Source organism: Arachis ipaensis, chromosome B7 (genome assembly GCF_059453495.1).
Source record: "Arachis ipaensis isolate K30076 ecotype BB chromosome B7, ASM5945349v1, whole genome shotgun sequence".
In the NCBI taxonomy this organism is placed as follows: domain Eukaryota; kingdom Viridiplantae; phylum Streptophyta; class Magnoliopsida; order Fabales; family Fabaceae; genus Arachis; species Arachis ipaensis.
The window spans coordinates 87,704,303-87,776,391 of NC_142442.1; the positions used below are offsets into that span (position 1 = coordinate 87,704,303).

The 72,089-nt window shown below is 39.7% G+C and overlaps 1 pseudogene; it reads left to right on the plus strand.

Moving 5' to 3' along the window:
• The first annotated feature begins 2,175 nt into the window (after nucleotides 1-2,175).
• LOC148553272 (uncharacterized) lies at nucleotides 2,176-58,631 on the plus strand (annotated as a pseudogene).
• Nucleotides 58,632-72,089: the final 13,458 nt, after the last annotated feature.

Consider the following 72,089-nt stretch of genomic DNA (forward strand, 5'->3'; position numbering starts at 1 on the left):
AGGCTTTATAGGGCAGGAATGGCTTAGAGGACAGAAAAGAAACATGCAAAAATGGAAGGAACGCACAAAATGGAGTTTTTGAAGAAATGGCAGCGACATGCACGCATGGACGACGCGGACGCGTGCCTCGCGCAGAACACAGGTGACGCGCACGCATGGACGACGCAAACGCGTGCCAAGCAAAAAGCACGAGCGACGCATACGCGTGACTGATGCGTACGCATGACAAGGAAAAACTCCAAATGACGCGCACGCGTGACGGAGGCCACGTGCAAAAAATTACAGAAGTTGCCCCCAGCGATTTCTGGGCCCTTTTTCGGTCCAAATCCAAGCCCAGAAACACAGAATAGAAGGTAGAGAATGGGGGAATCAATGGGCACAATTGATACAACATTCATAATTTACAATTTTAGGTTTTAGATGTAGTTCTTAGAGAGAGAGGTTCTCTCCTCTCTCTTAGGTTTTAGGATTTAGGATTTCTTTTAGGATTAGGATTTCTTCTTCACAATTTCAGGTTCAATGTTCTTTTAATTTATGTTCTCTTCTACTTTTATTTATTTTAGCATTCTAGTTTATCTACTTTTCCTATCGATCACTTTATGTTACTATTAGATTTATGGATTCTTATGTTTAATTTGATTAATACAATTTGAGGTATTTCAGATCTATGATTTGTTTCTTTCTATTTATTATATAAATAATTTAGATTTTTCCCCTTTTGGCTTTGGTAGAGTAATTGGTGACATTTAAGTTATCAAACTCAGCAGTTGATTGGAAATTGGGATTGCTGATTGATTTGGATCCTTCTAAAGCTAGTCTTTCCATAGAAGTTAACTAGGACTTGAGGAATCAAGTTAATTAGTCCACTTGACTTTCCTTTATTTAGTAAGGGTTAACTAGGTGGGAGCAATAACAATTCTCATCACACCTGATAAGGATAACTGGGATGGGATTTCTCGTTCTCATATCTTGCCAAGAGATTTTCTAATTATTAATTTATTTTTCTTGTCATTCAAAATTACTTATTCCCTATTTCAAAAACCCAAAAATATATAATTTTCCATAACCAATAATAAATCATACTTCCCTACAATTCCTTGAGAGACGACCCGAGGTTTAAATACTTCGGTTATTATTTTTATTGGATTTGCTTAAGTGACAACCAAAACTTTTGTACGAAAGGATTCTCTGTTAGTTTAGAAACTATACTTACAACGCAATTAATTTTATAAATTTCTTTACTGTCAAGAATCCGATCGTCATCCCCCCATAATGCACGCCAATATGAACCAATTCCTCAACATTGTTCCCCATCATACACACAAGCCCCCTCTTACCAAACACCTTCCTATAACCCACTTACATCATATTACCAACCTTGTATACCTCACCCTTGTGACTGAAAGAAAACCTATAGAACCACCCACATTCCAACATCAATACTCCCAAGAACCACCATTTTTACATACACCACCTCAATACTCCCACCAAGATGAACCACCTTCCTATTATGAACCTTTTCTCCCAAACAATGAGCCTTCCTCTCCACCTCAAACATTAATGAATGACATTCTCATTTTATATCTCCAAGAGAAAAGGGAGATTTATACTATTCTCCAAGAGGTAGTAATCCATTTAGTCTTCCAAAGCTTAGACACTCAAAGTACTCCCATGGCCACATGTGGAGAATCAATTGAAGAGCATTGTATGAAAGAGAAATTAGAAAATCCGGTGAAGAATTAGGAATGGGACTTTGTATTGGAACAATTGGAGGAAGCCAAGATTATTGAAGAAGAGGAAGAAGTTGTTGAAGATTTAGGAGATGTTAAATGCCCTTGGGAATCTAAATTTGTAGAGCCTTCTTCCGAGAAGTTTGAAATTGATGTTGAGGAGGGTAGTGCACAACCTCCAATACATGTTATGCATGAAGAATCAGAAGAATTGGAGCAAGAAATAAATCAGCCTATTGATGATGATCCCACATCAACATATGATCCTCTTGAGCTTGATAAATATTCTCCCTTTGAATTTGAGGTTGATGTTGAGATAGATTTCACATTGCCTCCGATTTATGATTTGAGCGATGGGAAAGAGTTTGAAGAATTTGGTGAGGAAGAGGTCGAATTTAAAAAGGCGTATTAAGTGGTTAAAGTCCCTCAAAAAAGAAGGACGGGAATGGAAATTTCTTTGTCAAGACGGTTGAAACCATTTCCTTCTAGGCCACCATCGATTCTGTCATTCAAGTGGGTAAAACCTTTATCTTTAAGCTTTCTTTTTCCTTCTAGGTTTGGTGGTGTTTGGATGACTGTTGGGATGTTTTGAATGCTTGGTTTGGTGCAAGAAATTGGAATATTTTGAAAAATAGAGCACGTTGTCATGCGTGCACATGCCCCACGTATACACGTAACCCCAAGATTTTGAGTGTGCTATGATTGTGCGTGCACTGTGCCATTGCACAGTCCTGACAGAGAGTTGTGCGCGTAGTGTGCGGGAACTGCGTGTCCAGCACAAATTCTTCCAATGCGTTTGTGTTACCTTCTATTTTCCCCTTATCATGCCTACGCCTGCCAGACGCGTACGCGTAGCACCCATTCTCCTATGTCACGCCTACACGTGAGCCACGCTTATGCGTGGGCACCCCTATCTCACAAACTCTTCTCTTCTTCTCTTCTCCCCATTTCTTTTCTTCTTTTCTCTTCTCCTCTCTTCTTCCCTTCCTTCAACCATCATCCACCACCACCAATAACCATTTACCACCATCTTCATTAGTTAGTTGGTTTGAATTTTTGTTCTAGCAGATTAGATTGTTAGTTTAGGTTATATCTTCATGCTAAGTGTTGGATTATTGATTTGTTTTGCTGATTGTGCTGAGATATTGCTGCTGATTACTGTTAGAATGCTATTTTAGCATCATTGTTGTTAATTTTCATGGTTGGATAGTAATTGAGGTTGTAATTTATTGTCTGGTATTGAGTTTTGCTCGTGATACTAGTGTATACCAAGTACTTATGACATTACCTTCAAGAATGTTTTTGGACTTCTAAATTGCATGTCGTAGCTAGCCACCATGTAATTTGAATTCATTATCCATTATTGGGTAATTATATGTAGTTGATGCATTTTTTGTTAGGTGATGCTTGTTTATTATTGATTTTTATTTCAATCACCTAGTTGATGTATTGAAATTGAGGAATTGTGAAATTGGATAATAAGCTTACCTAGTGATATTTTTTAAGCTTTTTAAGCTTTGTGGACTATGTTTGCTATGTGATTGATCTCATCTTATATCTCTCTTTTACTAAGTTGCATAGCAACCATGTTTCCCACTTCATGTCAATTAGGTGATGCAAACGAACTTCAAGGTGTATCATTGATTGATGTGTGAATTTCATATTTCATTTGGTTCATTAAATTTTCTTGCACATCAATCAATGTTCACTCATTATCCAATTCACAATTTCTTGATTCTTGCTTGAGTACTTTTATGCTTCTTTATTGCTTGTTTCTTTGTCTTAACCAACAAGTTTTTTTTAAAGTAATTCAAGCATATTAAAATAGGTGAAGTGCATGCTTCTTTTCTGTAGTTGTGACACACTATTTTCCTTAATGTCACACACTGATTCACTCACTTCATTTTAGTGATCATCACCTCATTCCAACAATCTATGCTTCCTTGCTTGTGCATTTGCTTGTCTTATTGTATCCTGTTTCCTATCATTCAAGATGATTCATCATAAGAAAAAACGGAAGCAGAAGAAAGAACATGCAGCAGTCAGTTGATCCATTAGCTGAAGGTGGCAATCCGTGTAGTCGCCGTACTTCACTTGTTCATCTTTGAATGCACCGAGGACGGTGCAAACTTTTAAGTGTGGGGAGGTCGTCCGACCGAATCGGCCATTTTTGGGTGACAAATTTCTAATCCAACACTTTCACATTTCAATTTTTCTGTTATTACTAGGTCTTTTAGAATGTTTTGTTGCATTTTCTTGGTTTGCATATATATATAATAAGCTTAGTCAAAATAATGAAATTTTTGAAGAATTTTATCTATAGGGCAGTGACTTCCAAAATTGATTTGAGTGGATACATTTTTTTATTGAAACTTGCTTGAACTATATTGTGGATCATGTTTTTGAGCTGAGAACACATAAGCTTGTGAGTCTTTGAGCCTAATTGTGTGGTTGCATCATATAACCACTATTTTTATTCTTGTGTGTTATTCTCTTTCTATAATTGTAATCTTTGATTTGTTTGATTCTTTATGTCCATCGTTTGATGTATGAATACATTTATATGATTGAGGCCATCATTTCATTTAGTCACTTACCCAAATAGCCTACCTTTTATCCACCATTGTTAGCCAATTTTGAGCCTATTTTAAATCCCCTTTTGTTCTTAATTTTAGAACATTACTAGCCTTTAAAGTGAAAAACCAAGAATGTCCTTAATTTGCATATTTGATTAGCTTAGGCTAGTGAGAGTGTGTATCATTTAAGTGTGGGAAAGTTTGGGAATATTGGTTGAGGTAAAAGTATATTTTTTGTATTTTTGTTGATGATTTTGGGAATTGGGTACATACTCATGCATTAAATGTTTAAACCATATGTATTGATACTTTTGTATATATTTTATTTTGAAAAGAAAAGAAAAAAAGAGAAAAAGAAAAATAAAAAGAAAAAGAAAAAAAAAAGAGAAAAAGAAAGCAATAAAAAGGGGACAAAAATGCCCCAAAGAAAAGTAATAAGAATAATGCATATGGGATGTGAATAAAAAAGAGAATGCATGAGTGTGTGAAAAAGTGAATAATGGGTAGTTAGGTTTGCATTTGAATTGTATAGATTGTTATGTGTGTTAGGTGAGAGCTTAAGTTAGTCAAGGATTCAAATTTCAAGCTCACTTGACCATATGCATCCTTCCCTTAACCCTAACCCCATTACAACCTTTGAAAAATTCTCATGATACTTGTATGGATACATTGAATAATTGTTGATCATTAGATGAAAAAAAATATTAGAAAGCATGATTAGAAAGCATGATTAGAGGAGAATTGAGTGAATCATCCCTATACACTAGAGCGACTAGAGCGGATACACATCCGGTGAGGGTTTGATTGCTCCATTCTATGTTTCCACCGGTTATTATTTGTTATCTTGCAAGTTATAAACTCTTTTCAATAACTCAATTCAATTATAGATTTGATTTGATTATGATTGCCATAGCCCTTGTGTTCATATATATATTCTTGAAAGTTAATTTGTTTTGACCAAGTAGTAGCATGCATATAGATAGATTGCATGTAGATAGGATGCATTTAGATAGTATGCATTGAATAAATGCAACACCCTTTCTTGTCTTTCTTGAGTTTAGCATGAGGACATGCTATTGTTTAAGTGTGGGGAGGTTGATAAACCCCAATTTTGTGGTTTATCTTGTGTTCAAATTTAGTGGATTTTACCAACTTTTTCCATATTTATTCAATGAAATAGCATGATTTTGTGAATTTTTCCTAAATTATGCTTAAGAGAAAAAGCATTCTTTTTAGGTCCTTAATTTGATCATTTTATTTCTCTTTAATTTCATTCGATTCCTTGATGTGTTTGTTTAGTGATTTCAGGCTTAGAAGGCAAAGATTGGATTGAAAAAGTGAAGAAAAATCATGCACAATGGAGAATTCATGAAGAAATGAGGATTTGGTGGAAATCATCTCCACGAGTACGCGTGAGTAAGAGCATCGTCAAGTGACGAGGATGCGTGACCCACGCGAACGCGTGACCAGAGTTCGTCAAGCGACGCGTGCGTGTGACCCACGCGTACGCGTGACAAGCGTCACGTGACTTCATTAAAGAAAATGTGGCTGGGGATTTCTGAGCTGCATCAGGCCCAAATCCAACTCATTTCTGAAGCTGTTAGAGGCAAAATTCAAGATGGAACAAGGGAGAGCAATTAGGATAGTTTTAGAAACATGCTTTAGGTTATATTTTAGAGAGAGAAGCTCTCTCTTCTCTCTAGAATTAGGGTAGAATTAGGTTAATTGCATTTTAGATTTAGGTTTAATTTCTTATCTTGATCTAGTTTCCTTTACTTTTCCTTGTTCTATTGCTTTAATTTTCTTAGTTTTTCTTGTGAATTCCTTATTTTGGTCACTTTTCTGTTCATGAACTCTTATTGGATCTTGATTTTCTTTAATGCAATTTTTGTTGTTTCTTTGTTTATTGATGTTTATTTGAGTTGTTATTATTGTTATTTTGCATTTAGTAGTTTTAGATTTTATATTTCTTTTTATTTTACCATGCCTTTCTTTTATCCTTACCAAGTGTTTGATAAAATAAAAGATTGGATTTTAGAGTAGATTTTTATACTCTTGGCTTGTGAATGAGGACTTTGGTCCCTTGAGATCATTGATGTCCAGTTTTATTGGTGATTTAGGGTTGCTAGTTGGTTCTAGGATCAACTAGGTCCACTTGACTTAACCCTCCGATGTTAGAGGACAACTAAGTGGAATTAACTCTTTGTAATTTCCATGTTGTGGTCAATGATCCAAGATAGGAAACCTTGACCCTTAGTCCTTGCCATGAGTGTCTTTTAGCCTTTATACTTTCTTGATTGTTAGTTTTATTTTCTTGTCTATCAAACCCAAAACTCCAAAAATATACACCCATAACCAATAATATGCACACTTCCCTGCAATTTCTTGAGAGATGAAACGAGGTTTAAATACTCTTTATTTTTATTGGTTTGCTTAAGTGACAAACAAATTAAACTTTTATTGAGGGTTGTTTGTTGTTTTGGATCTATACTTGCAACGTGATTAATTTTGTGAAAATTCCCAATCGACAATTTCCCTCTGTCAGTCACGTGTACGCATGACATGAGCAACAAAGATGTTACAATTTTTGCATCTATTCAAGCAAAATGGCACAAAGACACATAGAATTTCAAGGCAACAACCAAAATTACCAAATTAAACAAACTAACATAATTGAAAACTTCATGAAACAACCATCATTCAACCATATCTAATCAAACTGAAGAAACTCATATCATATCTAACAAATCTAATTAAAGAGATGAAAACAAAGTGAAAGAATTATAAACAAGGAAGATCATACCTTGTCGGGGTGTCTCCCACCTAGCACTTTTCTTTAACGTCCTTAAGTTGGACGGTCAATGGCTCAATTCTCTTCTTGGGGAGGATCCTTCAAGAGGAAGATTGATAATAAGAATTATTGCCGGTTTAGAATTTCACTCTAGAAAAGAGAACTACTTCATTGATAGCATACTCCAAACCAACAATGAACTCTCACAATCAAATTTTAATCTAAAGGTGTCACAATTCAAACCAAATTATCTGAGAGTATTTAGACTCCCAGGTCATCTTTCATAGGAGTTGCAAATAAAATACTCAATTATTGGCTATGAGGGGGATTTGGGGGTTTTGATTATAAGAAGCAAGAAATTAAAATGGTGAGTAATTAAATGGAAAGCAAGTAAAAGCAATGAAAATGGAAATTGAATGGTAAAAAGAGCTCTTGGCAAGAATTTGGGAATTAAGGATTTCTATCCTAGTTATGGACCACAAACATGGTAATTGTGTAGAATTAATCCTAATTAGATAATCCTAACATCGAGAATTAGTCAAAAGGGCATAATTGATCTCAATCCACAAGTCTTAGCCAACTCTATTAATGGAAGGCTTAGAGTTAGTGGAAACCAAATCAACTAACAATCCTAACACAATGTAGAATGGACATCCACAACTCAAGTTCACCTAATTACCCAAATTCCCAACCAAGAGTGTGAAAAACTAGGCGAAAATCCAACCAAGCATTTTATCAAACACTTGGAAGGCATAAAAGAAAAGCATGGTAAAATAACAAGAAATAATAAAATTTACAACTACCAATTGCCAGAAAATAATAATAACAACTAAATTGAACAATAAGAAACATAAAACATAAATTGCATTAATTGAAATTAAAAGTAACAAAGTGTCATAAATATAAAGGAACAAAAGAAAGGAAATAACAAGTAGAAGGAGAGAACAAGAGTGCAAGAACAATAAATGGCAAGGAAAACTAAATGAAAACAAAAATTAAACCTAAATCTAAGAGAGATCTAACCTAATCTACCCTAATTCTAGAGAGAAGGGAGAGCTTCTCTCTCAAGAATATGACCTAGAGCATGTTTCTGATCTACCCTAATTGCTCCCCAATTGACATGGAGCGATGTCTCTTTGATATAGCACTCAATCAGCTTCAAAAAGTCCAAAACTGGGCTCTGGAGGCCCAAAAATCACCCCCAGCGATTTGCATTAATGAGGTCACGTGCTAGGACTTGTGCGTACACACAGACGTGTGCGTACGCACACTTGCCGATCTTTCACTTGTGCGTGCGCACAGATTGTCGTGCGTGCGCACACATGGTGTTGTGCTTCTTGTGTGTATGCATAGTAGGTTGTACGTACTTACACTCCAGTGTGTACTTCTCCTTTGTTTTCTTCATGTTTTCTCCCAATAGCATGCTTTTCTTCCACTCTTATCAAGCCATTCCTATCTATTATACCTGAAATCACTCATCAAAACCATCAAGGCATCGAATGGGATGAAAGTGAGATGAAATTGATTAAATTAAGTACAAAATAGTATGTTTTCACAATTATGGTCAATTTAGGGAGAGAACACAAAAGTATGCTATTTGGATGAATAAATGTGGGTTTATATGATGAAATCCACTCAAATCAATCCAAAATTTATCATCAAATATGGATTCATCAATTCCCCCACACTTAAACAATAGCATGTCCTCATGCTAATCACAATCAAAGGAGAAGGATAAAAGGGCAAGCAATTTATTCAATGCAACTACCTACATGCATGCAAATATGCTAAATGCTATCTATCTATATCTATACTATAGTCTCTATTGAGTTTGGAAAAAAACAGACAATAGAATCTCAATCAATCAAAAGGTAGATCATTAGGGCTAAGGCAAGAAATTAAGACAATATAACCAATGTCCAAAGATTTGATTTGAAATTTTCAAAAACTAACAAGCAACTTGCAAGAAGATACACTATAAGCGATCGAACCCCTCACCGGATGTGTATTCACTCTATTCGCTCAGTGTTTAGGACTTAATCACTCAATTCTCCTTAAATCATGTTTTTCAAAGATTTGCAAGTCATATAACAATCAACTAATATTTGATGAATGAATGCAAATATCATGAGGTCTTTGGAGGGTTGTAATGGGGCTAGGGTAAAGGTAGGATTAATATGGTTAAGTGGACTTGTAGATTGGATCTTAGATTAGCTCAAGTATCCCACCTAATCCTATATTAACCTATTTACACAAGAAAACAACCCAACCTCCCATTCATCTCCTTTTTCACATTCACTCGTGCGTTTTCTTTCCAATTCACACACATATGCATCCTTTATTTACATTCTTATTATCATTTATTCCTTTTTCTCTTTTTTTCTTCTTTTTCTCTTTTCTTCTCTTTTTTTTTATACAAACAAAGTATGTACATCAAAATTTTTCTTTTATCATAAAAAGAGATGCATATGTCTTAATTAATGAATGCATGAGTGTTTACCCATTTTTCCAAATTTTCTCAATGAATACTGATAAACCCCAATTTTGTGGTTTATTTTGTGTTGAATTTAGGGGATTTTATCAACTTTTCTTATATTTATTCAATAAAATAGTAGGGTTTTGTGAATCACTCCTAATTTGTGCTTAAGAGTAAAAATATACTTTTTAGGCCTTTAAATCGCTAATTTTAATTCACTTTAATTATATTCGATGCCTTGATATGTTTGTTAAGTGATTTCAGGATTAGAAGGCAAAGATTGGGTTAAAGGAATGGAGAAAAAGCATGAAAAAATGGAGAATTCATGAAGAAATGAGGATTTGCTGCATTCAAGGCTACGCGCACGTATCACCCACACGTACGCGTGAGAAGGAGATTCGCCAGCGACGCGCACACATCACCCACGCGCACGCTTGAGGAGGAGTTTTGTCAGTGACGCGTACGCGTGACCCATGCATACGCGTGACAAGCTGCCCGTGGCTTCACTAAAGGCAAAACACTGGGGGTGATTTCTGAGCTCAAGGAGGCCCAAATCCAACTCATTTCTAATGCTTTTGAACCCAAGGATTGCAAGGGAAGGGGGGAGAAGTTATAGTGTAGTTTTCATCATGTTGTAGGTTAGAATTCTAGAGAGAGAAGCTCTCTATTCTCTCTAGAATTTTGTGTAGTTTAGGTTAAATTTCCTTAGATCCACTTTTTATTCTTGTTTTTAGTTCAATTCTCTTTACATTTTATTTTTCTATTGTCTTAATCTTCTTAGCTTCTCTTGTTAATTTCCTTATTTTGCTCTCTTTTATGTTTATAAACCCTTGTTGGATTTCTATTTTCTTTCAATGCAATTTTATGTTTCCATGTCTCTTTTATTTTTATCTTCATTGTTATTATTCATTTTTTTGCTTATGTTAGTTATGGGTTCCATTAATTCTTGCATTTTGTAATGTTTACTTTTATTGCACTCTAGGTGTTTGATAAAATCTTTTCACTAGTTTTAGAGTAGTTTTCTTCACTCCTAGCCTAGGCATAAGGAATTGAGTGACCTTGAGTCATTGGGTCTCATTAAATTGGTGATTTGAGGCCCCTTAGTGGTCAATTTGATAACCATTAACACTAGCCTACTACTAAGTCAATTAGTAGCTAGGTTGGGACTTATGGATTGATGTTGATCAAGCCTATTTGATGTACTTCAAGCGTTGAAGTAGACTTTACACATACTTTAAGCATAGAAGTAGAATAAATGGGTTGGTCCCTCATAATTTTCAATATATAGTTTGTAGACAAGGATGGTGATCTCAATTTCCAAGTCTTAGCCTAGAGTTCTTTCCTTTTCTTTATTAGTCAATTGTTTATTTACCTGTTTACTTTTATATTTTCTTATCAATTGCAAATCAAACCCCCTTGTTTCTTCAAAGGCAATAATTAAGCACTTCATTGCAACTCCTTATGTGACGACCCGAGGTTTAAATACTTCAGTTTATTTTCATTGGGGTTTGTACTTGTGACAACCAATTATTAAAATTTGATTGAGTATTGTTTGTTGGTTGAAAACTATACTCTCAATGGAATTTAATTGTGTGAAATTCCTAACCGACGGTAATATTGATTTCCAGTTTTTGGCGCCGTTGCCGGGGAATTGCAATAGTGTTATGTTATTGGCTATTGTTCATATGTGAATATTGTGAATAGTTTGATTTTTGCTTGCTAGTTGTAGAATTTTGTTCCTCTTGTTTCTTATTAGTTTTTGCTTTATTTTCTTTTGACATTATGAATTTTCATCACTTTGGCTATGAGTTTGGTTACAACTATGTTGTAGGGATTGAAAGTGATGAGTGAATAATTTATACGCTTTTTGGCATTGTTTTTAGGTAGTTTTTAGCATGTTTTAGTTACTTTTTAAAATATTTTTATTAGTTTTTATGCAAAAATTACATTTCTGGACTTTACTATGAGTTTGTGTGTTTTTCTGTAATTTCAGGTATTTTCTGGCTGAAATTGAGGGACCTGAGTAGAAATCTGATTCAGAGGCTGAGAAAGGACTGCAGATGTTGTTGGATTTTGACCTCCCTGCACTCAAACGCATTTTTCTGGAGCTACAGAAATCCAATTGGCGGGTTTTCAATTGGGCTGAAAAGCTAACATCTTGGGCTTTCCAGTAATGTATAATAATCCAAACTTTTCTCGAGATTTAATGGCCCAAACTGGCGTTAAACGTCAGCCAGAGACCCTTTTCTGGCGTAAAACGCCGGAACTGGCACCCAAGCTGGCGTTTAACTCCAAGAATGGCCTATGCACGTGAAAGCTTCAAAGCTCAGCCCAAACACTCACCAAGTGGGCCCCAGAAGTAGATTTCTGCACTATCTGCACTAAGTTACTCATTTTCTGTAAACCTAAGTTACTAGTTTAGTATAAAAACTACTTTTAGAGATTTATTTTGAACTTATGACATTTTACATCTCACATTGAATCTTCTACGGCATGAGCCTCTAAACCCCATAGGTGGGGGTGAGGAGCTCTGCTGTGTCTCAATGGATTAATGCAATTACTATTGTTTTCTTTTCGATCACGCTTGATTCTGTTCTAAGATACACACTCGTACTTCAATATAAAGAATATGATGATCCGTGACACTCATCATCATTCTCAAATTTATGAACGCGTGCTTGACACCCACTCCCGTTCTATCTGAGCTCAACGTAGTCATTGGGCGACAGCTTGAGTGTGTATCTCTTGGGTCTCTGATCCACGGATTTGACTTGCCTCTCCTGACAACAGAGCATTCAAATCTGAGAGATTAGAACCTTCGTGGTAGAGGCTAGAACCAATTGGCAGCATTCCTGAGATCCGGAAAGTCTAAACTTTATCTGTGGTATTCCAAGTAGGATCTGGGACGGGATGACTGTGACGAGCTTCAAACTCACGAATGTTGGGCGCAGTGACAGTGTGCAAAAGGATAGAGAGATCCTATTCCGACACAAGTGAGAACTGACAGATGATTAGCCGTATGGTAGCTGTGCCTGGTATTTTTCATCCGAGACGAGAGATCCGACAGTTGATTAGCCATACAAAAACCGTACCTGGACCATTTTCGCTGAGAGAACGGATGGTAGCCATTGACAATGGTGATCCACCAACATACAGCTTGCCATAGAAGGAAGCCATGCGTGTTTGGAGAAGAAGACAGTAGGAAAGCAGACATTCATATGACAGAGAATCTCCGGAACCTCAACCTGTTCCTCATTACTGAATCACAAGTATCGTTCATTTCATGTTATTTACTGTTCATAAAAAAATCATTTTTATCACTAATCTCTTGACTAGGAGTTACAGGATAACCATAGCTTGCTTCAAGCCGGCAATCTCCGTGAGATCGACCCTTACTCACGTAAGGTATTACTTGGACGACCCAGTGCACTTGCTGGTTAGTTGTATCGGAGTTGTGAAAGGTGTGATCACAATGCCGTGCACCAGGAAGCTTCAATGAGGGTGTGCATAAAGGATTTGGGAATCAAAGGTGGGAGGAGCCTCATGCTTATGGACAACCTTCTTGGCAACAACCTCCTACGGTTTCTTATGGGTACAATCCAACTCCTAATGCATATAAATTTAATGGATGTGGTGATCTCTATTGTGGTTGTCAACCACAACCACTACATACATATGAACCCTCCCCTCAACATAGTTTTGAACCACTATACTCACAAGCCCCTTATCACCAAACACCTCCATATGACCCTAATCCTTATCCATCATACCAACCACATCATGAGCCATATGAACCACCTTCCAATTATGAATCCTTTCTCCCAAACAATGAACCATCTCTTCCACCACCACCTTCATTGGGCTAATCTCTCCAATGCCTAATGCAAGAACAACAAGAACTTCTAATTCGTTGCCAAACGTAAGGGGAAGTGGTGGCTAGCTTAACCGAAGTGATGAGCCAATTGGCATCAATGTTTCCAACTATCTAAGACACCCTTATTGCTAAATATGGAGGATTAGTTAAAGAGCACAATGAGAAGGAGAATTTAGAGCTTCAAGGTGAAGAAGAGGAGTTGGAGCAAGAATTGCAGCCAAGGGAGGATGTTAAGATAATTGAGCCGGAAGGAGTGGTTAAAGATTTAGGAGATGTTGTAAGTCCATGGGAATGTAAAATTATAGAGCCCTCTTCCAAGAAGCTTGATATTCATGTTGAGGAGGGTGTATAACCTCCAAAACATAACATGGTTGAAGACTTTGAAGAGGTTGATCAAGAGATGGATTCAATCATTGATGAATTTCTATCTACAATTGAGTCCTCTCCTATTGGACATGAAATTGAGCTCATAGAAGAATGTGCAAAATCTCTTATACCCTTGGTAAGCAATGAAGAAGAGATTGAATTAGAAGAAAGCTATCAAGAGGAAGAGGTCAAAATTGAAGAAGCTTACAAAGAGGTGGAGGCAACCAAAGAAGAGCACAAGGGAGTGAACTTCGCATTGTCAAAGTGTGGGGAGGCCTGATAAACCATTATTTTATGATTTATATTGTGTTTAATTGTGTGATTTTATCAAGTCTTTGCCCACTTATTCATATGATTAGCATGAATTTATAATTTGTTCATAGCCTGGGTCGAGCTGTCCAAACCGGGATGTTCAGTAGCAAAGCGACCAACCTCTTTAGGTCAAGCGGACCGACTTCTTTACGAAGAACTCGGCCAAATTGACAGGAAAGCCCAAAGAAGGGTCCAACTCAAGGAATACGACCCAGATCCAGAGGCAGCCCACGCCTATGGAGATAAGGGCGGTTCCATGGAAGATAAGCTGACCTCACCCAAAGATAAGATAAGATAACTAACTTATCTTATCTAAAAAGGTCACGCCACACCATTATAAATATATTGGAGCGCCCAGGTATAACTCATACTCTGATTCTACTAAAAACCTGTTTAATACCCATGCTAACTTAAGCATCGGAGTCTCTTGCAGGTACCCCCACCCTCCGGTGACCAAGGATCAGCAGTGCAGCCAGCCCAACAAGTCAGACACAATAGCTCCGGCCGCCACCCACCAGCCGGACACGTCATCTCCGACCAGTACAGAAGATCTCGTCCGAGATCGACCTCCAGTTTCAGGTAACCCTCGGAACATTGGCGCCGTTGCCGGGGAACCTGGAAGTCATCCCGACACCATGGCGGACGGTCATGACATCGACCATGATTCAGATCTGGAAAATAGAACACCGCACAAGAACGCGGACATTACGCTAAAGGATACACCGGAATCCAACGGGGACAAAAACTCATCAAATCTGGGGGTAATAGAAGCACTTCAAGACCGCTTAAAGCAACTTGAAAAAGAAACCCAACAACAACAAGAGGTCGGAAAGGATCTATAAAGAGAGGTACGGCAGCGTCGAGAATTGGAAGATAAACTACTGCAATTAGAAGCCGATCTCAAATCAAAAGCTCCTCGGACCACTCCTGAGGAAAATTCACACAAAGAGCAAGATCTATTCACCAGGGAAATCATGAAAACCAAAATTCCAAAAGACTTCAAACTCCCGTATATGACTTTGTATGATGGCACCACAGATCCCAACCATCATCTCAGCAATTTCAGAAGCAGAATGTACCTCACCGACGCCTCAGATGCCGTTCGCTGCAAAGCTTTTCCAACAACTCTCACGAAGACAGCAATCAGATGGTTCGGCAACCTACCTCCAAAGTCCATCTCAAAGTTTGACGACCTGGCCAAAAAATTCCTAGCCAGATTCTCCATCCAAAAAGATAAGGCCAAACACGCCCCCAGTTTACTGGGGATCAAGCAAGGAGATCGGGAGAGCCTCCGCAACTACATAGAAAGATTCAACAAAACATGCATTGACATACAAAGCTTGCCAACAGAGGCCGCCATTATGGGACTCATCAATGGCCTACGAGAAGGACCTTTTAGCCAATCCATATCAAAAAAGTACCCTACCTCCTTAGACGAAGTGCAGGAGCGAGCAGAAAAATACATTAACATGGAAGAAAATGCTCAGTTGGGAGAAACCTCAAAATCCGGGGTCCCCTACCGAGATAAAGACAAGGAATCCAAAAGGAAAGAAGATCGACAAGGGGAGAAAATAAAAAAATACCATAACTACACCCCTCTCAGGGCATCCCTAGTCGACGTATACAAAGAAGTCTGCCATACGGAGAAAATACCCCCAGCTCGGCCACTCAAAGGCAAAAGAGGAGGAGGAAACCGGAATGAATATTGCGAATATCATTGAGTGCAAGGGCACTCCACCAACGAGTGCTTCGATCTAAAGAACATCATAGAAAAATTGGTGAGGGAAGGAAAACTAGATCGGTTTCTAGCCACCCGAGATGATGACCAAAGAAAGAGACGAAGGGACGAAGATATCGGACGAACCGCGCGATCACCTCATACACCGGAAAGACACGTCCACATGATACACGGCGGATTCGCAGGGGGAGGAATCTCCAAATCATCTCGCAAAAGATATCTCAAAGAAGTATATCATGTCGAGGGAAAGGAGGAAGCACCCGACATCCCTGCAATCACATTCACTAAAGAGGACGCATCCGGTATCATCTCGGGACACGACAACCCCATGGTCATCACCATCATACTGGCAAACGCCAATCTCTACCGCACATTAATAGACCAAGGGAGCTCCGCCGACATCTTATTCAAAACTGCCTTCGACATGCTCGGCCTAGAAGACAAGGAGCTTAGGGCATACCCGAACAGCCTGTTCGGACTGGGAGATACCCCGGTACAACTACTGGGATATGTATCACTACATATAACCTTCGGAAAAGGGAACCAGTCCAGGACACTCAAAATAGACTACATTGTGGTCGACGTAAGTTCAGCCTACAATGCTCTAATAGGTCGGACAACACTAAATCAACTTGGCGCAATAGTCTCGACTCCACATCTATGCATGAAATTCCCAACTACAGAGGGGATAGCCACAATAAAAGTAGATCAAAAGATGGCACGCCGCTATTATAACGAAAGTCTAAACCTCAGAGGCAGAGGAGAAGAGTTTCATACAATTGAGCTTAGTGGAGTTCAGAGACGAGAAGAACTCCGTCCGCAACTAGAAGGTGAGATAGAGAAGGTTCAGATCGGAGACACCTCGGACAAAATGACTAATATCGGCACGATCCTGAGAGGAGACTCAAAAGAATTACTGGTACAATTCTTATGAGATAATGTCGATCTCTTCGCATGGAAAGCTGCAGATATGCCAGGCATAGACCCCAAGCTAATGAGTCACAAGTTGGCAGTCTATCCAGGATCTCGGTCGATACAGCAGAGACGAAGAAAACTTGGGCCGATCCCAAGCTGTGGAAGAACAGGTACAAGCACTACTGGAGGCAGGATTCATAAGAGAAGTCAAGTACCCACTATGGCTAGCTAACGTCGTCTTGGTGTAAAAATCAAATGGGAAATGGCGAATGTGCATCGACTACCTCGACCTCAACAAAGCCTGCCCAAAAGATCCTTACCCACTCCCAAGTATCGACGCTCTGGTAGATGCTTCATCCGGATATAGATACCTCTCATTTATGGATGCATATTTCGGATACAACCAAATTCCCATGTATCCACCAGATCAAGAAAAGACCTCATTTTTGACGCCAAAAGCAAATTACTGCTACATTGTAATGCCTTTTGGTCTCAAGAATGCGGGAGCTACATATCAAAGGCTAATGAATAAAGTCTTTTCAGACCATATTGAAAAGATCATGGAAGTCTACATGGACGACATGTTAATAAAGACACAAAGTGAATAGACATTATTGTCCCACCTGGCCCAAGTGTTCGACACTATAAGGAAGCATGACATGCGCCTCAATCCCGCAAAATGCACTTTTACAGTAGAAGCAGACAAGTTCTTGGGTTTTATGCTCACACAAAGAGGAATTGAAGCAAATCCGGATAAATGTCAAGCCATACTCAACATGAAGAGCCCAACCTGTGTCAAAGAAGTACAACAACTCAACGGGAGATTGGCCGCCCTATCCAAGTTCTTAGCAGGATCAGCGATAAGATCTCTCCCCTTCTATGCTACTTTAAGGAAGGGAAAGCAGTTCGAATGGACAACAGAATGTGAACAAGCCTTCCAAGACTTCAAGGAATTCTTAGGACAGCCACCTATCCTATCTCGGCCACGAAAAGGAGAACCACTCATATTATATCTCGCAGTAGGAAGCCGGACAATAGCCTCAGCACTAGTCAGAGAAGACGAAAGTGGGCAACAACCCCGTCTACTTCATTAGTAAAGCGCTACAGGGATCCGAGTTGAACTACCAGAAAATAGAAAAGTTTGCCTATACTCTCATTCTAACATCTCGACGACTTCGCCCGTACTTCCAGGCTCACACCATTAAGGTTCGAACTAACCAGCCCATAAAAGGAATATTGCAGAAAACAGATTTAGCGAGCAGAATTTTACAATGGGCAATCGAGTTATCCAAGTTCGACCTCCAATATGAAGCTCGGACGGCCATCAAATCACAGTATCTGGCCAACTTCATCGCAGAATTCACAGATGCCCTGGAAATCCCCACAGAATGGAATCCCTATGTGGACGGTTCTTCAAATAAGACTGGAAGCGGTGCAGGTGTGATAATAGAAAGCAACCAAGGAACCCAAGTTGAGCTCTCCCTCAAGTTTGGGTTCCCGGCCTCAAACAACCAGGCGGAATATGAAGCGTTATTAGCTGGTTTGAAGCTGGCTAAAGAGGTTGGAGCTCAAAAACTCAACATTTACAGCGATTCACAAGTAGTCACCTCACAGATAACAAGGAGCTACCAAGCCAAAGATCCCACCATGAAAAAGTATTTGGATAAAACCAAGGAATAGCTCGGACAACTCGGGGAATATAAGATCTGCCACATACCCCGCGAACAAAATGCCTGAGCTGACGCACTCTCGAAACTAGCCAGCACCAAACCAGGGGACAACAATAGAAGCGTCATCCAGGAAATGCTACAGAACCCGTCAATCTCAGAAGAGGAAAAAGTCCTAGCCATAACAAGTTAGGACCAAGGATGGATGACCCCCATAATTAACTACCTCAAAGTAGAAACACTCCCCACAGAAGAAAAAGAGGCAAAGAGGTTAAAAAGGGAGGCACAGTACTACACTATCATAAACAACATCCTGTACAAAAGAGGGATCTCAATACCATTACTAAAATGCGTGCCAACCTCCAACACAAGGGAAGTGCTAGAAGAAGTACACGGCGGCATTTGCGGCAATCATCTCGGAGCACGAGCTCTCGCCAAAAAAGTACTCTGGGCGGGATTTTATTGGCCAACTCTACAGAAAGAAGCTACAGAATTTGTAAAGACATGTCCAACATATCAGAAACATGCCAACTTTCACATCGCCCTGCCAGAAGAGCTTATCAGCGTAACTTCGCCTTGGCCGTTTGCAAAATGGGGACTTGATCTTCTCGGACCCTTCCCCCAGGGATCAGGACAAGTTAAATTCCTCATAGTAGGGGTAGACTATTTCACAAAGTGGATCGAGGCAGAGCCCCTAGCCAACGCCACTGCTCAAAGAAGCCGGAAATTCCTATATAGAAATATTGTCACAATGTTCGGGGTTCCACACTCCATCACCACAGACAATGGCACTCAATTCACAGATGCAGGCTTCAGAAAATTAGTAGCCGACTTGAACATAAAGCACCAGTACACCTCCGTTGAACACCCGCAAGCCAATGGACAGGCCGAAGCTGCCAACAAAATTATATTGGCCGAGTTAAAATGGAGATTACAAAACGCAAAGGGAGCTTCGGCAGAAGAGCTTCCACAAGTTCTATGGGCGTATCGAACGATGCCACATTCCACCACAAAGGAATCCCCCTTCCGGTTAGCATACGGAATAGAAGCAATGATCCCAGTAGAGATTGAGGAAGGATCGCCTAGAGTGGTTCATTACAATGAGGGAACAAACTCCCAACTTCAGAGGGAAGAGCTCGACCTACTACCTGAAATCCAAGAAAGAGCTCGGATCAGGGAAGAAGCACTAAAACGTCGAATGGCTTCCAGATATAATCAAAGGGTAGTGCCGAGAAGTTTCGTGGAGAATGATCTCACCCTAATCTGAAATGATATTAGAACAACTCGACCAGGAGAAGGAAAGTTGGCAGCAAACTGGAAAGGACCCTACCGAGTTGTAGAAGTACTTGGGAAGGGCTACTACAGACTGTCCGAACTCGATGGATGAGAGCTTCCTAGATCATGGCACGCCTACAACCTAAGAAGGTACTATAGCTAGAAAAGGTAAAAGATCTCATTATTGGATGCACTCTTTTACCTGAAAAGGTTTTTTAATAAGGCCCCAAGTGAGACTCAGACACTATCCGACTTAAAGGGATGAAAAATTCCCACATGTATATATTTGCACTTTCCTTTGAATAAAATATATTTTAGATATTCTACAAGTTTTCAAGACGCATTAATCTGAGGCATTCACCGTCCGATTATAAAGCAACAGATCGGCAGAAAGTGAAAAATAATTTCACTGCATGATCACGATAAAGATAATCGTCCGATAAAGGTGAAAACGCGATTCACCTAAAAGACGATTTAAAGATAGCAACCACCTTCTACAAATCGGCAAAGATGGACAAAGAATAATGTAAGAAGTTATCGAAAATGATCCAAAAAAAGAACCTGACGAGGTCTTATAGATTGCTAAATAATAACTTAAAGACTGGCCGACGTTAAGAAGTCGGACCAAGTCAACCCAAGTTATAAGTAAACCCTGGAAAGAGGTCTGGCCAACCCTATTAAAGAGGATTACTTTAACTTAGAAGGGCCCGACATGACAAAGTCAGCCCAAAATGAAAAAGTTATAAAAGTAGTCCCTAAAAGAGACCTGACAAAGGTCCAAAAAAGAGGACTACAAAAATAACTTAGAAAGAGGACGACGCAAGGAAGTCAACCTCCTACAAACAAGTTATAAAAGTAATCCCTGAAAGAGATCAGACAAAGATCCAAGAAAGAGGATTACAAAAATAACTTAGAAGAGATCGACATAACGAAGTCGATCTCCTACAACAAACAAGTTATAAAAGTAATCCCTGAAAGAGATCAGACAAAGATCCAAGAAAGAGGATTACAAAAATACCTTAAAAGAGATCGACATAACAAAGTCGGTCTCCTACAACAAACAAGTTATAAAAGTAATCCCTGAAAGAGATCTGACAAAGATCCAAGAAAGAGGATTACAAAAATAACTTAGAAGAGATCGACATAACGAAGTCGGTCTCCTACAACAAACAAATTATAAAAGTAATCTCTGAAAGAGACCTGACCAAGGTCCAAAAAAGAGGATTACTAAAAATAACTGAGAAAAGATCTCTATGACGACGTCGGTCAACTACTTGGAAAAGGACAAAGAAGTCGGTCATGGATTGCTAATTGGATCCACGCATCTACGACCTCCAAGTACAAAGCAGTTCAAAGAGGTTGAGCAATAAGGCTTCAACATTCTCGAAACATATAAAGAAGCTAAGAAAGGCGCAAGCAAGCATGACATAAAATAACAAAGCTTCAGGGTCAGACCCAAAAGCTTAGAAGCTACTCGTTGAGTTTTTCAAAATAATGGGTTGCTAATGTAGAAACCAGAAAGAGTGTCAGCAAACTAAACCAACCACGAAATAAAGAGTTTAAAAATCCCACAAGCCGGGCCAACTACACAAATATCTAAAATAAATCAACTAAAGATTAGAAGACTTTTTAGCAGCATCAGTCTGAGGAGAAGGAGGGCGAGCCTGGAGAGGAACAGCATCCACAGTACCATCGTCCCGGTTTAAGATCTGGCGGTCAGGATCAGAAGCGGTAGGGCCGACCTCGGCAGGAGGAACAGCAGGAGCTGACACCTTGGCAGAAGACACAGGGAAGGCTTCGACATCATCATCATCCTCATCATCAGGGACAATCTTACCATCCCTAACAACATTATCCAGGCTGAAGAGAGTAAGGTCGGCCTCGGGAGCAATAATCCGAACTTGCTCTTTCAGGTTCTCATAGGCAGCAGTTACGCTGCCAACAAGATGACCCTGGAGCTCGAAGTAATCAGCTCGGGCGTTCTCCAACTCCTCCTTCAGACGCATCCCCTCCTGATAGGATGTGACATAGCTGTGCTTATGCATCAGTGACGTGTCCTCGGCCAGCCTCACAGAGGCCGCCAGAGAAAGTGAACTCGCCTTCTCGTTCTCCAGATCCTTCTCCAACTTGGCTACCTTTACTTCAAGCTCCTCCTTCAGGCCCTTCATCCGATCAAACTCCTGTTTAGCCTCCTCCATAAAGGCTTTGGTGGCATGGAGAGGAAAATTTTGAGCAGTCCGGTATAGGGCAGCCCCCATATATGCCATTCTAACACAACTTCAAGTTATAAAGTCCAGATGGCGAAGGAGTGACACATCGTCCATAGGAAGGGCACCGTAGGGACCAATTTGCTGATCCACAAATTTAATTGCATTAAAGTCAGGAGCATCAAGGTTGAAAGGCTCAGCTGTTTTTTGTTTCTTGTTGGGAAGAGCACCAGAACTAGCGGCAGAAGTCGGTGGAGGGTCAGCCAGACAAACCCGAGGAGTAGGGATCACCTTCCTCGGTCCAGGAGAACTCGGCACAGGCGGCTTCACTTGCACTTGGGAAGATCCCTCCCCGACCGCCTTGGCCGAGATGTTCTGAGCAGCAGTCGCCTTCTTTGCCCTTTTGAAGGCCTTCATGGAATCATTATTTTTTGACGTCTCTGCAAATACAAAATTAGCCACAGTAAAGGGTTACAATCACAAGATGAGGAAGCCAAACTAAGAAACAAGTATAGAAACAAGTCAGGCGAATACCCAAAACAGCCCAGACCAGGGATGGGTCATTCAAAAACCTTTTTATATCAAGATGGGGTGGTTCTCCCCATAAATCCTCAAGAAAAACAACAAAGGCACGCTCAACATCGTCAAGCATCTCCCAGGTATAGCGAGACACTCTCACATCCTTCTGCCACTCTAGAGGGAAAGAAGGCTCATCATTTTCATCAAGAAAAAAGGAGCGGGTCCCCTCGACAGCACGAACTTTAAAGAAGTAATTCTTGAAATCCTTAAAGGACTCATCATACATAGCAAACACTTTATGGCCCTGGGCAGACCTAAAAGAAACCCAGGAAGCTTTCTTTTTTGAAGAGCCACCAGGCTTGGCAGAAACAAACAGATAAAGGAGGAGAGCCTGAGAAGGTGTTACACTTAACTCTTGGCAAAGTAGCTGAAAAGTTTTGATAAAACCCCAGGAATTCGGGTGAAGCTGGGATGGGGCAATATTACACGACCACAACAGGTCGGTCTCAAAAGCATTAAAAGGAAAAGTAATGTCCAGTTGACCAAAGAAATATTCATAGGCATAGAAGAAGGGTCGCTCCCCCTCGATGGAGGTCGGAAAACAAACCCTCTCATCAGAATCAGGAGCAACAAGCTCATAATCCCTCTCCCAGGCACTGTTACCACAAATCCTATGACGCTTCCTCAGCTCTATGCAAAATTCAGCACCCACAACAGAAACACACATCAAGACAAGGGAGTCCAGCCAATTGGACATCCCCTCGGGAACTCTGGAAGACATTTCTACAATGTTATTGCGAGAAGACATGAGGCCAACTAATCCTACAATAAGAAAAATAGATGGGATTACTAACAATATCTCGGTCGAGGGATAAAACAACTCGATCAAAACGATATAGGCGAACAAACAGAAAAGGAAAACCCCAAAACTCAAACCAAAGTCTTGGGGCATCCTTTGGAAGCAGTAACAAAGCAAGGTTTTCAGGAAAAAATCTATAGCTCGCACCTCAGCACCTCTCAAACAAGAAAAGAAGACTACAGACAGCAAGCATTTTTCATCAAAGCAAAAAAAGTCATCAAAATTATTGCCTCACGGTCTACCAGCAAAAAAGCATGCATCCCCAAACATCAAGGCACAGCAAGTAGAAACCATCAAAGGCGCAACCTTTTTTAGAATCAGACAAAAAAACAATCTTTAAACAAAGTGAGGAAAAGATGTAGATTTTATGGGTATTGGTATCAGACAGAAACAACAGAACATGCAAAAGCCCTAAAAAGCATCAAGCAACAGGAAAGGCAAAAAGGATCATGCAGAAGATGAAGAAACTCCTAGAACACACATTTCAACAACAATTAGGCGCGACAAAAACAGAAAGATCCTAACTTTCTCTAAAGCAAAATCAAAATTCCATCACAAAGCCAAAGCAACGAAAGAAAAAGAAAATACGAATGGAACTCACCTGGAGAAGGAAGAAGCTTCAAAGGAAAAAAAGGAGACATAAAAATGAAAGCTGCCCAGAAAATCACCGAGCAACGCTGCAATGCAAGAAAAACAGAAATGTGGGCGAAAAACAGAGAGCGAAAGAACAAAGGAAGAAATTGCGAAGAAGTTACAAAAAGAGCGAAAAAGAGAAACCGTTTCTGGGTTTTCAAAAATCAAAATAAAGAGCCAAAGGAAAACGGGGCAATTAATACAAATTAATGAAAGTATTAAACCCTCACACGTTCCCAAAGCGCTGATATACATGTGCGCGTTTTTAGAGGAAAACGTTCTACATTCAAAAGCCGCTACAAAGGAATCGATGAAATGCTTGAATTCGGCTTCATTAGAGAAGGACCAAAGTCAAGGACTCTCCCAAAACAAAGAAGACCGAGCTCAAGCAGGGGCACTGATCATATCCTGGGTCGAGCTGTCCAAACCGGGATGTTCAGTAGCAAAGCGACCGACCTCTTTAGGTCAAGCGGACCGACTTCTTTACGAAGAACTCGGCCAAATCGACAGGAAAGCCCAAAGAAGGGTCCAACTCAAGGAATACGACCCAGATCCAGAGGCAGCCCATGCCTATGGAGATAAGGGCGGTTCCATGGAAGATAAGCTGACCTCACCCAAAGATAAGATAAGATAACTAACTTATCTTATCTAAAAAGGTCACGCCACACCATTATAAATACACTGGAGCGCCCAGGTATAACTCATACTCTGATTCTACTAAAAACCTGTTTAATACCCATGCTAACTTAAGCATCGGAGTCTCTTGCAGGTACCCCCCACCCTCCGGTGACCAAGGATCAGCAGTGCAGCCAGCCCAACAAGTCACACACGACAGCTCCGGCCGCTACCCACCAGCCGGATACGTCATCTCCGACCAGTACAGAAGATCTCGTCCGAGATCGACCTCCAGTTTTAGGTAACCCTCGGAACACAATTCCTTCCCAAAATTGTTCCATGGTTGAAAACTTGCTTCCTAGAGATCTTTTAATTATATATTTTTATTCTCCTTTATACCATCGATGCCGTGATCCGTGTGTTAAGTGTTTCAGGCCTCATAGGGCAGGAATGTCTTAAAGAATGGAAAGGAAGCTTGCAAGAATGGAAGGAACACAAGAAACTAAGAAGATGATCAGCGAACACTGACGCGAGCGCATGGCTCACGCGAAAGCGCAAAATGGAGAAATCGCAGCAATGCAAACGCGTGCCTGACGCAAACGCGTGGATTGAAGTCTGCACGAATGAGGCGAACGCGTGGCAGGGAAAAATGCTGAATGACGCGAACGTGTGGATGACATGTACGCGTGACCTGCGTGATCTGCAGAAACTACAAAATATGCTGGGGTGATTTCGGACCGCATTTTGACCCAGTTTTCGGCCCAGAAACACAGACTAAACCTAGAGAACATGCAGAAACTCAAGGAGGCATCCACACACATTTTAGATTCATCATATTAGGATTACTTCAGTTTTAGATGTAAATCTAGATTAGTGTCACATTGATAGTTTATGCTTTTGCTTTGGATTGTGGATGTTGAAGAGCCATTACCTCCGTGATGAAATTACCTTAGTTTGTTCCTTTATCCTTTACTCTTTTCAGTTGATTATTGACTCTATTCAAATAAGTATGTTGCATTTTGAGTTTATTAATACATAGAGTTATTTTTATTTGTAATTAATTTTAATTCTCTCTATTTTATTTTATTCAATTATGTCTTCCTATATTTTTATGATTATTAATTCCATGTCAATGGAGTAGATTCTCCACTTGACATGGGGGCTGATTAAGAGGAGACACTTGAGTTAGAATGCTCAAGCAATTTCTTAAATTGGATGTTGTAGGTTAATTTTGTACCTTCTAACACTATACCTCCCTAAGGGAAAGGACTAGGAATTGCGGGTAAGAGTTAGTTGAATTACTATACTTTCCTTTACTCAGTAAGGGTTAACCAAGTAAGAATAACAACCTCTTTACACTACACTTGAGAAGATTCCAACAAGGATAGGACTTCCATTTAATTATTCCCCCAGTCAAGGCCTTTTATTTAGAAAATCAATAATTATTCTTAGTTTATTTTTATTGCTTTAATTCACAATTATTTTAATTACTCATTATCAAAACTCAACTTTCTGGGAATTTTCTGATTAATAAATTAGCACTCTTTCCTGCAACTTGTTGGGAGACGACCTGGGACTCATACTCCCAGTATTTTTATTTCTAAATTTCGTGACAACCCTTTTTAAATTGGTGAGGCAGATCTTGACTGGTTAAGAGCTATACGTGCAACGCTATCCTCTTATTTAAAATCTCTTAATTGGTTAACTTCTGCCACTACATCAATTTTTGGCGCCATTGCTGGGGAGTTGCAATAGTGTGCTAGATTATTAATTACTGTACATGTTTTATTTTAATTGCATATTTTATTTTTGTTTTGTTACCATGAGCTATATATCTTTCTCATTGAATGACGCGTTCATTTCCTGATCTGAGTTTAGTCTCATTTGATCCTAAAATTGAAAGAACTCTTTGACATATTAGATGAACTCAACGTCGGTTAGCCTCTGAGGGTGGTGAAGTGATTCTTATCGATTCACCAGTTTCATCAGAGGGCGAATCTAAACCACCATCTGAGAGCGAGACAAGCTCATTTGCTACTGAGTCAGTTCATTCACGTGCAGGTAACATGGCAGCACCTAGAAGAATTACCCTCCAGGAGGCAGGAGCCCCAGATTTCACACTGCAACTATATCAAGTGCATCATCCAGATGCGGCTGTGGATTTTGATCTAAAGACTGCACTAATCAACTTGATGCCCAAGTTTCATGGCTTACCTGCTCAAGAGCCTATCAAGCACCTTCGGGATTTCCAAACAGCCTATTTTACTGTTAGGCATCATGGTGCAGATGAAACTTCTATTTTGTTAACCGCTTTCCCGTTTTCTCTTGAGAGAAAGGCAAGGGAATGGTACTACTCCCAACCCCAAGCGACTGTTACTAATTGGGATACGCTTAGAAGAGAATTTTTGGAGAAATACTTTCTAGCTGAAGTTACTGATAGATTGAGGAAAGAGATTTCGATGATTGTTCAAGGCGAATCCGAGACTCTCTACGAATATTGGGAGCGCTTCAACAATCTCCTGGATGCATGCCCCCACCACATGATTGATAGACAAGTATTGATCAGCTACGTCACTCAAGGCATGAACCCCCAGGATAAGACTACACTGGAAGGAGCTAGTAATGGTTCTTTGAAAAAGTACAAAACCGCAGATGAAGCATGGCAACTGATCAGCGACTTAGCTGAGTCTACTAGGAATCACAGATAGAGGCGCAAGCCCAAAGCTGTTGCAGAGATTTCCTCTAGCAAAGAAACTACTGCTCTGACACAGAATATATGTGAAATGATCAACCTACTGAAACAGATGAAGTTGAATCAACAACAAACACAACAAGCTCAGCCTCTCCTACCCCAGCAAAGCCAATAGTTGGTCCCACAAAGAGTATGCGGGATCTGTGCTGATTATAGTCATTATACTGATGAATGTCTACAGCTCCAACAGGAAGACAACACTGTGGCAGCCACTTACAACTTCTATGACCGCCCAAATCAAGGATACAATCAACAAGGTGGTAACTACAACCAAGGTGGCAACTATAACCACGGATGGCAGGACAACTCCAATCAAGGCTGGAGAGATAATTCTAACCATAGCTGGAGGGATAATTATAACAGAGGAGGTAGAGACAATAATGTAAACCAGAGGTGGAATAACAACATCAACAACAGGCAGCAGAATCAGAACCAACCTTACAGAGCACCTCACCTAAGACAATCACAAGGAACCCAGCACAACCAACAACAAGTTCCTCAGATCACTTATTCTAATTCCTCATCAAATGATGAGATGCTCCATTCTCTTGTGTAAGGACAACAAGACATGCAGGCGCAGCTGAACTCTAGTCTGAATGGCTTCACTGCCACTTTACAAGCTCTCGTCTCCCGGATGGATTCCTCACTTAATTCAACACATCAACCTTCAAGATCCAATGGAATTCCTTCTCAACCACTGCCTAATCCCAAAGGTGGCATCAATACCATCACTTTGAGGTCCGAAACCACTTTACAGGAGAGGAACCATGAGGAGCCAAGCCCACAAGAACACATGCCAGCAGTGGATGTGGTGGAAGTGGAAGATGCTGAAGAGGAAGAGGACGTACAAGACATAGTTGAAGAAGAGGAAGCTCAGCCACAGAATGAAGCACCAAGGGATGCAGAAGCTACAAATCGCGCCCATCCTATCCCCTTTCCACAACTTGCAAGGAAGCCCAGAAAACCGATGGAACTTGATCCCAAAATGGTAGAAATATTCAAAAAGGTCGAGGTAACTGTTCCCCTTTTTTATGTTATTCAACAGGTACCTAAATATGCAAAGTTTCTAAAGGATTTTTGAATACATAAAGATAAGATTAATGAATTAGAGACTATTCCTTTAGGTAGCTCTATATATGCTTTAATAGGAAATATACCTGAAAAATGTAGTAATCCAGGTCCATGTATGGTTAACTGTACCATTGGAGGTGTTATATTTTCTTACTGTATGTGTGATTTAGGAGCATGTGTTAGTATAATGCCTTTGTCTATATATGATACTTTGAGGCTCCCTCCCTTAAAAAGGTCGGCAGCTCGTTTTGTGTTAGTAGATAAAAGCATTATTATAGTAGTTGGAATTGTTGAAGATGTATTAGTGAGCATTAAGGGGCTCACATTTCTTATTAACTTCTATATACTGGAAATGCCCCCTAATGACTCAGGAAGACCATCATCAATCCTGCTTAGAAGACCATTCTTGAAAATTTCAAAGTTCAAGTTGGATGCATTCTCAGGAACTCACCTCTCAACAAGAAGAGCAACTACTCAGTGTGCTAAGAAAACATAAGAAAGCAATTGGATGGAGCTTGGGGGACATAGTAGGCATCAACCCCCAAGTTTGTGAGCATAGAATATTCTTAGAAGAGGGAGCAAAGCCTGTCTGTCAGCCGCAAAGAAGATTGAATCCCACCATCCTAGAAGTTGTCAAGAAGAAAGTGACCAGGCTACTTGAAGCAGATATCATTTACCCGATCTCAGATAGTGAATGGGTCAGCCCAGTACAAGTGGTGCCCAAGAAGTCTGGAGTCACAACAATAAGAAATGAGCATGGAGAGCTCCTAACAACTAGAGTGAAGAATTCATGGAGAGTTTACATTGACTATTGGCGTCTCAACCAAGCCACTCGCAAGGATCATTACCCCTTACCATTCATTGATCAAATGCTTGATCGCCTGTCAGGTAAATCTCATTATTGTTTTTTAGATGGCTATACAGGATACTTTCAAATTCATATAGCTCCTGAAGATCAGGAGAAGACCACTTTTACATGTCCTTTTGGAACGTATGCTTATAAAAGAATGCCTTTTAGCTTGTGTAATGCACCTGCTACTTTTCAAAGATGCATGATGAGTATCTTTTCAGATCTTATTGAGAATTGTATGGAGGTTTTTATGGATGATTTTAGCGTATATGGTGACTCATTTAGCCTTTGCTTGGATAGTTTATCCAGAGTATTAGACAGGTGTTAGTACAAACCTTGTATTAAATTTTGAAAAATGTCACTTTATGGTAAAACAAGGAATTGTGCTAGGACATGTTTTGTCTAATACTGGCATTTCTGTAGATCCAGCAAAGGTGGATGTTATTTCTAGTTTACCTTACCCCTCCTCCGTGAGGGAAGTCCGTTTGTTCCTTGTCCATGCAGGTTTTTACAGGAGATTTATTAAGGACTTCAGTAAGGTAGCATTGCCTTTATCCAGATTACTGTAGAAAGATATTGAGTTCGAGTTCAGTGAGAGCTGTATGCAAGCATTTAATAAGCTGAAGATCGCCCTGACTCAAGCCCCAATCGTAAGAGGACCAGACTGGAGCAAGCCATTTGAAATTATGTGTGATGCCTCCAACCATGCAGTAGGAGCGGCGCTGGCTCATCGCGAAGGTAAGGACCCCTTTGTAATTGCCTATGCATCTAAGACTTTAGACGCTGCTCAATCTAATTACACTACTACTGAAAAAGAGCTTCTAGCTATTGTTATTGCTCTGGATAAATTCCGAGCCTACTTTCTTGGTACTAAGGTAGTAGTGTACTCAGATCATGCAGCTCTAAAATATTTATTAGCAAAGAAAGAGTCCAAACCAAGGCTAATATGTTGGATACTGCTACTGCAAGAATTTGATTTAGAAATTAAAGATAGGAGTGATAACCAGAATTTAGTGGCAAACCACCTGAAAGATCACAATCACTTTTGAAATTAAAGACAGGAGTGATAACTCAGATCACAATCACTTTTGATCCCACTAAATAAGATCTGAACTTATCAATGGCATAAACCACTGCAAGCAACTCCTTTTTTATGGTTGTGTAATTCTTCTGTGCGTCATTCAAAACACGGCTAGCATAGTAAATGACGTGTAGAAGCTTGCTATGCCTCTGTCCCAATACTGCACCAATGACATGGTCACTGGCATCACACATTAGTTCGAATGGTAATGTCCAGTCTGGTGCAGAAATGACAGGTGCTGTGACCAGCTTAGCCTTCAGAGTCTCAAAGGCCTGCAAACATCCTGTGTCAAAGACAAATGGTATGTCAGCAGCTAGCAGATTGCTCAGAGGTTTTGCGATTTTTGAAAAATCCTTTATAAACCTCCTATAGAATCCTGCATGCCCTAGAAAGCTTCTGATTGCCTTAACATTGGTGGGTGGTGGTAATTTTTCAATTACCTCTACCTTAGCTTGATCCACCTCTATTCCCTTGTTCGAAATTTTATGCCCAAGGACAATTCCTTCAGTTGCCATAAAGTGACATTTTTCCCAATTTAAAACCAGGTTAGTCTCTTGGCATCTTTTCAGAACAAGTGCTAGATGGTTAAGACAGGAGCTAAATGAGTCTCCAAATACTGAGAAGTCATCCATGAAGACTTCCAGAAATTTTTCTACCATATCAGAGAAGATAGAGAGCATGCACCTCTGAAAGATTGTAGGTGCATTGCACAGACCAAAAGGCATTCTTCTGTATGCAAATACTCCAGATGGATATGTGAATGTTATTTTCTCCTGGTCCTGAGGATCTACTGCAATTTAGTTGTAACCTGAATAGCCATCCAAAAAGTAGTAGTATTCATGACCTGCTAGTCTCTCTAGCATCTGGTCTATGAATGGTAAAGGAAAATGATCCTTCCTGGTGGCTGTATTGAGCCTTCTGTAGTCAATACACATATGCCACCCTGTAACTGTTCTTGTAGGAACCAGTTCATTCTTTTCATTATGAACCAATATATTCCTCCCTTCTTAGGGATAACATGGACAAGGCTCACCTAGGGGCTATCAGAAATAGGATAAATAATCCCAGCCTCTAGTAATTTAGTGACCTCTTTCTGTACCACCTCCTTCATGGCAGGATTTAGCCGCCTCTGTGGTTGAACCACTGGCTTAGCATCATCCTCCAATCGGATCTTGTGCATGCATCTGGCTGGGCTAATGCCCTTAAGATCACTTATGGACCACCCAAGAGCTGTCTTGTGTGTCCTTAGCACCTAAATTAGTGCTTTCTCTTCCTGTGGCTCTAACCCAGAGCTTATGATTACAGGAATAGTGTCACCTTCTCCCAGAAATGCATATTTTAGGGATGGTAGTAGTGGTTTGAGCTCGAGTTTAGGAGGTCTCTCCTCTTCCTGAGGAGTTTTCAGAGGTTCTTTTATTTCCTCTGGTTCCTCTAGATCAAGCTGAACATCTTTAAAAATGTCCTCTAGCTTTGATTCGAGACTCTCAGTCATATTGACCTCTTCCACCAGGGAGTCAATAATATCAACGCTCAGGCAGTCTTCTGATGTGTCTGGACAACTCGTACCACTAACCAGCAAGTGCATTGGGTCGTCCAAGTAATACCTTACGTGAGTAAGGGTCGATCCCACGGAGATTGTCGACTTGAAGCAAGATATGGTTATTTTGTAATTCTTAGTCAGAAAATTGATAATAAAAATGGTTGGGTTTATGAAAAGTAATTAACATAAAATAAATAATACTTGTTATGCAGTAATGGAGAACAGATTGAGGTTTTGGAGATGCTTTGTCTTCTGAATCTCTTTTTTCTACTGTCTTATTCTTCACACACGCAGGTCTCCTTCCATGGCAAGTTGTATATTGGTGGATCACCGTTGTCAATGGCTACCATCCATCCTCTCAGTCAAAATGGTCCAAATGCGCTATCACCGCACGGCTAATCATCTGTCGGTTTTCACTCATGTTGAAATAGAATCCATTGATTCTTTTGCGTCTGTCACTACGCCCAACACTCGCGAGTTTGAAGCTCGTCACAGTCATCCCATCCCAGATCCTACTCGGAATACCGCAGACAAGGTTTAGACTTTCTGGATCTCAGGAATGGCCGCCAATAGTCCTAGCCTATACCACGAAGACTCTGATCATGAACCAAGAGGCTAAGAGATATACACTCAATCTAAGGTAGAACGAAAGTGGTTGTCAGGCACACGTTCATAGGTTGAGAATGGTGATGAGTGTCACGGATCATCACATTCGTCAGGATGAAGTGCGAGTGAATATCTTAGAATAGAGACAAGCGTGATTGAATGAAAAACTGTAGTAATTGCATTAATTCATTGAAACACAGTAGAGCTCCTCACCCCCAACCATGGGGTTTAGAGACTCATGCCGTCAGAAATAAAATGTGTAGTGTAAAAATGTCATTAGGTACATAGTAAGTCTCTAAAAGTTGTATTTATACTAAACTAGTAGCTAGGGTTTACAGAAAATGAGTAAACTCAGATGGATAGTGCAGAAATCCACTTTTCTTGGAGTTAAATGCCAGGTTGCAGCTTGTTTGTGCCGTTTAACTCTGGTTTGTAACCTGTTTCTGGCATTTAACTTCAGAATAGGGCAGAAAATTGGCATTTAAATGCCAGTTTATGTCATCAAAACTCAGGCAAAGTATAGACTATTATATATTGTTGGAAAGCCCTGGATGTCTACTTTCCAACGAAATTGAAAGCATGCCAATTGGGTTTCTGTAGCTCTAGAAAATCCATTTCGAGTGCAGGGAGGTCAGAATCCAACATCATCTGCAGTCCTTTTTCAGCCTCTGAATCAGATTTTTGCTCAGGTCCCTCAATTTCAGCTAGAAAATACCTGAAATCACAGAAAAACACACAAACTCATAGTAAAGTCTAGAAATGTGAATTTTTCATAAAAACTAATAAAAACATAGTAAAAACTAACCAAATCATACTAAAAACTACCTAAAAACAATGCCAAAAAGCGTATAAATTATCCGCTCATCAATTACTCAAGAAGCATGGAAAAATTCACAAAGTAGCAACAGCTTACCATCCATAGACAAATGGGCAAGCAGAAATCTCTAACAGAGAGATAAAACATATTCTGGAAAAGATAGTAAAACCTCAAAGGAAGGACTGGAGTGCCAGGTTACAAGATGCACTCTGGGCGTATAGAACAGCGTACAAGACACCCATTGGGATGAGCCCCTTCTGCTTAGTATACGAAAAGGCTTGCCACCTCCCAGTGGAGGTGGAACACAAAGATTTCTGGGCTGTGAAGGAGTGCAACATGAATCTTACGAAGGCTGGTGCTAAAAGAAAACTGCAACTAGCAGAACTAGAGAACCTCCGCCTAGAAGCATATGACAACTCCAGACGTTACAAGGAGAAGATGAAAGCTGTCCATGACAAGCATATAAAAAGGAGAGAATTTAGATCTGGGGAGTTAGTTCTTCTATATAACTCTAGACTGAGGGTTATGCCAGGTAAACTGATATCAAGATGGGAAGGTCCATACAGAGTAGAAAAGGTAGAGCCATACGGAGTTTTCCACCTGCGTCATCCTATTAACTCCCAATTACTTAAGGTCAATGGACATCGCCTGAAGCTTTACCATGGTGAGAAGATGAAGAATCATAAGGAACTAGAGGTCTTCCTCTTGGAAGACCCACAGATAGAAGCAGAATGAGCCTGACGAGCGTCTAACTTAAGGACGTAAAAGCAAAGTGCTAGGTGGGAGACAACCCACCATGGTATGATCGTTCCGTTCAGGCTTAGTTTTATTTTTACTTTATTTTATTTTTATAATGTTAATGACTCTCCTCATCATCCCTGCATATAGTTTGCATTAGCACTCTGCATATATATTAGAAAAAAAAAAGAGGAACAACATGCACGTGACGCGTAAGCGTCGCTGATGCGTCCGCGTCACCAGTGCGTTGGGAAGAAAACACAGTGAACAGAAAGTCACGCGAAAGTGTGGATGGAGGCATGCCTTAGGTACAAACATGTCCACACGACCGCGTGCCCCACGCGGCCGCGTCAATTGGAAAAATAGCCTCCCACGCGATTGCGTCACCCACGCGAACGCGTGACCCTAAAAATCGACGTAAAAGGAGGTGTATGGCAGCAAGTTAGGATGGAGCTGGGCTGGAATGGTGCTAGAAGCACCAACCCCATCACGCAACCGGGTGCCCCACGCGGCCGCATCGTTCTCCAAACATGGCCATTCACGCAATCGCGTTACCCACGCGATCGCGTTACCCACGCGATCGCGTCACTTAAAGTTTTGGCAAAATGAGTTTGACACAGAGAGTTGCATGAACGCACAGCTGCTCTCGTGCCATTCGCACAAATCAAGCCACGCGAACGCGTGACTCACGCGTCCGCGTCACTTGTAAAACATCACACACCACGCGACCGCGTGACCCACTCGTCCGCGTCGCATGCGGTGCACAGAATATCCAGATTAGCCAAAATATCTTATCTTTTCTTCCCCAAATCCTGATTTTTCTTTTACTTTATTATTTCTTTCTTCCCCCTTCCTCCTTCTCTACACATTCTCACTTTTTACCTTCTTCTCCCTTATTTTTCACGTCCATTATCAAGGTTCTTTTCTTTCTCTCTTTATTTTCATTTTTCCATTATTTTTATTTATGTTTACTTCTTCTTTTTCTTTCATTATCTACATTCTATTTTTCTTTTACTTTTCTTTTTATTCCTTTAATTGGTGTTAGAAATTTATTTGGGTCATTATCTTCTTTCATATTTTGTTGTGAGTTATTATAAATTGTTTGACAATTATATATTACTTTTCAAAAGGGTTGCTTGCATGTTCTATTTTATATTTTCAACAGCATATTTACCATGCATGCCTAGTGTTTGTGAAAACGCCCGTATGGCATTACACATTATTTTTCTTTATTTTACACTACTACTTTAATGCCTGTTTTTCACAAAACCCTTTTTATATTTTATTGATTAAATATATTTGTCAATACAAACAGATTGCCAGTTTAAAAGACTTGGTAATCTAACTTGGACATTGAATGCTTGACCTATGCTACTCATGCCTTTGCCGGCATGCCAATAAACATCTCGAAATCAATTATCATCACATGCACTTGCGATATTACCTTTGATGAACTTTTCACATGTAGTCTAGACCATGTGTTAACAACACCCCTATTTACAGTGCATTGATTATCAACCATAATGTTCACTCCCTTGCTCGAACCCTTAGCTTTACATATTACTTTCTCTTTCCTTTTTCAGGATGGCCACCAAGAAAGGAAAGGAGAAAGCTACTCCCAAACCACCAGCAAGGAGAGGAACAAAAAGAGCATTAGTGGCAGATCCATCTTCAACAGCGGTAACACCCTCAACAAAATGAACCAAGAGGATCATCAAGGTCGATGAACTATAACAATGAGCACCTTCTTATCCTCTCAACCCACATTGCTGAATTTGTTGAGCCCCGCATTGAGCGAAGACAATGGGAATTCCTACGGAGACAGCCACTGCAGGTTAATCTTTCTTGGGTAGTCAAATTCTACTCCAACTTTCACATGCCAACCATGCAGTCTGTCTACGTCCGTCAGTAATAAGTCCCCATAACTGAAGAGGCCATTCAACAAGCATTAGATCTTCCTCCTGCTCTAGAAGGATTGGACGCATTCCAAGAAGCCTCACTCAAGCACCAGACATACCAATTTGACTGGGATGCCGTTCTCAGAGTTATCGCACATCCTGGCAGCCTATGGATCTACGGATACCATCGTTCCCGGCCTAAGGGCATATCGGCTTCAGCACTTACCTTGGAGGCTCGAGTATGGGCACAGATTATGCCTCATTACGTCTTTCCGAGCACTCACGAGTCCTCCTTCACTGCAGACAAGGCTGTTTTACTCTGGTGTATCCTTACAGGCCAGCCTCTAAACTTACCAAGACACATTCAGGATGCTATGGGACACATACAAATTGCGGGCAACTTACCTTTTCCCGCCTTAGTTTCAGATCTCATCTCAGCAGCCGGAGTACCCTACAGGGCTGGGGACACCAAAGCCATGCTTCCACGGGATGATCAGCACGTCCCTAACGGAAAATATATCAGACCTCCAACAGCCACTATCAACCGGAGTACAGAACCAGCAGAAGACATCCCCTCTTCTTCCACACCACAAGCACCTACAACAAACAAACTGCTCCATCAAATACTTGAAAGGTTGGATCGGCAGGAAAACAAAGCAAAGCTACGAGAGCGCCGTAACCAGTACCGATTCACATACCTTAAGGAGCTATTTATGGGAGAATACAGATCTGACGTCGACCCAGACGCCCCGGACTCCACCTCATTTACCAGCACAGGGAGCCATGACGGTCCCGATGGTGGAGATACTACTACCAGCCCCCCTTTGTTCCTGACAGATGGCACCGAGGACGGTGTAAAGCCTTAAGTATGGGGAGGTCGGTCAATACCTGACTTCCGGAGGTAAATTCTCTTCCCTAAACACCAGTAAAATAGGATATTTAGTTAGTTTTTCTTTTGTAGAATAGGATAAATTGCATAGTAATAATTAGTTGCATACATGTTCTACTTGATTGAAGATAATAAGTTTCTTCTAAGACCCTATTTTTGAAAAATTTCACTAACTTAAATCAAAATTTTTGTGTTAAAACTTGTTTGAATATTGTAATTGGAACATAGTTTAAAAAGCTAAGAACACAACCCGTGAGACTTGAGCTTAATTACATGGTTACATTATTTAACCATAAATATTTTATTCTTGTGTGTTTACTTCTCTATGATTGTAATCTTCATTTTGTTTCATCCTATATATCCAATATTTAATTTACTTATGTGCATGCATATGATTGAGGCCATTATTTGATTTTAGCTCACTTATCCCAAATGAGCCTACCCTTTAAATTACCTTTGTTAGCCATTTTGAGCCTTTTTAATCCCATTTGTTCTATATTTTACCACATTACTAGCCTTAAGTGAAAAAATAATTAAATATCCCAATTGAATATTTGGCTAGCTTAAGATAGAAATTGTGTGTCAATTAAGTATGGAAAGATTCTGGGAACAAGGGTTAATAAAGGAATGTGTCATGATAAATTAATGGGAACTTGGGTACCTACTCATGTGAAATTAGAAAACAATTAAAGATCGATCTACATTGATAAGCTATGTTTATTTTTCATGTTCAAAAAAAATAAAAAATAAAAAATAAAAATAAAAATAAAAATAAAAATTTCAATAAATATTTAAATAAATAAGGGGACAAAATTACCCCAATTCTAAGTTTAAGTTAAGCTCCAAGATCAATGCATATGTGATGAAAATTAGAAGAAAGTTTATGCATGAGTATGTAATGCAAAGTGGGAAATTTTTGGGTAGCTAGGCATGATTCTAGAGTTATATAGAGTATATGTATGTTAGGTGAAAGCTTAGGTTAATTAAAGATTCAATTTATAGCTCACTTAGCCATATATATATATACCCTTACCCTTACCTTAACCCCATTACAACCTTAAAAAGACTTCATGATGTTTGCATTGATATATTATATATTGTTGATTGGTTAGGAGAATAACAAAATTCAGAAAGCAGGATTAGAGAAGAAAACAGTGAGTACCCTATACACTTAAGAGACTAGAGTGCACATACATCATCAGTGAGGGTTCAGTGCTTAATTCTATGTTTCCTGCTTTTATGAGCTGTCTTCTTACAATGTTACCTGTTTTTACTATATAAATTGAGTTAGTGAAAATTAAATTTATGTTTGTCTTGAAGAGCTTATTTATTCTAACTAAGTAGACAAGAATCATATAGTTGCATTATTATATATAGGTTGCATTACATTTCATGAGTTTTGCATTTCCCTACTCATTTAATTTATCTCCTTCAACTAAGCATGAGGACATGCTAATGTTTAAGTGTTGGGAGGTTGATAAACCATTATTTTATGATTTATATTATGTTTAATTGTGTGGTTTTATCAAGTCTTTGCCCACTTATTCATATGATTAGCATGAATTTACAATTCCTTTCCAAAATTGTTCCATGGTTGAAAACTTGCTTTCTAGAGATCTTTTAATTATATATTTTTATTCTCCTTTATACCATTCGATGCCGTGATCCGTGTGTTAAGTGTTTCAGGCCTCATAGGGCAGGAATGGCTTAAAGAATGGAAATGAAGCTTGCAAGAATGGAAGAAATACAAGAAACTAAGAAGATGACCAACGAACACTGATGCGAGCGCATGGCTCACGCGAATGCACAAAATGGAGAAATCGCAGCGACGCGAACGCATGCCTGACGCAAACGCATGGATTGAAGTCTGCACGAATGACGCGAATGCATGGACGACGCGAACGCGTGGCAGGGAAAAACGCTGAATGACATGAACACATGAATGACGCGTACGCGTGACCTGCACGATTTGCAAAAATTACAGAATACGCTGGGGGCGATTTCGGGCCGCATTTTGACCCAGTTTTTGGCCCAGAAACACAGACTAAACCTAGGGAACATGCAGAAACTCAAGGAGGCATCCACACACATTTCAGATTCATCATATTAGGACTACTTCAGTTTTAGATCTGAATCTAGATTAGTGTCACATTGATAGTTTAAGATTTTGCTTTGGATTGTGGATGTTGAAGAGCAATTACCTCCGTGAAGACATTACCTTAGTTTGTTCCTTTATCCTTTACTCTTTTCAGTTGATTGTTGACTCTATTCAAATAAGTATGTTGCATTTTGAGTTTATTAATATATAGAGTTATTTTTATTTTTAATTAATTTTAATTCTCTCTATTTTATTTTATTCAATTATGTCTTCCTATATTTTTATGATTATTAATTCCATGTCAATGGAGTAGATTCTCCACTTGACATGGGGGTTGATTAAGAGGAGACACTTGAGTTGGAATGCTCAAGCGATTAGTTAAATTGGATGTTGTAGGTTAATAATGTACCTTCTAACACTAGACCTCCCTAAGGGAAAGGACTAGGAATTGCGGGTAAGAGTTAGTTGAATCACTATACTTTCCTTTACTCAGTAAGGGTTAACCAAGTGAGAATAACAACCTCTTTACACTACACTTGAGAAGATTCCAACAAGGATAGGACTTCCATTTAATTATTCCCCCAGTCAAGGCCTTTTATTTAGAAAATCAATAATTATTCTTAGTTTATTTTTATTGCTTTAATTCAAAATTATTTTAATTACTCATTATCAAAACTCAACTTTCTTGGAATTTTCTGATTAATAAATTAGCACTATTTTCTGAAACTCGTTGGGAGACGACCTGGGACTCATACTCCCAGTATTTTTATTTCTAAATTTTGTGACAACCCTTTTTGAATTGGTGAGGCAGATATTGACTGGTTAAGAGCTATACGTGCAACGCTATCCTTTTATTTAAAATTTCTTAATTGGTTAACTTCTGCCGCTACATCAAGGCCCCCCTTCCTAAGTCACCGTCATCCTTCACACCATTCAAGTGGGTAAAATTCATATCCTTAGCTATCTTATTCCACTTGAATATGAGTTGCTTGAAACGGATGGTCAACTTAGAGCTATTTGTGGCATGAAAAGCAAGAAAGAGTTAGTTGGTGGAAGGCATTACAATTCAAGGTTCATTATGGTTGAGTCATCAAAGCTTAAGTACAATGGTTGGTGTAGTGCTACATTAAATAGATCTAGGAAGGTGTTTGGAATGCTTAATTGAGAATTCACTAGCCTTGTCACCCAGATTTAACTTTGGTAGTCAACAAGAAGATGGGTGCAAGAACAAGGTTTGGGACCTCGGAATTCATTTTAACAATCAATACTCTTGGGGTCTTGTCACTTGCTCAAGCCTACTTGAAGGCTTTATGCAGCTAATTTGGGATCCCGGTGGTCATTGGAGATGCAAACGTTGGTGGGGATTCAAGGTTGGATTCAAGCATAAGCCACCATAGCAAGGACCCCATCAATGGTCCAACTAAAGGACTTTAAATAAAAGTGCTAGGTGGGAGACATCCCACCATGGTAAACTTTTTCCATTCTCTTGTATATATAGTCAATGAATGAATTGAGTTGCCATTGTTAGGTAGTTTTCTTCTTTGCATATTCTTGTTTTAGTGTTTTGGATGCTAGTTTGTTTGATTAGATTTATGCCTTAAGTTGGAGAATAGTTGTTGTTAAATTGTATTTTGCTTGAAGTGTAAGTTTTGATTGTTTTGTATTTGAGAATTTTTCAAAAACCAAATGATTTATTGTTAAATTTTAATTTTTGGTTGCTTTAGAATGCTTATAGATTAGGAGAGTGCCCTGTTTCTGTTTTCATATTCCAAAAAAAAATGGCGACCCACGTGTAAGCATGGCCAACGCGCACGCGTCGGAGGCCCAAATTGAACTCCCGGTACAAAAACTAGAGAGTTGCGCTGGAGTGGTGCTGGTTTTGTGCGAATAGCACAACTTGGCCCCACGCGTACGCGTGGGTGACACCTACTCGTCACCTGTACTTTCTACGTTCCACGCGTACGCGTGGTCGACGCTTACGCGTCGTTTCTCCCTCCTGCTTTTCACGCGTATACGTGGACGAAGCGCGCGCGTCGTCTCGCGCCCTGTTTTCCCATTTCTCCTTTCTTCTTATCTCCTTCTACTTTCCTTCTTCTTTCTTTTCTTCTTGCTTTTTCTCTCTTCTTCCTTTCTTACTTTCTTCTTCTCCCTCTTTTTAAAATTCCACTTCTCATTTTTCTTATTTTTCATTTTCTTTTGTTACATTTGCTTACTTTCATTGATTTCATTTTAAGTTTGTTTTTGTAGCTTGTTCGTATTTTCTTTTCTAAGTTTCTTATTTTCATATTGGTATTGAATTTTCCTACTCAATTGTTGAGACCTTCTTGGTTAATTTTGGTGCTTCTTGACTTGTTTGATATTGATGGGTGATGAAATTTCTAAGTCAATGCTTAACCTTTGATGTTTCTTGCATCCTTTGTGCATTGATATGAACTTGCATGTCTTTCATGACCCACTCTTTCTTGTTTGAACTTGATGCTCAATATGCTTTTCATGTCACTTACTTATGCTTTGACTTTACTCTTGCATCAAGTGTTAGTTGATATGCCATTACTTATATTGTTTTCTCACTTACATGTTGTAGCTACCATGTAGTTGAGCATCATACTCCTACTTGGCATTCGCCCTCGCCTATGTTCTATTTGTTTTGATATCTTTATTGTAGGCTTAACTTTCTTTCTTTCTCTCTCCTTTTAGGCTGGCCACCAAGAAGGAAAGGAAGGGGGAAAAACTTCGAATGGGCAACAAACAAGTTCGCCCACACAACCTTTTGAAGAAACTCATTAGTTGTAGCAACCCGTCCACCTTACTTTTCTTTGCATGCACTGAGGACGGTGCAATCTTTAAGTGTGAGGAGGTCATCTGACCGACCTCCGTGGGTAACCACTTCCTTTTTCAACACCAATTCTTAATTGTCTTTGTTAGTTAGTTGTTGCATTGCATGCTAGTGAGAATTTGTACATATTTTACCACTTCTTTCTGATTAGGACTACATGGTTAGAGTGATGATTTCTTTTCCATGAAACTATTTTTAGGGCTGATGAGCGGATAATTTATACCCTTTTTGGCATTGTTTTTACATAGTTTCTAGTATGTTTTAGTTAGTTTTTATCATGTTTTTATTAGTTTTTATTCAAAAATCACATTTCTGGACTTTACTATGAGTTTGTGTGTTTTTCTGTGATTTCAAGTATTTTCTGGCTGAAATTGAGGGACCTGAGCAAAAATCTGATTCAGAGGCTGAAAAAGGACTGCAGATGTTATTGGATTCTGACCTCCCTAGACTCGAAGTTGATTTTCTGGAGCTACAGAAGCCCAATTGGTGCGCTCTCAATTGCGTTGGAAAGTAGACATCCTGGGCTTTCCATAAATATATAATAGTCCATACTTTGCCCGAGATTTGATGGTCTAAACTGGCGTTCAAAGTCAGCCTAAAATTTCTGGCGTAAAACGCCCAAACTAGCACCAGAATTGGAGTTAAACGCCCAAACTGGCACCAAAGCTGGCGTTTAACTCCAGGAACAGCCTAAGCACGAAAAAGCTTCAATGCTCAGCCCAAGCACACACCAAGTGGGCCCCAGAAGTGGATTTTTGCACTTAGTTACTCATTTTCTATAACCCTAGGTTACTAGTTTAGTATAAAAACTACTTTTAGAGATTTATGTTAGATCGTGGGAACTTATGTAACTTTGATCTTCTCTTACACGATTGGAGGCTGGCCATTCGGCCATACCTAGACCTCTTTTCACTTATGTATTTTCTACGGTAGAGTTTCTACACCCTATAAATTAAGGTGTGGAGCTCTGCTGTTCTTCATGAATTAATGCGAGTACTATTGTTTTTCCTTTAATTCACGCCTACTTCTTCTCCAATATATACTCTTGTTCTAAATTCAGTTAATTCAGATTGAAGGGGGTGACCCGTGATAATCACCTACTATCTTCATTACTCGCTTAGCCAAGATCCGTGTGCCTGACAACCGCAAGCGGTCCACATGATGTTCAACGTAGTCATTGGACGACAGCCGGAGTATATTCTCTTGGGTCTCTAATCAATGATTCACATCATCTCTCCTGACAACAGAGCATCTAAATCTGAGATTAGAACCTTCGTCGTATAGGCTAGAACCATTGGCAGCATTCTTGAGATCCGGAAAGTCTAAACCTTGTCTGTGGTATTCCGAGTAGGATCTGGGAAGGGATGACTATGGCGAGCTTCAAACTTGCGAATGTTAGGTGCAATGTGCAAAAGGACAATGGTCCTATTCCGACGCTAGCGGGAACCGACAGATGATTAGTCGTGCGGTAGCTGTACATGGTATTTTTCATCTGAGACGAGAAATCTGACAGTTGATTAGCCGGACAGAGATCGTACATGGATTTGTTTTCATCTGAGAGGATCATAGAGCTTGCCATGGAAAGGAGCACGCATGATTGGAAGAAGGCAGTAAGAAAGCAGAAGTTCAGAAGCAACAAAGCATCTCCAAACGCTTATCTGAAAATCCCACCAATGAATTACATAAGTATCTCTATCTTATTTTATGTTTTATTTATATTTTAATTATCAAAACCTCATAACCAATTTAATTCTCCTGACTGAGATTTACAAGATGACCATAGCTTGCTTCAAGCCGATAATCTCCGTGGGATCGACCCTTACTCACGTAAGGTATTACTTGGACGACCCAATTCACTTGCTGGTTAGTTGTGCGGAGTTATGAAAAAGTGTGAATCACAATTTCGCCATACCAAGTTTTTGGCACCGTCGCTTGGGATTGTTCGAGTTTGGACAATTGACAGTTCATCTTGTTGCTCATATTAGGTAATTTTATTTTATTTTTAAGCTTTTTTATTTTTTATTTTCGAAAAATTTGAATATATATATATAATTTGCTCTTCAGAATTTTTAAGAATGAATTCTAGAGTTTCATGAGATATGTTGAAGCCTGGCTGGCTGTTAAGCCATGTCTAATCTTTTGGACCGAGGTTTCCACTTATCTTTGTAGGAGCCTTTTGAGTCCCATCAATTTGGCTGTTGTACGTAATACTCTGCTGAACCTTGGCTGGCTATAGGCCATGTCTAATCTTTTGGACCGAAGCTTTCACATAAAGCTTGGCTGGCTTTAAGCCATGTCTAAATTCTTGGACTGAAGCTTTAGGCTAACATTGCATGATTCCTGGAATTCTTATTAAAAATTTTGAATTTCATTATTTTCTTTTTCCAAAATAATTTTCGAAAAATACAAAAAAATTCAATAAAATCATAAAACCAAAAAGAATTTTGTGTTTCTTGTTTGAGTCTTGTGTCGAATTTTAAGTTTGGTGTCAATTGCATATTTTTTTAAATTTTCTTAAAATTGTCGAAAACTCATGCATGGTGTTCTTCATGATCTTCAAGTTGTTCTTGATGATTGTTTTTGTTTAATCTTGTGATTTTCTTGTTTTGTGTTTGTTGTTGTTTTTCATATGCATTTTCAATTTTTTAGTGTTTCAACATTAAAAATTTCTAAGTTTGGTGTCTTGCATGTCTTTCTTTTCTTAAAAATTTTCAAAAATAAGTTTTTGGTGTTCATCTTGACATTCAAAGTGTTCTTGGTGTTCATCTTGACATTCAAGGTGTTCTTGCATATTTTTCTTGTTTTGATTCATAATTTTTATGTCTTGTGTCATTTTTGTGTTTTTCTCGCTCCTCATTAAAATTTTAAAAAAAATATCTTTTCCTTATTTTACTCATAAATTTCGAAATTTTGGATTGACTTAGTCAAAAATTTTTAAAATTTAGTTGTTTCTTATGAGTCAAGTCAAATTTTCAATTTAAAAATCCTATCTTTTCAAAACTTTTTCAAAAATCAAATCTTTTTCATTTTTCTTTCATGTTTTTCGAAAATTTTAGAAAAATTGATTTTCAAAATCTTTTTCTTATTTTTATTTCATAATTTTCGAAAACTTTACTAACAATTAATGTGATTGATTCAAAAATTTTAAGTTTGTTACTTTCTTGTTAAGAAAGGTTCAATCTTTAAATTCTAGAATCATATCTTTTAGTTTCTTGTTAGTCAAGTAATCAACTTTAATTTCAAAATCAAATCTTTTTAATTTCCTTTTCAAATCTTTTTCAAAATAAATTTCAATAATATCTTTTTCAAAACTTAATTTTAAAATCTTTTCTAACTTCTTATCCTTTTAAAATTGATTTTCAAATCTTTTTCAATTAACTACTTGATTTTTTGTTTGTTTTACTAATTCTTATCTTTTTCAAAACCACCTAACTACCTTTCTCTCTCTAATTTTCAAAAATTAACTAACCACTTTTTCAAAATTCCTTTCTAATTAACCAATTATTTTAAATTATAATTCTATTTTATTTCCTTTAATAATTTTCGAATTCTAACTAATAATTAAAATAAAAAGAAAAATATTTTTCTTTTCTTTTTGATTATTTTCGAAAACTCTCTCTTTCTCATCTCTTTCTATTTATTTTATTTATTTACTAACACTTCTCTTCTTCTTATAATTCGAACCCTCTCTCCCTCTCTGTGTTCTAATTCTTCCTCTCTTCTCTCTATATCATTCTTCTATTATTCTCTTCTTCTACTCACATAAAGGAATCTCTATATTGTGACATAGAGGATTCCTCTTCTTTCTCTGTTCTCTTCTTTTTCATATGAGCAGGAACAAGGATAAGAACATTCTTGTTGAAGATGATCCTGAACCTGAAAGGACTCTAAAGAGGAAGCTAAGAGAAGCTAAAGCACAACACTCTAGAGAGGACCTAATAGAAATTTTTGAAAAAGAAGAAGTTATGGCAGCCGAAAATAACAATAATGGTGGAGATGCAAGGAAGATGCTTGGTGACTTTATCGCACCCTCTTCTGACTTCTGTGGAAGGAGCATCTCAATTCCTGCAATTGGAGCAAACAACTTTGAGCTTAAGCCTCATCATGGACTTTCATTGGAAGATCCTCATCAGTTTTTAGCTGAGTTCTTGAAAATCTGTGACACTGTTAAGACCAACGGGGTTAATCCTGAGGTCTACAGACTTATGCTTTTCCCATTTGCTGTAAGAGACAGAGCAAGGACATGGTTGGACTCACAACCTAAAGAAAGCCTGAACTCTTGGGAAAAGTTGGTCAATGCTTTCTTAGCCAAATTCTTTCCACCTCAAAAGTTGAGTAAGCATAGAGTGGAAGTCCAAACCTTCAGACAGAAGGAAGGTGAATCCCTGTATGAAGCTTGGGAAAGATACAAGCAATTGATCAGAAGGTGTCCTTCTGGCATGCTTTCAGAATAGAGCATCTTATGTATATTCTATGATGGTCTGTTTAAATTGTCCAAGATGTCATTGGACAACTCTGCTGGTGGATCTCTTCATCTGAAAAAGACGCCTGAGGAAGCCTAGGAACTTATTGAAATGGTTGCAAATAACCATTTCATGTACACTTCTAAAAGAAATCCTGTGAATAATGGGACAACTCAGAAGAAAGAAGTTCTTGAGATTGATACTCTAAATGCTATATTGGCTCAAAATAAAATATTGACTCAGCAAGTCAATATGATCTCTCAGAGTCTAACTGGAATGCAAGCTGCATTTGGCAGTACTAAGGAAGCTTCCTCTGAAGGAGAAACTTATGACCCTGAGAATCCTGGAATGGAGGAAGTGAATTACATGGGAGAATCCTATGGAAACACTTACAAACTTTCATGGAGGAATCATCCTAATCTCTCATGGAAGGATCAACAGAAGCCTAATCAAGGCTTCAATAATAATAATGGTGGAAGAAACAGGTTTGGCAATAGCAAACCTTTTCCATCATCTTCTCAGCAACAGACAGAGAATTCTAGGCAGAGCCTCTCTGACTTAGCAACCATAATCTCTGATCTATCTAAGACCACTCAAAGTTTCATGATTGAAACAAGGTCCTCCATTAGAAATTTGGAGGCACAAGTGGGTCAGCTGAGTAAAAGAGTTACTGAAATCCCTCCTAGTACTCTCCCAAGAAATACAGAAGAGAATCCAAAGAGAGAGTGCAAGGCCATCTACACATCCTACATGGCCGAACCTATAGAGGAGGGAAAGGCAGTGATTTCCAGTGAGGAAGACCCCAATGGACGTCCACTGGCCTCCAAGGAGTTCCCTAATGAGGAACCAAAGGAATCTGAGGCTCATATAGAGACCATAGAGATTCCACTGAACTTACTATTGCCATTCATGAGCTCTGATGAGTATTCTTCCTCAGTTTCTAAGAGCAATCATAAAGCTGAATGCCAAGTTATTTGGTAATGAGACTTGGAAGGATGAACCTTCATTGCTCATCAATGAACTGAATGCTCTGGTTCAACTGAAATTACCTCAGAAGAAACCGGATCCTGGAAAATTCTTAATACCTTGTACCATAGGCACCATGACCTTTGAGAAGGCTCTGTGTGACCTGGGGTCAGGGATAAACCTCATGCCCCTCTCTGTAATAGAGAAACTAGGGATCTTTGAGGTGCAAGTGATAAACCATTATTTTATGGTTTACATTGTGTTTAATTGTGTAGTTTTATCAAATCTTTACCCACTTATTCACTAAATTAGCATGCATTTATAATTCCTTCCCAAAATTACTCCATGGTTGAAAACCTGCTTCCTAGAGACTTTTAATTATGTATTTTAATTCTCCTTTATTCCATTTGACACCGTGATCTATGTGTCAAGTGTTTCATGTTTTATAGGGCATGAATGACTTGGAGATTGGAAAGAAAGCTTGCAAAAATGGAAGGAACACAAGAAATTGAGGAGATGACCAGCGAGAAGTGACGCGGACGCATGGCTCACGTGACCACACGAAATGGAGGAAATTGCAGTGACGCGCTCGCATGCCTGACGCGAACGCGTGAATTGGAGGCTGCAAGAGTAACGTGAATGCGTGGATGACGCGCACGCGTGGCAAGGCAAAACGCTGGATGACGCGAACGCGTGGATGACGCGATCGCGTGACGTACGCGATCTGCAAAATATGAAGAATTTGCTAGGGGCGATTTTGGGCCCTGTTTTGACCCAGTTTTTGGTCCAGAAAAGCAGATTAGAGCCAGGGAACATGTAGAGACCAAGAACAACATTCATTCCACATAATTTTAGTTTTAGATCTGATTTTACTCCTCCTCTAGGTTTTCTCTCTACAAATTCATAGTTCTTAGGATTTTGATTTTATTGCTTTTTGTACTGGGATATTGAGAAGACTTATTACCTCCGTCAAGACTTCGTCATTATAGTTTGTTTCCTTACTTGTCACTTACTCTTTCATATCGCTAATTTCTTCAGAGTTACTATTGGATTATTTTTAGAATTTGTTAACACAAGAACTATTTTTATTTTATTTGATCCTTTTGATTATTATTTATCATGTCTTTCTTTATTCCCCTTTCTTATTTCGTAAATTTTACATTCATAATGAGCGAGTAGTTCCATAACTTGATTGGGAGTTGATTGAAAGGAGGACCTTGAGTTGGAATGCTCAAGAGTAAAATTATAGTTGGGTTTAGCGTTGGGTCGCCCTCTAATCACTGACACTAGTCCTTCCCAAGGGAGAGGATTAGAACTTGTGAATAGAAACTGACTTCCAACTTGCTTAACTTTCCTTTATCTGGTAAAGGATAACTGAGCAGGCAACCTTCAATTATCACTTTGTTCTTGGGAGAACTCCATCAAGGATAGGGCTTCCAACTAATCTACTCCTGGTCAAGGTTTTTATTTAAATTACATAAATTCTCTGATTTAATTTCCTGTTTATCAACTCAAACCATTTTAGAAAACATCTGATTAATAAAATAGCACACATTTCTGCAACTTGTTGGGAGATGACCTGGAATTCATACTCCCAGTATTTTAATTCTAATTTTGTGACAACCCCTTCTAAATTGATAAGCGGATTTTAGGTTGGTTAAGAACTATACTTGCAACGTATCTCTTATAAAAATTTCTTAACTCGCCAGTTTCCGCCACGTCAATTTTTAGCCCCGTTGCCGGGGAGTTACAATAGAGTGCTAAGTTATTGATTGGAATTTATTTATTTGGATTTTATTTTATTTTGCTACTATGAGCTGCATGTTTCTTTTGTTAAATGACACATTCACTTCCTGATCCAAGCTTGCCAGTATTTGACCCTGAGATTGAAAGAACTATTTCACGTATAAGGCAAGCTCGGCGTCGGTTAGTCCTCCCCGAGGACGAATCTAAAACGTCACTTAAGGGTGAAACAAGCTCCCCTTCTACTGATTCGGTTGATTTACGTGCAGGTGACATGGCAGCACCTAGGAGAGTTACCATCCAGGAGGCTGGAGCCCCTGATTTTACAATGCAACCGTTTCAAGTGCATCACCCAGCAGTGGATACAAATTTTGAAATAAAGACTGCACTGCTCAACTTGATGCCTAAGTTTCATGGCTTACCTGCTCAAGAGCCTATCAAGCACCTTAGGGATTTCCAAGCAGCCTGTTCTACTGTCAGGCGTGATGGTGCAGATGAAACTTCTATTCTGTTAAAAACCTTCCCATTCTCTCTTGAGGGAAAGGCAAGAGAGTGGTACTACACTCAACCCGCAGCAACTGTTTCTGACTGGGATACGCTTAGAAGAGAATTTTTGAAAAAATTCTTTTCGGCTGAAGTTACTGATAAACTGAGGAAAGACATTTCCATTATTGTTCAGGACGAATCCGAGACTCTTTACGAATACTGGGAGATCTTCAACAACCTTCTGGAAGCATGCCCCACCATATGATTGACAAGATAGTGTTGCTCGGCTATGTCACACAGGGCATGAGGCCCCAAGATAAGACCACATTGGAAAATGCTAGCAATGGGTCTATGAAAAAGTACAAGACCACTGAAGAGGCATGGCAATTGATCAGCGACTTGGCTGAATCTACTAGGAATCACAGACAGAAACAAGGCCGGTCAAAAGCTGTTGTGGAGGTATCTTCTAGCAAGGAGACTACTGCTCTGACTCAGAGTATATGTGAAATGACCAACTTACTAAAGCAGATGCAGTTGAGTCAATGATAAACCATTATTTTATGGTTTATATTGTGTTTAATTGTGTGGTTTTATCAAATCTTTACCCACTTATTCATTAAATAAGCATGCATTTATAATTCCTTCCTAAAAATACTTTATGGTTGAAAACTTGCTTTCTAGAGACTTTTAATTTTGTATTTTAATTCTCCTTTATTCCATTCGATGCCGTGATCTGTGTGTTAAGTATTTCAGGCTCTATAGGGCATGAATGACTTGGAGATTGGAAAGGAAGCTTGCAAAAATGGAAGGAACACAAGAAATTAAGGAGATGACCAGCGAGAAGTGACGCAGGCGCATGGCTTACGCGACCGCGCGATATAGAGGAAATTGCAGTGACGCGGACGCATGGCGCACGCGACCGCGCGGATTGGAAATTGCACCAGTGACGCGAAGGTGTGGACGACGCGCACGCGTGGCTAGGCAAAACGCTAGATAACGCGAACGCCTGGATGACGCGATCGCGTGACATGCGCGATCTGCAGAATCTGCAGAATTCGCTGGGGGCGATTTTGGGCCCTGTTTTGACCCAGTTTTCGGCCCAAAAAAGCAGATTAGAGCCAGGGAACATGCAGAGACAGAGGACAACATTCATTCCATCTAGTTTTAGTTCTTAGATCTGATTTTACTCCTCCTCTAGGTTTTCTCTCTACACATTCATAGTTCTTAGGATTTGATTTGATTGCTTTTTGGATTGGAACATTGAGAAGAGTTATTACCTCCGTCAGGACTTCGTCGTTCTAGTTTGTTTCCTTATCTGTCACTTACTTTTCCATGTCCTTTATTTATTCAGAATTACTATTGGATTATCTTAGAATTTATTAATATAAGAATTACTTTTATTTTTAATTGATCGTTTTTAATTACTATTTATCATGTCTTTCCTTATTTCCCTTTCTTATGTTGTGAAGTTTACATTCATAATGAGCGAGTAGTTCTATAACTTGATGGGGACTTAATTGAAAGGATGACCTTGAGTTGGAATTCTCAAGAGAGGAATTGTAATTGGGTTTATCGTTGGATTGTCCTCTACTCACTGACACTAATCCTTTCCAAGGGAAAGGATTGGAACTTGTGAATAGAAATAGCTTTCCAACTTGCTTGACTTTCCTCTACCTAGTAAGGGATAACTAAGCAAAACAACCTTCATTTACCAATTAATCTTGAAGAGTACTCCAACAAGAATAGGGCTTCCAACTAATCTACTCCAGGTCAAGGTTTTTATTAAAATTACATAATTTCTCTGATTTAATTTCCTATTTATCAACTCAAACAATTTTTAGAAAACATCTGATTAATAAAATAGCACACCTTTCTGCAACTAGTTGGGAGACGACCTGGGATTCATACTCCCAGTATTTTAATTTTAATTTTGTGACAACCCCTTCTAAATTGATAAGTGGATTTTCGGTTGGTTAAGAAATGTACTTGCAACGTATCTCTAATAACAATTTCTTAACTCGCCAATTTCTGCTACGTCAATTTTTGGCGCCGTTGTTGGGGAGTTGCAATAGAGTACTAAGTTATTGATTGGAATTTATTTATTTGCATTTCATTTTATTTTTTTGCTACTATGAGCTACATGTTTCTTTCGTTAAATGATGCGTTCACTTCCTGATCCAAGCTTGCCAATATTTGATCCTGAGATTGAAAGAACTATCTCACGAATAAGGCAAGCTCGGCATCGGTTAGTCCTCTCTGAGGGCGAATCTGAAACGTCACTTGAGGAAGAAACAAGCCCCCTTTCTGCTGATTCGGTTGATTTACGTGTAGGTGACATGGCAGCACCTAGGAGAATTACTATCCAGGAGGCTGGAGCCCCTGATTTTACAATGCAACTGTTTCAAGCGCATCACCCAGCAGTGGCTACAGACTTTGAAATAAAGACTGCACTGCTCAACTTGATGCCAGAGTTTCATGGCTTACTTGCTCAAGAGCCTATCAAGCACCTGAGGGATTTCCAAGCAGCCTGTTCTACTGTCAGGCGCGATGGTGCAGATGAAACTTCTATTCTGTTGAAGGCTTTCCCATTCTCTCTTGAGGGAAAAGCAAGAGAGTGGTACTACACTTAACCCGCAGCAACCGTTTCTGACTGGGATATGCTTAGAAGAGAATTTTTGGAAAAATTCTTCCCAGCTGAAGTTACTGATAAACTGAGGAAAGACATTTCCATGATTGTTCAGGACGAATCCGAGACTCTCTATGAATACTGGGAGCGCTTCAACAACCTTCTAGAAGCATGCCCCCACCATATGATTGACAAGATAGTGATGCTCGGCTACGTCACACAGGGCATGAGGCCCCAAGATAAGACCACATTGGAAAGTGCTAGCAATGGGTCTATGAAAAAGTACAAGACCACTGATGAGGCATGGCAATTGATCAGCGACTTGGCTGAGTCTACAAGGAATCACAGGCAGAAACAAAGCCGCTCAAAGGCTGTTGCAGGGGTATCTTCTAGCAAAAAAACTACTGCTCTGGCTCAGAGTATATGTGAAATGACCAACTTACTGAAGCAGATGCAGTTGAGTCAACAACAAGCACAGCAAAAACAAATAGTTAGTCCCACAGAGAGTGTGTGGGATTTGTGCCGATTATAGCCATTATACTGATGAATGTCCGCAGCTCCAGCAGGAAGACAACACTGTGGCAGCCACTAATAACTTCTATGACCGCCCCAACCAAGGGTACAATCAAGGTGGCAGTTACAGCCATGGATGGCAGGACAACTCTAACTATAATTGGAGGGACAATTCTAACCAGAATTGGAGGGACAACAATAACAAAGGAGGCAGAGACAATCAAGGATATCAGAGGTGGAATAATAACAATAACACGTAGCAGAACCAGAACCAGCCTTACAGAGCACCTCACCTGAGGCAGTCCCAAGGACCACAACACAACCAATAACAAGTTCCGCAGATCACTCAATCTAATTCCTCTCCGAGTGACGATACTCTTCAATCCATTGCACAAGGACAAAGGAACATGGAAAGTTCACTTAATGGCCTAGTGTCTGCTATACAAGCTCTCATCTCTCAGCTGGCACCACCCAATACTTCAAACACTCAACAAGCAAGCTCCAGTGGAATTCCTTCTCAACCCTTACCCAATCCAAAGGGTGGCATCAATGCCATTACCCTATGGTCCGGAACCACATTGCAAGAGAGGAATCAGGAGGAGCCAAGCCCACCAGAACACACCTCAGCTGAAGAGGTAGTGGAAATAGAAGATATTGAGGAGGAAAAGGATATACAGGACACGACTGAAGAAGAAGAAGCTCAATCACAGAAAGAAGCACCAAAGGGTGCAGACACTGCAGAAAATGCCATTCCTATTTCATTTCCATAACTTGCAAGGAAGCCCAGGAAGCAGTTGGAACCTGATCCCAAAATGGTAGAAATATTCAAAAAGGTTGAGGTAACTGTTCCCCTTTTTGATGTCATTCAGCAGGTACCTAAATACGCAAAGTTTCTAAAAGATTTATGTATACATAAAGACAAAATTAATGAATTAGAGACTATTCCTTTAGGTAGTTCTATATCTGCTTTAATGGGAGGTATACCTGAAAAGTGTAGTGACCCAGGTCCATGTATGGTTAATTGTACTATTGGTGGTGTAGTATTTTCTGATTTCATGTGTGATTTAGGAGCATGTGTTAGTATAATGCCTTTGTCTATATATGATATTTTGAGGCTCCCTCCCTTAAAAAGGTCGGCAGCTCATTTTGTGTTAGCAAATAAAAGCATTATTACAGTGGCTGGAGTTGCTGAAAATGTATTAGTGGGCATTAAGGGGCTCACATTCCCCATTGATTTTTATATCCTAGAGATGCCCCAAAATGACTCGGAGAAGCCATCATCAATCCTACTCGGAAGACCATTCTTGAAGACCTCGAAGTTCAAATTGGATGCTTTTTCAGGAACATACTCTTTTGAAATAGACGGCCGAGTGGTAAGCTTCAATCTGAATAGAGTTATGAAGTACCCTCCAGAAGATCATTCTATCCTCCAGTGTGACATCATAGATGAAACCGTAGCTGAAATTCACCAGGAGGAGTTAGAAGAGAAGTACATAGGACAAGGTCCGAGTGTGGGGACACTTTCTGAGGACAACGAAAGTACTTTACCATTGTCACCAACTCCAGACAATCCAGAGCCTAGCCATGAGCCGAAGTTAGAATTAAAACCCCTCCCTCTACACCTCAAATATGCTTACCTTGAGGACAAGCAGAAGTTTCCAGTTATCATTGCACGAGAACTCACTTCTCATCAAGAAGAACAGTTACTTAGTGTGCTGAGGAGACACAAGAAGGCAATTGGGTAGAGTTTGGCAGACATAGTAGGCATCAACCCTCAAGTTTGTGAGCACAGAATATTTTTAGAAGAGGGAGCTAGGCCTGTTCGTCAACCCAAGAGAAGACTGAATCCCACTATCTTAGAGGTTGTCAAAAAGGAAGTGACCAGACTACTAGAGGCAGATATAATCTACCCCATCTCAGATAGTGAATGGGTAAGCCCAGTACAAGTGGTGCCCAAGAAGTTTGGAGTCACTACAGTGAAGAATGAGCATGGAGAGCTCATAGCAACTAGAGTACAAAATGCCTGGAGGGTCTACATTGATTACAGGCGCCTAAACCAGGCCACTCGTAAGGATCACTATCCTCTTCCATTCATTGATCAAATGCTGGATCGCCTGTCAGGTAAATCGCATTATTGCTTTTTAGATGGTTACACAGGTTATTTCCAAATTTATATAGCTCTTGAAGATCAGGAAAATACTACTTTTACATGTCCTTTTGGGACTTATGCTTACAAGAGAATGCCCTTTGGCTTGTGCAATGCACCAGCTAGTTTCCAAAGGTGCATGATGAGTCTTTTCTCTGATCTTATTGAGGATTGTATGGAGGTTTTTATGGATGATTTTAGCGTTTATGGTGATTCCTTTAGCCTTTGCTTAGATGGTTTATCTAGAGTATTAGATAGATGTATCAGTACAAACCTTGTTTGAAATTTTGAAAAATGTCACTTTATGGTTAAACAAGGGATTGTACTAGGACATGTTGTATCTAATACTGGCATTTCTATAGATCCAGCGAAGGTGGATGTTATTTCCAGTTTGCCTTACCCCTCCTCTGTAAGGGAAGTCCGTTTGTTCCTTGGCCATGCAGGTTTTTACTGGAGGTTCATTAAGGACTTTAGTAAGGTAGCACTTTCCTTATCCAGATTACTGCAGAAAGATATTGAGTTCGAGTTCAGTGAGGATTGCAAACAAGCGTTTGATAAACTGAAGACTGCCCTGACTCAAGCTCCAATTGTGAGATGACCTGACTGGAGCCAACCATTTGAAATCATGTGTGACGCCTCCAACCATGCAGTAGGAGCAGCGCTGGCTCAGCGTGAAGGTAAGGACCCCTTTGTAATTGCTTATGCATCTAAAACTTTAGACACTGCTCAGTCTAATTACACTACTACTGAGAAAAAGATTCTTGCTATTGTTTTTGCTCTGGATAAATTCCGAGCCTATTTACTTGGTACTAAAGTAGTAGTGTACTCAGAGCATGCAGCTCTAAAGTATTTATTAGCTAAAAAGGAGTCCAAACCAAGGCTTATACATTGAATACTGCTACTACAAGAATTTGATTTAGAAATAAAGGATAGGAGTGGAAACCAGAATTTAGTGGCAGACCACTTGAGTCGCCTTGAGCACATTAAGGATGACTCCACTCCTATAGCTAATAATTTCCCTTTTGATAACCTGCAAGCAGTATGTGAGGTAGTCCCTTGGTATGCACCTGTAGCTAATTTTCTAGTTAGCTACACTTTTCCTCCAAACTTTACTAAGCATCAAAGAGACAAGCTGAAAAGCGAGTCTAAATATTATATATGGAATGACCCATATTTATGGAGATGTGGCACTGACCAGGTAATTAGAAGGTGTGTACCTCAATCAGAATTCCAGTCCATCTTAGAGGCCTGTCACTCATCTGAGAGTGGAGGACATTTTGGCCCTCAAAGAACAGCTAGAAAAATCTTGGATTGTGGATTCTGGTGGCCTACTCTTTTTAAAGACACTGCTGAATTTTGTAAATCCTGTTTCCCATGCCAAAAATTTGGTAATATATCTAGGAGGGATGAGATGCCTCAACAAATTATGCTTTTCTGTGAAATTTTTTACGTTTGGGGCATTGACTTCATGGGTCCATTTCCAAATTCTAACGGTTATTTTTATATATTGTTAGCTGTAGATTATGTTTCCAAATGGGTGGAAGCAATTCCTACCCGTACTGATGATGCTAACACTATTGTTTCCTTTGTTAGAAACCACATTATTTGTCGCTTTGGATCACCACGAGCAATCATGAGCGATCAAAGCACCCATTTTTGTAACAGGAGACTAACAGGATTACTGAAGAAGCATGGGATAATTCATAAAGTAGCAACAGCCTACCATCCTCAGACTAATGGGCAAGCCGAGGTGTCAAATAGAGAGATAAAGCGTATATTGCAGAAGATAGTCAAACCTCATAGAAGAGACTGGAGCACCAGGCTACAAGATGTAGTTTGGGCATACAGAACAGCATACAAGACACCCATTGGGATGAGTTCCTTTCGCTTAGTTTATGGAAAAGCCTGTCATCTCCCTGTTGAAGTAGAGCACAAAGCCTCTTGGGCAGTAAAAGAGTACAACATGGGATTTGAGAATGCCGGAGCTGAAAGGAAGTTGCAATTGCAAGAATGGGAAAGCCTTCGCCTAGAAGCTTATGAGAACTCAAGGCTGTACAAGGAAAAGATGAAGGCTGTACATGATCAACACATCAAGAGAAAAGAGTTCCAACCTGGGGACTTAGTCCTCCTTTACAAATCTAGACTGAGGCTCATGCCAGGCAAGTTGAGATCAAGATGGGAAGGTCCATATAGAGTAGAGAAGGCTGAGCCGTACGGAGTTTTTCACCTAAGTCATCCTTCAAGCTCTGAACTCATCAAAGTTAATGGCCATCGTTTGAAGCTATATCATGGTGAGAAGGTGACGAAAAACAAGGTGTTAGATATCTTCTTCTTGGAGGATCCGCTCACAGTAGAAGATTGAGCTAATGGAGCGTCCAACTTACGGACTTTAAAGCAAAGTGCTAGGTGGGAGACAACCCACCATGGTATGATCGTTCCTTTCTTTATTCTTAGTTTTCTTTTTCAATAACTCTTCTCATTTTTAGTACATTTAGTTTGCATCTGCATTTGCATATTTTTACTTTTATTTAAAAAAAAAAAAGAGGGAGAGCCGCGACGCGACAGCGTCACCGACCCGTCCGCGTCGCAGGTGGCTCAGAGAGAATACGATATCGAACAGAAAGTCACGCAGGAGCGTGGCTGGAGGCGTGCCTTTGGCACAAATCACCCCACGCGACCGCATCGCTGACGCGTTTGCGTCACATGGGAAACATGCCTCCCACACGTCCGCGTCACTCACGCGGCTGTGTGACCTGGAAATCGACGTAAGAAAGGGTGCACAACCGAAAGTTGTGCTAGAGTGGTGCTGGACTGGTGCTGAACGCACAAACCTTACCACGCGGACGCATGGCTCATGCATCCGCGTCATATCCCTATAATTGCCACTCACGCGATCGCGTCGATCACGCGACCGCGTCACCCTGAATTTTGGCAAAAATAAGTTTTGAACAGAGAGTTGTGTGAGCGCGAGGCTGCCCTCGCGCCAGTAGCACAAAACGAGTCACGCGTCCGCGTGACTGACGCTACCGCGTCAATTCATTTAAGCGCAAGTCACGCGAACGCGTCCCCCACATGCCCGCGTCTCCTGCGCGCACAGCTTATCCTAATTTGCCAAATACCTTATCTTTCCCTTCTCCAAATCCTACTTTTTCTTTTCCCCCTCATTATTTTCTTTCCCTCTCTTCCTCCTTCCTTCTTTTTCACTTTCTATTCTCTCTCTCATCACCATTAACAAGGTTTTTCTTTTCTTCTTCCCTCTTTACTTTTCTATTCTTCTTCTTAATTTATGTTCTCTTCTTTTTTTCTTTTTCTTTTTACTTGTATTATCTATATTTTTCTTTTAATTGGTGTTAGATATTTAGTAGGGTCATTATTATTCCCTATGGTTTGCTTGTGGATTATTAAGAACTTGTTTGGCAATTTTATGCTAATTTTTAAAAGGGTTGCTTGCATGTTCCACTTATTATTTTCAATAGCTTACCTACAATGCATGCTATGTGTTTGTGAAAATGCCCGTATGGCATTGTGCATTATTTTTGGATTTCTTTTTACTCTAAATGCCTGCTTTTCACAAAACCCTTTTTTATATTTTATTAATTTAATATAATTTCTATTTCAAACAGGTTGTTAGTTTGAATTCTGTGGTAATTTAACATGGACATTGAATGCTTGATCTATGCTACTCATGCCTTTGCCTGCATGCCAATAAACACCTTGCATTTAATTGTCACCCTATGCACTTACTATATTCCTCATGATAATTTTTCACATGCAGTCATGACCATGTGTTAACTTCATTCATCTTTAATGTGCATTGATTACCACCCATACCATCCTCTTCCTTGCTCTACCCCTTGACATTTTGACATACTTTCTCTTTTCTCCCTTTCAGGATGGCCACCAAGAAAGGCAATGAGAAAGCTGTTCCCAAATCAATAGCAAAGAGAGGAACAAAATAAGCATTAGTGGCAGAGCCTTCTTCTACTGCAGTTAAACCCTCAACAAAAAGAATTAAGAGGATTATAAAGGTTGATGATAAAGAAAAAGCCTTTCCAACAAAGGACACTGTACGATTTACCAATCGCTACTCTGAGCAGATGTTCTCTATCCTGGCAGAAAGGAGTTACAACAACGAACACCTTCTTATCCTCCCAAACCATATTGCTGAATTTGTTGAGCCACAAATTGAATGAAGACAATGGGGTTTCCTCTAGAGACAGCCACGGCAGGTTAATCTTTCTTGGGTAGAAGAGTTCTACTCCAATTTCCACCTGCCAACCCTGCAGTCTGTCTATGTCCGACAGAAGCAAGTCCCCATTACAGAAGAGGCCATTCAACGAGCTCTAGATCTTCCCCCTACTCCAGAAGGACTGGACACATTTCAAGAAGCCGCACTCAAGCGCCAGATGTACCAATTTGATTGGGACGCTGTTCTCAGAGTTATCGCACTACCTGGCAGCGGATGGATCTACGGTTACCATCGTTCCCGTCCTAAGGGAATATCGGCTTCTGCACTTACCTTAGAGGCTCGAGTATGGGCACAGATTATGTCCCATTATATCTTTCCAAGCACTCACGAGTCCTCCCTCACTGCAGAAATGGCCGTTCTACTATGGTGCATCCTTACAGACCAGCCTCTAAACCTACCAAGACACATCCGGAGTGCTATGGGACACGTACAAATTGCGGGCAACTTACCTTTTCTCGCCCTGGTCTCAGATCTTGTCTCAGCAACCAGAGTCTCCTATAGAGCTGGGGACACCAAAGTCATGCTTCCACGGGTTGATCAGTATGTCCCTAATGGGAAATACATCAGACCTCCAGCAGCCACTACCAGCCAGCCTACTGAACCGGCTGAAGAAATTCCTCCTTCAACACCACAAGCACCTACAACCACTCAACTACACCATCAGATACTTGAAAGGTTGGATCGGCAGGAACACAAAGCAAAGCTAAGAGAGCGCCGTAACAAGCGCCGATTCACATACCTCAAGGAGCTACATAAGGGAAAATACAGAGACTCAGACACCCTGGACTCCACTTTCTTTACCAGCACTGGGAGCATGACGATCCCGACTGTGGAGATACTGCTACCAGCCCACCCTTGTTCCTGACAGATGGCACCGAGGACGGTGCAAAGCCTTAAGTGTGGGGAGGTCGGTCAGTACCTGACTTCCAGAGGTAATTTCTCTTCCCTAACACCAATAAAATAGGATATTTAGTTAATTTTTCTTTTGTAGAATAGGATAAATTGCATAGTAATAGATTAGTTGCATGCATGTTCTACTTGATTGAAAAGACAATAAGTTTCTTCTAAGACCCTATCTTTTTTTAGAACAAAATTTCACTAATTTTAATTTAAACTTTTGTGTTAAATTTGCTTGAAGTTATATTTGGAATATGGTTTTTGAGCTAAAGAACACACAACCTGTGAGACTTTGAGCCTTTATACATGGTTACATTATTTAACCATAATTATTCTGTTCTTGTGTGTTTACTTCTCTATGATTGTAATTTATATTTTGTTTCATCCTATATGTCCAATGTTCAATATATTTATATGCTTGCATATGATTGAGGCCATTATTTTTTTAGCTCACTTATCCAAATTAAGCCTACCCTTGCAATTACCTTTTTTAGCCACTTTGAGCTTTTAAATCCCAATTATTCTTTATTTTACCACATTACAAGCCTTAAGCGAAAAAACAATTTTATATCCCAATTGAATCTTTAGTTAGCTTAAGATAGAATTGTGTGTTAATTAAGTATGGGAAAATTGTGGGAACAAAAGATAATAAGGGATTGTGTCATGATGATATAATGGGAATTTGGGTACCTACTCATGTGAAACTATAAGAATTAAACATCTATGTGCATTGATAAGCTATGTTTATTTTTATTTTAAAAAAAATCCAAAAATATTCAATAATTAAATAAGGGGACAAAATTACCCCAATGTTAAGTTAAGAATTCCAAGATTAATGCATGTATGATAAAAGTAAAATGAAAGTTGATACATGAGTAAGGAATGTGAAAGAGAAATTTTGGGGTAGCTAGGTATAAAATTTAAGTTATATAGAATGTACATATGTGTGGGTTAAAGCTTAGATTAATTAAAGATTCAATTTATAAAGCTTACTTAACCATATGTGTATCCTTACCCTTACCTTGGCCCCATTACAACCTTGAAAAGACCTCATGATGTTTGCATTGGTATATTAAATGTTGTTGATTGGTTAGGTGAAGAACAAAAATTAGAAAGCATGATTAGAGAAGGATAGAGTGATCACCATATACACCAGAGAGATTAGAGCATACATACATCATCAGTGAGGGTTCAATGCTTAAATTCTATGTTCCCTGCTTTCATGAGCTACCTTCTTGCATTTTTATCTGTTCTTATTGTATAAGAATTGAATTAGTAGAATTTGATTTGTGATTGTCTTGAAGAGCTTATTCACTTTTAACCAAGTGGACAAAAATCATATAGTTGCATTCACATATATAGGTTGCAGTGCATTGCATGAGTTTTACATGTTCCTACTCATTTATTTTATCTCCTTCAACTAAGCATGAGGACATGCTAATATCTAAGTGTGGGGAGGTTGATAAACCAGTCAACAACAAGCGCAGCAAAGCCAACAGCTAGTCCCACAAAGAGTGTGCGGAATCTGTACTGATTATAGCCATTATACTGATGAATGTCTGCAGCTCCAACAGGAAGACAACACTGTGCTAGCCTTTCATAACTTCTATGACTTCCCCAATCAAGGATACAATCAAGGTGGCATTTACAACCATGGATGGCAGGACAATTCCAACCAAGGTTGGAGAGATAATTCTAACCAGAGCTAGAGGGACAACAATAACAGAGGAGGCAGAGACAATCAAAGATATCAGAGGTGGAATAATAACAACAACAGGCAGCAGAACCAGAACCAGCCTTACAGAGCACCTCACCTGAGGCAGTCCCAAGGAGCACAGCACAACCAACAACAAGTTCCGCAGATCACTCAATCTAATTCCTCTCCGAGTGACGAAGCGCTTCAATCCATTGCACAAGGACAAAGGAACATGGAAAGTTCACTTAATGGCCTAGTGTCTGCTATACAAGCTCTCATCTCTCAGCTGGCATCACCCAATACTTCAAACACTCAACATGCAAGCTCCAGTGGGATTCCTTCTCAACCCTTACCCAATCCAAAGGGTGGCATCAATGCCATCACCCTAAGGTCTGGAACCAAACTACAAGAGAAGAATCAGGAGGAGCCAATCCCATCAGAACACGCCTCAGCTGAAGAGGTGGTTGAAGTAGAGGATGCTTAAGAAGAAGAGGACATACAAGACATGGTTGAAGAAGAAGAAGCTCAACCACAGAAGGAAGCACCAAAGGATGCAGACCCTGCAAAAAATGCCCTTCCTATTCCGTTTCCACAAATTGCAAGGAAGCCCAGGAAGCAGATGGAACTTGATCCCAAAATGGTAGAAATATTCAAAAAGGTTGAGGTAACTGTTCCCCTTTTTGATGTTATTTAGTAGGTACCTAAATACGCAAAGTTTCTAAAAGACTTGTGCATACATAAAGACAAAATTAATGAATTAGAAACTATTCCTTTAGGTAGCTCTATATCTGCTTTAATGGGAGGTATACCTGAAAAGTGTAGTGATCCAGGTCCATGTATGGTTAATTGTACTATTGGTGGTGTAATATTTTCTGACTGCATGTGTGATTTAGGAGCATGTGTTAGTATAATGCCTTTGTCTATATATGATACTTTGAGGCTCCCTCCCTTAAAAAGGTCGGCAGCTCGTTTTGTGTTAGCAGATAAAAGCATTATTATAGTGGTTGGAATTGCTGAAGATGTATTAGTGAGCATTAAGGGGCTCACATTTCCCATTGACTTTTATATATCCTGGAGATGCCCCCTAATGACTCAGGAAGGCCATCATCAATCCTGCTTGGAAGACCATTCCTGAAGACTTCAATGTTCAAGCTGGACGCATTTTCAGGAACTTATCTTTTGAAATAGATGGCAGAATAGTGAAATTTAGTCTAAATGGAGCTATGGAGCACCCTCCGGATGATCATTCCATCTCACAATGTGACATCATAGATGAATCCATGGCTGAAGTTCACCAGGAAGAATTAGAAGAGAAGTACACAGGGCAAGGTCCAAGTGTGGGGACACTTTCAGAGGATAATGAGGGCACTTTGCCCTTATCACCAGCTCCGGATGATCCAGAGCCTGGCCATGAGCAGAAATTGGAATTAAAGCCCCTCCATCCACACCTCAAGTATGCTTACCTTGAGGACAAGCAGAAGTTTCCAGTTATCATTGCAAGGGAACTTACTTCTCAACAAGAAGAACAGCTACTCAGTGTGTTGAGAAAACACAAGAAAGTAATTGGATGGAGCCTGGCAGATATAGTAGGCATCAGCCCTCAAGTTTGTGAGCACAGAATATTCCTAGAAGAGGGAGAAAAGCCCGTCCGTTAACCTCAGAGAAGACTGAATCCCACCATCTTAGAAGTTGTCAAGAAAGAAGTGACCAGGCTACTTGAAGCAGATATCATTTACCCCATCTCAGATAGCAAATGGGTCAGTCCAGTACAAGTTATGCCCAAGAAGTCTGGAATCACAACAGTAAGAAATGAGCATGGAGAGCTTCTGACAACTAGAGTACAAAATTCATGGAGAGTTTGCATTGACTATAGGCGTCTCAACCAAGCCACTCGCAAGGATCATTACCCCTTGCCATTCATTGATCAGATGCTTGATCGCCTGTCAGGTAAATCCCATTATTGCTTTCTAGATGGTTATACAGGATATTTTTAAATCCATATAGCTCCTGAAGATCAGGAAAAGACTACTTTTACATGTCCTTTTGGCACTTATGCTTATAAGAGGATGCCCTTTGGCTTGTGCAATGCACCAGCTACTTTTCAAAGGTACATGATGAGTCTTTTCTCTGACCTTATTGAGGACTGTATAGAGGTTTTTATGGATGATTTTAGTATTTATGGTGATTCATTTAGCCTTTGCTTGGATAGTTTATCTAGAGTATTAGATAGACGTGTCAGTACAAACCTTGTATTGAATTTTGAAAAACATCACTTTATGGTAAAACAAGGGATTGTACTAGGACATGTTGTGTCTAATACTGGCATTTCTGTAGATCCAGCAAAGGTGGATGTTATTTCTAGTTTACCTTACCCCTCCTCTGTGAGGGAAGTCCGTTTGTTCCTTGGCCATGCAGGTTTTTATCGGAGATTCATTAAGGACTTTAGTAAGGTAGCACTACCCTTATCCAGGCTACTGCAGAAAGATATTGAGTTCGAGTTCAGTGGCAAACAAGCATTTGATCAGCTGAAGACCGCCCTGACTCAAGCTCCAATTGTGAGAGGAACAGACTGGAGCCAGCCATTTGAAATCATGTGCGATGCTTCCAACCATGCAGTAGGAGCAGAGCTGGCTCAGAGTGAAGGTAAGGATCCTTTTGTAATTGCTTATGCATCTAAGACTTTAGACACAGCTCAGTCTAATTACACTACTACTGAGAAAGTGCTTCTTGCTATTGTTTTTGCTCTGGATAAATTCCGAGACTATTTACTTGGTACTAAAGTAGTAGTGTACTCAGACCACGCAGCTCTAAAGTATTTATTAGCTAAAAAGGAGTCCAAACCAAGGCTTATACGTTGGATACTGCTACTACAAGAATTTGATTTAGAAATTAAAGATAGGAGTGGTAACCAAAATCTAGTGGCAGACCACTTGAGTCGCCTTGAGCACATTAAGGATACCTCCACTCCTATAAATGATAATTTCCCATTTGATAACCTGCAAGCAGTATCTGAAGTAGTCCCTTGGTATGCACCTGTAGCTAATTATCTAGTTAGCCGCACCTTTCCTCCAAACTTTACTAAGCATCAAAGAGACAAGCTGAAAAGCAAGTCCAAATATTATATATGGGATGACCCATATTTATGGAGATGTGGCGCTGACCAGGTAATTAGACGGTGTATGCCTCAATCAGAATTACAGTCCATTTTAGAGGCCTGCCACTCATCTGAGAGTGGAGGACATTTTGGCCCTCAAAGAACAGCTAGAAAAATTTTAGACTGTGGATTCTGGTGGCCTACTCTTTTTAAAGATGCTGCTGAATTTTGTAAATCTTGTTCCCCACGCCAAAGGTTTGGTAATATATCCAAGAGGGATGAGATGCCTCAACAAACTATGCTTTTCTGTGAAATTTTTTATGTTTGGGGCATTGACTTCGTGGGTCCTTTTTCAAATTCTAATGGTTATTTTTATATATTGTTAGCTGTAGATTACGTTTCTAAATGGGTGGAAGCAATTCCTAACCACACTGATGATGCTAACACCATTGTTTCCTTTGTTAGAAACTACATTATTTGTCGCTTTGGATCACCACAAGCAATCGTGAGCGATCAAGGCACCCATTTCTGTAACAGGAGACTAACAGGATTACTGAAGAAGCATGGGATAGTTCATAAAGTGGCAACAGCCTACCATCCCCAGACTAATGGGCAAGTTGAGGTGTCTAACAGAGAGATAAAGAGTATATTGCAGAAGATAGTCAAACCTAATAGAAGAGACTGGAGTACAAGATGTACTTTGGGCATACAGAACTGCATACAAGACACCCATTGGGATGAGTCCCTTCAGCTTAGTTTATGGAAAAGCCTGTCACCTCCCAGTTGAGGTAGAGCACAAAGCCTTTTGAGCAGTAAAGGAGTGCAATATGGAATTTGAGAAGGCCGAAACTGAGAGGAAGTTGCAACTGCAAGAATTAGAGAGCTTACGCCTAGAAGCTTATGAGAACTCAAGGCTATACAAGGAAAAGATGAAGGTTGTGCATGATAAGCACATCAAGAGGAGAGAGTTCCAACCTGGGGACTTTGTCCTCCTTTACAACTCTAGACTGAGGCTCATTCCAGGCAAGCTAAGATCAAAATGGGAAGGTCCATATAGAGTCGAGAAGGCCGAGCCATTCGGAGTTTTCCACCTGAGTCATTCTTCAAGCTCTGAATTCATAAAAGTTGATGGACATCGCTTAAAGGTATATCATGGTGGGAAGGCAACGAAAACCAAGAAGCTAGAGATCGTCCTCTTGGAGGATCCACCCATAGCAGAAGACTGAGTTAGTGGAGCATCCAACTTAAGGACGTTAAAGCAAAGTGCTAGGTGGGAGACAACCCACCATGGTATGATCGTTCTTTTTTTTCTTTTTAGTTTTATTTTTCAATAACTCTTCTCGTTATTAGCACATTTAGTTTGCATCATCATTTGCACAATTGCATAAAAAAAAAAAGAGGGGGAGCACGCCACGCGACAGCATCGCCGACGCATCCACATCGCAGGTGAGTCAGAAAGAAAAATAAATCGAACAGAAAGTCACGCGATAGCATGGCTGGAGGCGTGCCTTTGGCACAAATTGATCCACGCGACCGCGTTGCTGACGCGTCTGCGTCATATGGGAATAATGCCTCCCACGCGTCCGCGTCACCCACGCGGACGCGTGACCTGAAAATCGACGTAAGAAAGGGTGCATGGCCGAAAGTTGTGCTGGAGTGGTGCTGGGCCGGCGGCGCTAGACGCAATAGCCCTACCACACGAACGCGTACCCCACGCGTCCGCGTCGTATCCCAATATTGGCCACCCACACGATCACGTCGACCACGCGAATGCGTCACCCTAGAATTTGGCAACAATGAGTTTCGAACAGAGAGTTGTGCGAGCGCGAGGCTACCCTCGCGCCAGTAGCACAAAACGAGTCACGCGTCCGCGTGACCGACGCGACCGCGTGACCGACGCGACCGCGTGACCGACGCGACCGCGTCGATTCATATGAGCGCAATTCGCGCAAACGCGTACCCCACGCGTCCGCGTCACTAGCGCCGCACAACTTATCCTAATCTGCCAAAATATCTTATCTTTCTCTTCCCCAAACCCTACTTTTTCTTTTCCCTCCTTATTTCTTTCTTCCCTTTTCTTCCTTCTTCCATCTCTCTCACTTTCTACTTTCTCTCTCTCTCACCACCATTACCAATGTTTTTCTTTTCTTCTTCCCTCCTTACTTTTCTATTCTTCTTCTTGTTTTTATGTTTTCTTCTTCCTTTCTTTTTCTTTTTACTTGCATTATCCATGTTTTCTTTTTCTTTCTTTTTCTTTTAATTGGTGTTGGAAATTTATTAGGGTCATTATTATTCCTTATGATTTGCTTGTAGATTGTTAAGGACTTGTTTGGCAATTATATATTAATTTTTAAGGGTTGCTTGTATGTTCCATTTAATACATTCAATAACTTATTTATCATGCATGCTATGTGTTTGTGAAAACGCCCATATGACATTGTGCACCATTTTGAGATTTCTTTTAATCTACTACTCTATTTGCTTGCTTTTCACAAAAACCCTTCTTTTATTTTATTATTTGAATATATTTGTTATTACAAACAGGTTATTAGTTTGAAAGGCTTGGTAACCTACCTTGAATGCTTGATCTATGCTACTCATGCCTTTGCCTGCATGTCAATAAACACCTTGCATTTAATTGTCATCATATGCACTTGCTATTTTTCGTTGATGATTTTTCACATGTAGTCATGACCATGTGTTTACATCATTCATCTTTTAATGTGCATTACTTACCACATTTCCCGTTCTCTTCCTTGCTCCAACCCTTGACATTTTAACATGCTTTCTCTTTTCTTTCTTTTAGGATGGCCACCAAAAAAGGCAAGGAGAAAGCTACTCCCAAACCACCAACAAGAAGAGGAACAAAAAGAGCATTAGTGGTAGAGCCATTTTCGACTGCAGTTAAGCCCTCAACAAAAAGAATTAAGAGGATTATAAAGGTTGATGAAAAAGAGAAAGCTTTCCCAGCAAAGGACACTACACGATTTACCAATCACTACTGTGAGCAGATGTTCCCCATCCTGGCAGAAAGGAGTTACAACAACGAATACCTTCTTATCCTCCCGACCCTTATTGCTGAATTTGTTGAGCCGCAAATTGAACGAAGACAATGGGGTTTCCTTCAAAGATAGCCACGGCAGGTTAATCTTTCCTGGGTAGTCGAGTTCTACTCTAATTTCCACTTGCCAACCCTGCAGTCTGTCTATGTCCGTCAAAAGCAAGTCCCCAATACAGAAGAGGTTATTCAGCGAGCTTTAGATCTTCCCCCTACTCCAGAAGGACTGGACGCATTTCAAGAAGCCTCACTCAAGCGTCAGATGTACCAATTTGACTGGGACGCTGTTCTCAGAGTTATCGCACTACCTGACAGCAGATGGATCTACGGATACCATCGTTCCTGTCCTAAGGGAATATCAGCTTCCGCACTTACCTTGGAGGCTCGCGTATAGGCACAGATTATGTCCCATTACGTCTTTCCGAGCACCCACGAGTCCTCCTTCACAGCAGACATGGCCGTTCTACTATTGTGCATCCTTATAGACCAGCCTCTGAACCTACCAAGACATATTCGGAATGCTATGGGATACGTATAAATTGCGGGTAACTTACCTTTTCCCGCCCTGGTCTCAGATCTTGTCTCAGCAGCCGGCATCTCCTACAGAGCTGGGGACAGCAAAGCCATACTTCCACGGGATGATTAGTACATCCCTAACGGGAAATATATCAGACCTCCAGCAGCCACTACAAGCCAGCCTACTGAACCGGCTGAAGACATTCCTCCTTCAATACCACCAGCACCTACAACAAACCAACTGCTCTATCAGATACTTGAAAGGTTTGATCAGCGGGAACGCAAAGCAAAGCTAAGAGAGCACCGAAACAAGCGCCGATTCACATACCTCAAAGAGCTACTTAAAGGAAAATACAGAGACTCAGACACCCCGGACTCCACTTCGTTTACCAGCACAGGGAGCCATGACGGTCCCAACTGTGGAGATACTGCTACCAGCCCACCTTTGTTCCTGACAGATGGCACTGAGGACGGTGTAAAGCCTTAAGTGTGGGGAGGTCGGTCAGTACCTGACTTCCGGAGGTAATTTCTCTTTCCAAACACCAATAAAATATGATATTTAGTTAGTTTTTCTTGTGTAGAATAGGATAAATTGCATAGTAATATGTTAGTTGCATGCATGTTCTACTTGATTGAAAAGATAATAAGTTTCTTCTAAGACCCTATTTTTAGAACAAAATTTCACTAATTTTAATCAAAACTTTTATGTTAAATTTGCTTGAAGTTATATTTGGAACATGGTTTTTGAGCTAAAGAACACACAACCTGTGAGACTTTGAGCCTAAACACATGGTTACATTATTTAACCATAAATATTTTATTCTTGTGTGTTTACTTCTCTATGATTGTAATCTATATTTTGTTTCATCTTATATGTCCAATGTTTAATATATTTATATGCTTGCATATGATTGAGGCCATTATTTGTTTAGCTCACTTATCCAAATTAAGCCTACCCCTTAAGTTACCTTTGTTAGCCACTTTGAGCCTTTAAATCCCATTTGTTCTTTATTTTACCACATCACTAGCCTTAATTGGAAAAATAATTATATATCCCAATTAAATCTTTGGTTAGCTTGAGATAGAATTGTGTGTTAATTGAGTATGGGAAGATTGTGGGAACAAAAGATAATAAGGGAATGTGTCATGATAATATAATGGGAATTTGGGTACCTACTCATGTGAAACTATAAAATAAAATTGAAATTCTATGTGCATTGATAAGCTGTGTTTAATTTAATGTTAAAAGAAATTCAAAAAATATTCAATAATTAATAAGGGGACAAAATTACCCCAATGCTAAGTTAAGATTCAAGGATCAATACATATATGATAAAATTTAAAAAAAATGAGTTTGATACATGAGTATGGAACGTGAAAGGAAAAATTTTGGGTAGCTAGGTGTGAAATTTAAGTTATAAAGAGAATATATGTGTGTTAGGTGAAAGCTTGGGTTAATTAAAGATTCAATTTATAAGCTTACTTAGCCATATATGTACCCTTACCCTTACCTTGGCCCCGTTACAAACTTGAAAAGACCTCATGATGTTTGCATTGGTACATTAAATGTTGTTGATTGGTTAGGAGAAGAACAAAAATTAGAAAGCATGATTAGAGAAGGATAGAGTGATTACCCTATACAGTAGAGAGACTAGAGCGTACATACATCATCAGTGAGGGTTCAATGCTTAAATTCTATGTTCTCTACTTTCATGAGCTACCTTCTTGCATTTTTATCTGTTGTTACTGTATAAAAATTGAATTAGTGGAATTTGATTTGTGATTGTTTTGAAGAGCTTATTTACTTTTAACTAAATGGACAAGAATCATATAGGTTGCATTGCATTGCACGAGTTTTACATGTTCCTAATCATTTATTTTATCTCCTTCAACTAAGCATGAGGACATGCTAATGTTTAAGTGTGGGGAGGTTGATAAACCATTGTTTTACGGTTTACATTGTGTTTAATTGTGTGATTTTATCAAATCTTTACCCACTTATTCATTAAATTAGCATGCATTTATAATTCCTTCCCAAAATTATTCCATGGTTGAAAACCTGCTTCCTAGAGACTTTTAATTATGTATTTTAATTCTCCTTTATTCCATTCGATGTCGTGATCTGTGTGTCAAGTGTTTCAGGTTTTATAGGGCATGAATGACTTGGAGATTGGAAAGGAAGCTTGCAAAAATGGAAGGAACACAAGAAATTGAGGAGATGACCAGCGAGAAGTGACGCGGACGCATGGCTCACGCGACCGCGTGAAATGGAGGAAATTGAAGTGACGCGAACGCGTGAATTGGAGGCTGCAAGAGTGACGCAAATGCGTAGACGACACGCACGCGTGACAAGGCAAAACGCTGGATGACGCGAATGCGTGGATGACGCGATCGCGTGACGTGCGCGATCTGCAGAATTTACTGGGGGCGATTTTGGGCCCTGTTTTAACCCAGTTTTCGGCCCAGAAAAGCAAATTAGAGCCAGGGAACATGCAGAGACCAAGAATAACATTCATTTCGCATAATTTTAGTTTTAGATCTGGTTTTACTCCTCCTCTAGGTTTTCTCTCTATACATTCATAGTTCTTAGGATTTTGATTTTATTGCTTTTTGGACTGGGATATTGAGAAGAGTTATTACCTCCGTCAAGACTTCGTTATTCTATTTTGTTTCCTTACTTGTCACTTACTCTTTCATATCCCTAATTTCTTCAGAGTTACTATTGGATTATTTTTAGAATTTATTAATATAAGAACTATTTTTATTTTAATTGATCCTTTTGATTATTATTTATCATGTCTTTCTTTATTCCCCTTTCTTATTTCGTGAATTTTACATTCATAATGAGCGAGTAGTTCCATAACTTGATTGGGAGTTGATTGAAAGGAGGATCTTGAGTTGGAATGCTCAAGAGTAAAATTATAGTTGGGTTTAGCGTTGGGTCGTCCTCTAATCACTGACACTAGTCCTTTCCAAGGGAGAGGATTAGAACTTGTGAATAGAAACTGACTTCCAACTTGCTTAACTTTCCTTTATCTGGTAAAGGATAACTGAGCAGGCAACCTTCAATTATCACTTTGATCTTGGGAGAACTCCATCAAGGATAGCGCTTCCAACTAATCTACTCCCGGTCAAGGTTTTTATTTAAATTACATAAATTCTCTGATTTAATTTCCTGTTTATCAACTCAAACCATTTTAGAAAACATCTGATTAATAAAATAGCACACCTTTCTGCAACTCGTTGGGAGACGACCTGGGATTCATACTCCCAGTATTTTAATTCTAATTTTGTGACAACCCCTTCTAAATTGATAAGTGTATTTTAGGTTGGTTAAGAACTATACTTTCAACGTATCTCTTATAATAATTTCTTAACTCACCGATTTACGCCACATCAGTAAGCTGTAAGAATCTCACTCGAGATGGCAGACAATTCAAGGAAACAAGCTTATGGACTTGTAGAGGATGTCTTGGTGAAGGTTGAAGGCCTGTACATCCCTGCTGATTTCATAATCCTAGACACTAGAAAGGATGAGGATGAATCCATCATCCTAGGAAGACCTTTCCTAGCCACAGCAAAAGCTGTGATTGATGTGGACAGAGGAGTGTTAGTCCTTCAATTGAATGAGGACTACCTTGTTTTATGGCTCAAGGATCTCCATCTGCAACCATGGAGAGGAAGCATGAAAAGCTTCTCTCAATACAGGGTCAAACAGAATGCCCACACTCAAATTCTAAGTTTGGTGTTGGGAGGCTACCATTAAGCTCTGAGTTTCTGTGAAGCTCTCTAAGAGCTCACTGTCAAGCTATTGACATTAAAAAAGTGCTTGTTGGGAGGCAACCCAATGTTATTTAATTATATTTATTTTCCATTATCATTTTATGTTTTATTTAGGTAAATGATC